We start from the raw sequence: 72,089 nt of genomic DNA on the forward strand, positions 1-72,089 counted from the left end.
GCTGTGTTTCTGCCCTTTCCGGGAGCATAATTGAATCGGTGAATTGAAAAAGGAGTCATCTCCCTTTTTTTTCCAAGTTACATTACTGTACCCATCGTGTTGTGTAACAAAGGGTCATGTCCCCCCCCCCCCTCCCCCCAACAGAAGTGCACTGAGGTAGGGAAGGCGCCATGTACAGATAAATAAGCGTACAGTGGACCTGTTCCAATAAAAAATGACAAGAAACTACTGTAAAGGAAATCCTGCAATACGTAACTGACTAGCGGAAACAGTTTTATAACAGTATCTGCCAGTAGCCAGCGAAGCGTGAACAGGCTAAAGCTGAAACTTACCCACCATTGTGTGCTTTGCTGTATAATGATGGTGGTTGTATTTTGGGTTCTTTATGAGTAAATCTGTTTGGTCATAACATGTTCTTTTACATTTACGCGACAAGAGACATGGGACAGCGATATGCACTTACAAAGAGAGCAGTAATATCATGTACACAAGGTATAAAAGGGCAGTGTATTGGTGGAGTTCTCCTTTATACTCAGGAAATGTTCCCGATGTTATTCTGGCTGCACGGCAGGAATTAAAGTGGATTGGTAGTTGGAGCTACGCGCATGGGGCATTCCATTTCAGATCCATTCAATTATCCGCGTTCCACAGTGTCAAGAGTATGCCGAGAATACCAAATTTCTGGCATTACCTCTCACCAGGGGCAACACACTGGCCGAAGGTACTCGTTTAACGGTCGAGAGTAGCGGAGTTTGTGTAGATTTGTTTCTTTTCCGAGAGCAGATTCATCTGCAGTGCCTCTCCTGGGCTCGTGACCATATTGGTTGGACCCTAGACGACTGGAAAACCGTGACCTGGTCAGATGAGTCCAGGTTTCATTTGGTAAGAGCTGATGGTAGAGTTCGTGTGTGGCGCAGACCCCACTAAGCAATGGACCCAAGTTGTCAACAAGAGACTTTGCAAGCTGGTAGTGAATCCATAATAAGAATAATAATAAAAAGCCTTCTGTTCTGACTTACGGCAGGTCTGGTTATGGGGGAAGCTTCGTCAGAGAGGTCCACCGCATGAGCGTCTAGGGAAGTGATTCCATTGGTGATTTCCCGTTGCCTTCAACTGATGATGATGAAATGATAATGAGGACAACACAACACCCAGTCCCTGAGCGGAGAAAATGTCAGACCCAGCCGGGAATCTAACCCGGGCCCCTTGGCGCTAACCTCTCAGTTATCGGGGCGGAGAAGCCATAATAGTGTAGTCTGTATTTGCATGGAGTGGACTAAGTCCTATGGTCCAACTGAACCGATCACTGACTGGACATTATTATGTTCAGCTATTGCAAATCGTTTGCAGCATTCATACACTTCGTGTTCCCAAACAACGATGGAATTTTTGGGGATGACAATGTACCATGTCACCGGGCCACAGTTGTTCTCGACTGGCATGAAGAACAATCTGGAGCTTTCCAGCGAATGGTTTTGTGACCCAGATCGACTGACATGAATCGCATCGAACATTTATGGCACATAATCTAGAGGTCAGTTAGTGCAAAACATCCTGCACGTTCAGCAGTTTCACAACTATGGACGCCTATAGAGGCAGCATGCCTGTATTCCAAGTTGTTGATCCATGCCACATCGAGTTGCTGCACTACGCCGGGAAAAAGGAGGTCCGATACCGATACATTATTATGTGGTATTCAATGACGTTCGTTTCCTCAGAGTGTTGCTCCCCATGTTTCGTATTGCAGGCATTGTGAGGATTGTCTCCGAGCCGGCCCCTGTGGCCAAGTGGTTCTAGGCACTTCAGTCCTGAACCAAGAGTGTATTATTTGCTGTCCTGCAATGTCTTTTCTTTGCTGTCTAGAATGCAGTTTTCACTGTCACAGCCTTGTGATGGCCTGATGCACGTGACGTGGCTGTCGATGACGGTTTCTTGGAGCTGCCTGACATGCTGATGTCTTTTTTGACTGCGCGATTCATGATACCAGCGGAAACGAATTGTACTACCATCAACAGATCATCACATCTAGAAGTCTCCCATTCCTTGCCATTACTGTTACTTATTACTGTTATAGTTGATGGTTTCAGTTTCCTTTATCTTTACTCGCATTGGATCTGTTTTTGCAGTTCACTATTCTTACTCTCTTTCCCTCTCTGCCCCCCTCTCTCTCTCTCTCTGTAACTCTTCTATTATTACTGGACAACCAGTCTGAAAAGTAGTCACTTAATGTGGCTCGCTCCTCTAAAGGCTGTTACGCCGTTCATACACAAACTGACTTATATCACAGAGTCAAGATAACTACTCTGCACTGCCCCGGTGTGTGTCAAAAATGGAAATGTTCCTGTTCTGGTTTAATTCCCGGACAGGAGACCCATCTGCCTACCGAAAGCGACTGCAGGGTGCTAGCTACGGGCCTGCGTGGATGGTGACCTGTATTTACGTTTCTATACGAACAGACACGTAACGTGTATCCACAGGACATGTGGCCTGTAGTTGAAGAAGTGTCATGATGATCTCTCCATTGGCAAAAGATTCCGGAATAGTCCCCCATTCGGATCTCCGGGAGGGGACTGCCAAGGGGGAGGTTACCATGAGAAAAAGGGTGAATAATCATCGAAAGGATAATGTTATACGAGTCGGGGCGTGGAATGTCAGAAGCTTGAACGTGATAGGGAAACTAGAAAATCTGAAAAGGGAAATGCAAAGCCTCAATCTAGGTATAATAGGGGTCAGTGAAGTGACGTGGAAGGCAGCAGAAAATGGTATAACAGGTGTAGGATTCATTATGAGTAGGAAGGTAGGGCAGAAAGTGTGTTACTGTGAACGGTTCAGTGACCGGGTTGTTCTAAACAGAATCGACAGCAGACCAACACCGACAACGATAGTTAAGGTATACATGCCGACGTCGCAAGCTGAAGATGAACAGATGGAGAAAGTGTATGAGGATATTGAAAGGGTAATGCAGTATGTAAAGGGGGCCGAAAATCTAATAGTCATGGGGTACTGGAATGCAGTTGTAGGCGAAGGAGTAGAAGAAAAGGTTACAGGAGAATATGAGCTTGGGACAAGGAATGAAAGAGGAGAAAGACTTATTGAGTTCTGTAACAAGTTTCAGCTAGTAATAGCGAATATCCTGTTCAAGAATCACAAGAGGAGGAGGTATACGTAAAAAAGGCCGGGATATACGGGAAGATTTCAATTAGATTTCATAGACTAAACACAGTGCTACTCACTAAAGAAAAAAAAATGGTTCAAATGGCTCTGAGCACTATGGGACTTAACATCTGTGGTCATCAGTCCCCTAGAACTTAGAACTACTTGAACCTAACTAACCTAAGGACATCACATACATCCATGCCTGAGGCAGGATTCGAACCTGCGACCGCAGCAGTCGCGCGGTTCCGGACTGAGCGCCTAGAACCTCTAGACCAGCGCGGCCGGCTCACTAAAGAAAACAACCAAAAAGAACTCGACATAATAATACAGAAAGCACAAAATAATGGTTACAATAGTTACATACATACAAAGTTAAACAACAAAATTAAAAGTAAAATAAAAACAGAAAGCACCAAACCACTGCCAACAACAAAACAGAACCAAATACAAACACATAGCCCCATAACAACTACACAAGATAGTCAGAAAAGATGAAAAGAAACACAAGATGGTACATAATGACATACAAACACAAACTCACCCATAAAATCACCAACATTTTCAAAAGACGGGGAATGGACATAGCATACACAACAGACAATTCTATGCAAAAATACACCCCAAAACTGACAAAAAATAGAGACAGCTACCAGAAAGCAGCTATATATATCAACTACAGTGTCACACTTGTGAAGGCAGGTTAAACATTTGATGCCAGATACAAAGAACAAATGTGAGCCTGGAAATATGGGACAAACCACTCCACATTTGCAGAACACCTAAGAGAACATGACCACAAACCAACCGCTAGAGAACAAGACACGAAATAATTATAATCAACAAAAAAAAAAACACCTCATAACCCTCCAAGGAAATTACTACACACAGAAAACCAAAGCAGAAAGTAAAATCTTGTTGAATGATCAAATACAAATAGCAAGCAATTAATTGTATACACTAATAGATGAAGTAATAGAATAACGCTCTCGAAGAGGATTAATATAACAATACCATCCAATATAATAATAATACCACCCAACATCGTTACACTCACTTATCTATAACCCCTCCACGGAACACTAAAACAAAAGGTTAAATCATCTGTCACCAAAGCTATCAACCACTCGCTAACAACTAGTACATTCATATTCAACACCATACAATTCAAACCACCAACTCCCCCCCCCCCCCCCCCCGACCAACACACACACACACACACACACACACACACAAACCATATACTTCGTTAGGTTGACAACAAATAGATAAACACACCAAAGAAGAGGAAACACTTAGTGGAATTGGAATATTTACGTTGTTAAAAGAAGTGTCTGAAAAAAGTAGTTATATCGAGTGGCAAAAGAACAATAGTACTCCACAAAAAAGAAGGAGAAACGTGGCGAACAGTGTGGGAAAGGCCAGAACTCAAGGTTGTGCTTATATGTCGGTAATGAAGTGATAGTGACCTCCAGACCAGATGAGAGGAAACGCAGATCAGTAAGTCGTAAGTAATTACTTTTATCCATAAAAAATCGCGACGTGAACTGTTTGATAGTCTAAAAATAACAAAACTGTGTCATTATAGATCCTACTGATGATGCCTTAGAACTAGAAAAAGGCGAAAGGCGTCTGGGAAAAATAAATTAAATGGCAGCAGGAAAACAAGTATTACTCTGTACTTATTAGCATAAAATAATGTCCAAGATGCCCCCCGTTTGTGTCAGCAAATAGTGGCACAACGAAATGAGAACATTTCCAGTAATTGCACTTCGTTTCAGGAAGCACTGAACATTTAAGCCTGTAAATTTCTTCACACGGAGAGCGGTAGAGGGACGCGTGAACCGCAGCAGGAGGAAGCAATTTTTGAAGCCGTTGACGACGATAGAAGCGTCAAACTACTATTTTCTTGCCTAGTGAATGTTACACACATTTACAGAGAGTTTCCGTAAGAGCGTGCAAACATTTAACAGGACATGGAGGATGCTCCACTGAAAAATTTGTGTAAGGGAACCTGGGGTCGGAGAAGTCAGCTTAAGGAGATGTAGGAATAACATCGCGGTACTGTGTATTTTTTATTCACATTAGTTACAGTTAACTGCAAATAGCGTCATTGACTCGATGAACGTACCACTTACAGTGTATCTAAAAAATGTGTTGATACTGACGGAAATCAACCTCAAAGCAAGCTGACATTGGCGGACAAGATTCTGACACACTCTGACAAATATCCTTGGTGTGTTTCGAATAACACCACAGGCAGCTACAGTTCTGGCAACTAATTCCATCTCGGTATCCACTGGGATCTCATACACAAATGATTTTAGATATCCCCATAGGAAATAATCAAGGGAATCCATGTCAGGTAACCTCGCGGGCCATGGAATCTACATCTACATCTACATCCATACTCCGCAAGCCACCTGACGGTGTGTGGCGGAGGGTACCTTGAGTACCTCTATCGGTTCTCCCTTCAATTCCAGTCTCGTATTGTTCGTGGAACGAAGGATTGGTGGTATGCTTCTTTGTGGGCTCTAATCTCTCTGATTTTATCCTCATGGTATCTTAGCGAGATATACGTAGCATGGAGCAATATACTGCTTGTCTCTTCGGTGAAGGTTGTTGTAGTTGTGGTCTTCAGTCCTGAGACTGGTTTGATGCAGCTCGCCATGCTACTCTATCCTGTGCAAGCTTCTTCATCTCCCAGTACCTACTACAACCTACATCCTTCTGAATCTGCTTAGTGTATTCATCTCTTGGTCTCCCTCTACGATTTTTACCCTCCACGCTGCCCTCAAATACTAAATTGGTGATCCCTTGATGCCTCAGAAGATGTCCTACCAACCGATCCCTTCTTCTCGTCAAGTTGTGCCACAAACTTCTCTTCTCCCCAATCCTATTCAATATTTCCTCATTAGTTATGTGATCTACCCAGCATTCTTCTGTAGCACCACATTTCGAAAGCTTCTATTCTCTTCTTGTCCAAACTATTTATCGTCCATGTTTCACTTCCATACATGGCTACACTCCATACAAATACTTTCAGAAATGACTTTTTGACACTTAAATCTATACTCGATGTTAACAAATATCTCTTCTTCAGAGACCCTTTCCTTGCCATTGCCAGTCTACATTATATATCCTCTCTACTTCGACCATCATCAGTTATTTTGCTCCCCAAATAGCAAAACTACTTTACTACTTTAAGTGTCTCATTTCCTAATCTAATTCCTTCAGCATCACCCGACTTAATTCGACTACATTCCATTATCCTCGTTTTGCTTTTGTTGACGTTCATCTTATATCCTCCTTTCAAGACACTATCCATTCCGTTCAACTGCTCTTCCAAGTCCTTTACTGTCTCTGACGGAATTACGATGTCATCGGCGAACCTCAAAGTTTTTATTTCTTCTCCATGGATTTTAATACCTACTCCAAATTTTTCTTTTGTTTCCTTTACTGCTTGCTCTATATACAGATTGAATAACATCGGGGCGAGACTACAACCCTGTCTCCCTCCCTTCCCAACCACTGCTTTCCTTTCATGTCTCTTGACTCTTATAACTGCCATCTGGTTTATGTAAAAACTGTAAATAGCCTTTCGCTCCCTGTATTTTACCATTGCCACCTTCAGAATTTGAAACAGAGTATTCCAGTCAACATTGTCAAAAGCTTTCTCTAAGTCTACAAATGCTAGAAATGTAGGTTTGCCCTTATTTACCTAGCTTCTAATAAGTCGTAGGGTCAGTATTGCCTCACGTGCTCCAATATTTCTACGGAAGCCAAACTGATCTTCCCGGAGGTCGGCTTTACTAGTTTTTCCATTCGTCTGTAAAGAATTCGTGTTAGTATTTTGCAGCTGTGAGTTATTAAACTAATAGTTCGGTAATTTTCACATCTGTCAACACCTGCATTCTTTGGGATTGGAATTATTATATTCTTCTTGACGTCTGAGGGTATTTCGCCTGTCTCATACATCTTGCTCACCAGATAGTAGAGTTTTGTAAGGACTGGCTCTCCCAAGGCCGTCAGTAGTTCCAATGGAATATGTCCACTCCGGGGGCCTTGTCTCGACTCAGGTCTTTCAGTGCTCTGTCAAACTCTACACGCAGTATCGTATCTCCCATTTCATCTTCATCTACATCCTCTTCCAATTCCATAATATTGTCCTCAAGTTCATCGCCCTTGTATAGACCCTCCATATACTCCTTCCACCTTTCTGCTTTCCCTTCTTTGCTTAGAACTGGGTTTCCATCTGAGGTCTTGATGTTCATACAAGTGGTTCTCTTATCTCCAAAGGTCTCTTTAATTTTCCTGTAGGCAGTATCTATCTTACCCCTAGTGAGATAATCTTCTACATCCTTACATTTGTCCTCTAGCCATCCCTGCTTAGCCATTTTGCACTTCCTGTCGATCTCATTTTTGAGACGTCTATATTCCTTTTTGCCTGCTTCATTTACTGCTTTGTTATATTTTCTCCTTTCATCAATTAAATTCAATATTTCTTCTGTTACCCAAGGATTTCTACTAGCCCTTGTCATTTTACCTACTTGATCCTCTGCTGCCTTCACTACTTCATCCCTCAAAGCTACCCATTCTTCTTCTATTGTATTTCTTTCCCCCATTCCTGTTAATTGCTCCCTTATGCTCTCCCTGAAACTCTGTACAACCTCTTGTTCTTTTAGTTTATCCACGCCCCATCTCCTTAAATTTCCACCTTTTTGCAGTTTCTTCAGTTTTAATCTACAGGTCATAACCAATAGATTGTGGTCAGAGTCCACATCTGCCCCTGGAAATGTCTTACAATTTAAAACTTGATTCCTAAATCTCTGTCTTACCTTTGTATAATCTGATTCCTTTCAGTATCTCCAGGGTTCTTCCATGTATACAGCCTTCTTTTATGATTCTTGAACCAAGTGTTAGCTATGATTAAGTTGTGCTCTGTGCAAAATTCTACCAGACGGCTTCCCCTTTCATTTCTTTGCCCCAGTCCATATTCACCTACTACGTTTCCTCCTCTCTCTTTTAATACTACCGAATTCCAGTCACCCATGACTATTAAATTTTCATCTCCCTTCACTATCTGAATAATTTCTTTTATTTCATCATACATTTCTTCAATTTCTTCATCATCTGCAGAGCTAGTTGGCATATAAACTTGTACTACTGTAGTAGGTGTGGGCTTCGTATCTATCTTGGCCACAATAATGCGTTCACTATGCTCTTTGTAGTAGCTTACCCGCATTACTATTTTCCTATTCATTATTAAACCTACTCCTGCATTACCCCTATTTGATTTTGCGTTTATAACCCTGTAGTGGCCTGACCAGCAGTCTTGTTTCTCCTGCCACCGAACTTCACTAATTCCCACTATATCTAACTTTAACCTATCCAATTCCCTTTTTAAATTTTGTAACCTACCTGCCCGATTAAGGGATCCGACATTCCACGCTCCGATCCGTAGAACGCCAGTTTTCTTTCTCCTGATAACGACATCCTATTGAGTAGTCCCCGCCCGGAGATCCGAATGGGGGACTATTTTACCTCCGGAATATTTTACCCAAGAGGACGTCATTTTCATTTAATCATACAGTAAAGCTGCATGGCCTCGGGAAAAATTACGGCCGTAGTTTCCCCTTGCTTTCAGCCGTTCGCAGTACCAGCATCCAGACTGTTGCCCCTGCAACTACTGAAAAGGCTGCTGCCCCTCTTCAGGAACCACACGTTTGTCTGGCCTCTCAACAGATACCCCTCCGTTGTGGTTGCACCTACGGTACGGCTATCTGCATCGCTGAGGCACGCAAGCCTCTCCACCAACGGCAAGGTCCATGGTTCATGGGGGAAGGTATGTACTCGAAACTTTAACAAAAGCCCGTACCGAGCTCTCCTGCAGAGTCTTCCGCTGGAGTTTATCTATCATCTCCGTAACGCTTTCGCCATTACTAAATGATCCTGTAACGAAGCGCGCTGCTCTCCGTTGGATCTTCTCTATCTCTTCTATCAACCCTATCTGGTACGGATCCCACACTGCCGAGCAGTATTCAAGCAGTGGGCGATCAAGCGTACTGTAACGTGCTTCCTTTGTTTTCGGGTTGCATTTCCTTCCAATCCAGTGACCATGGTACATTTCCTACTAATCAGGCTCTTCCTCTTCGTTCCCTTCCAGGATGTAAAGAATGTAGATGTAAATGATCAGTGCAGTACCTTCTACGCATGTTAGTTATAAGAAGAACAGTAATGCCAGACGAAGCAGTAGACAAATTTACTTCCATATCTCCTTAAGCTGGTTTCTCCAACCCCAGGTTCCTTTCCTCAAATTGTTTACTGGAGCATTGTCTATGTCATGTTACAGTTTTTCACGCTTTTGCGGAAACAATCTGAACATCCACACTATACTGTATCCACACTATTTATAGAGTTGTTAAAACTTTATTTTCCGGCTTGGGTGTTTCTCTTGTTTTATCGTCATTTTTCTTAAGTTGTTTGATACCTTCCGCATAACTCTCTCTCCTGCGCCAACCTCGTCCACGCACGTTCTTACCTACACCCAAAGCCTACGATTACGTATTGAACAAATTCCAATCTCCGTTTTCTCATAAAGTTTTTGTCCTCTACAGCTCCCTCTAGCACTATGGAAGTCATTCTCTGATGTTTTAACACATCTTCTATCACCTTCTGCCTTCTCCTCCTTAATGTTCCCACACATTCCCTTCCTCGTCGATTCTCCGGAGAATCTTCTAATTTCTTATCGACCTAATTAATTTGCAGCTTTCTTCTGTAACACTGCATCTCAAACGCTTCCATTCTCTGTTCTTGTTTTCCCATACTACAGCATTCATTTCCACGAAGTGCTGTTCTCCACACACATGTTCTCAGAAATTTCTTCCTCAGACTGAGGGCTATATTTAATACTGGTAGACATATTATACCCGTGGAGGCTTTGGAAGTCAGGTTCTTATATCCTCCTTGTTTGGCCCGACATGTGTTGTTTTGCTTCCAAGGTGGAATTTCTCCACTACGTCTACTATATGGTTCTCACTATTTGTACTAAATCTATCGCTAATCCCATTTCTGCTACTCCTTATTATTTTTTCTTTCTTCGATGTCCTCTCAGTCTGGATTATATGGTTGTTACACAGTTTAATCGGTTTAACGGGTCCTGTTATTCATTCTAGCTTTGAGTGAGGAAAACAATGTCATCAACATTCTCTATCACTGATATCTCTTCAGCCCTAAATTTTGACCCCACTCCTTAACTTTTATTTCTATCAATGATTTGCCGGTGTACGAGCTAAGCATAACTGTATAAGCACTGTATCCATGTCTTACGCCATTTCTTACCCGAGTATCTCCTTCTTCGTCTTCCAAACGTATTGTTTGCTTTGTCCTTGAGTGCTTCGCATAATACTCAACTTCTCCTTCGGGAATAAATATTTTTCATCGAGTTTAATACATTTTACACTATTTTAGGTTATAAAACACTTTTTATAGATCGATAAATCCTATGAAAGTTCCTTGCTCCATTATTAACACCAACGCCAGAACTGCTTCTGTGATATCCTTCCCTTAACTAAGCTGATCGTCATGTAACACATGCTAAATTTTCTTTTCCATCTTTCTGTTTTTGTCCCTTTAAGCAGCTAGGACGCATGAGCTATTAAGATGACTCAGCGACAGTACGCGCATTTAACTGCTATTGCTGCATTTACTGTCTTTGGGATTATGTGAATGATATTATTCCGATAATTCAATGGTTTGCCTCCAGGCTCGTAGATTCTACATAATAACTTGAATAATTGTTTATTTGGCAAAAAAATTGGGATATCTGAATGGATATTATCTATGCCCTCTGTGTTACTTGATCTGAGATCTTGTAAAAAGCTCTTTCAAATTGTGACTGTGATACCATATCCTTCATGTCTTCCGAATTTACACCCATTTCTTCTTGTGTCAAGTCTTCTGTAATAGTTCCTCACCTCCTAGAGGCCCTCAGTGTACTGTTTCCATCTGTCTTCTCTCTTCTATGCGCTTAACAACGGAACTTCATTTGCGCTCTTAATTTTAACGTTCTAGTCTTTAATTTTACCTTAAGTTAGTTGGACTTCTGTATGCACTGAATCTGTGGTCCTGCAACAATTTCACCTTGTATCCCTGCAACGTTATTACTATAGTTTCCCTGCACTTCCTATTGATTCCATTCCTAAGCCATGTATATTTATGAAGTTTCCTCTTTACATGAAAGTGTTATTACTTCTTCTTTCGCCAAGCAGTTGAAATGTGTCTTTTGTTACCCAAAGAGTCTTCATAGATGCCTAGTTTTGCCTCTTCAGCTTTGCCGTTCCAAGATTAGGGATATCCGTTCCTATCCAACTGAATCGTAGTATCCGCAGCCTAAAATAACTTAAAATACCAATCAGAATACTTCTGTACCCCCTTCTTTAAACACTAATTGTTACCGACGATTCTCCTGAAATTCACGTTGCTCTTCCACGAAGACCGTCATGAAAAGCAACGTTCTATTATTGCTAATGTAATTCCGTAGACGTAAACCTGACCAGATGTAATGATCGCAAACGTTTTGTGGTTTCTGTGCCATGTGTAGTTGTTTCGGGTTACCAAATGCACGCGCTGGCGTCGGTCACAGTGCAGTTAACGAGAACAATAGCGAGCGTGGCCATTCAGACGTCATGTCGACCACACCTACCGCGAGGATCGTTTTCTCAGGGCAGGGGCGCGGCTGCCCGCTTTCTGGGAATTGTCTTCGCCCGGGCGCGGACGAGCCGGCTCCGGAATCCTCTGAGAATGTCGCTCTAGTCTGCAGGCGGGAGATTCCGTCTGGTACAAAAATATCTGCGATCCAGTGCAGCTGCCGTGACGGTAGGGCGCTCACCGCATCGCTTTTGGTTGCATCGGGGCTCAACGAGTCCTCGGACATTCTCTGTTCTCGCAGCTGGGGTCAGTACCTGTAAAAGTGCCTCGTATTTCAATCTCCCTTGTCGCCCTGGAGACAACTCCGAATTTTATGTGAGAGAGACACTGCATGTTTAAAAAATTAATACAACCCTGAGCATTTGCTCATTTTTCCAGATGAATGAGAGACGGCAGCTGCTGGGGAGACCCGCAAAAATCGAGCAAACCACTGATCACTCATTCCTTGCCTCTCTCTCTCTCCCCCTCCCCCCCTTTCTTTTCTGTTTCGCTCTGTCTCTTTCTTTCTCGTCGTCCCTCTGTAGGGTCAATCAAAATTTTTCAGATAGTGCGTACTATTGTGTAGCTGTATCCTCCGCCCTACCCTTTTTTCATTTTTTTTTTAGCGTTTGGTAGTAATAGTAGTGGCCAACGGCCTTGCCGCAGTGCTAACAACGGTTCCCGTCAGATCACCGAAATTAAGCGCTGCCGGGCTGGGCTAGCATTTGGATGGGTGACCATCCGGTCTGCTGAGCGCTGTTGGCAAGCGGGGTGCACTCTCGCCCTTGTGAGGAAAACTGAGGAGCTCCTTGAATGAGAAGTAGCGGCTCCGTTCTCAGAAACTGACATTTGCCGGGGGAGCGGTGTGCTGACCACATGCCCCTCCATATCCGCATCCAGTGACACCTGTGGGCTGAGGATGACATGGCAGCCAGTCTGTACCTTTGGGCCTTCATGGTTTGTGCGGGTGGAGTTTGGTTTAGTTTAGTTTTAATGATAGTAATAGGTAAAGGTTTCACCAAAACTTAAAGACAAAAATTCCATGCTACTCATAAGGCGTGAAATAAACTATTTACATTGTACACCAAAGAAAGTAAGAGAGAGCGCTTGGAATGACACTGGGCAGGCGGATGTCTGAACGATATCTGTAAAGTGGAAGCCAATATCGGGCTAAGTGGCAAAAAAAAAAAAAAGTCAGACCCGAAAAACCGAGATAGGATAGAGCGGACTAGCGGTATGATCATTTCTAGTAGTGCATGTGAGGCTCGGGCAATGGCATGAGCCTACGTGCCGGCCCACAGCGGGCTAAGTGCCTCAGAGCTTTGTAATTGTTCACAGCGCGTGACAGAGATTTTACCCAGAAGAAAAAACGTAAGAGGCTGGAAGAATGGCTGTTGTTGTTGTTGTTGTGGTCTTCAGTCCTGAGACTGGTTTGATGCAGCTCTCCATGCTACTCTATCCTGTGCAAGCTTCTTCATCTCCCAGTACCTACTGCAACCTACATCCTTCTGAATCTGTTTAGTGTATTTATCTCTTGGTCTACCTCTACGATTTTTACCCTCCACACTGCCCTCCAATGCTAAATTGGTGATCCCTTGATGCCTCAGAACATGTCCTAACAACCGATCCCTTCTTCTGGTCAAGTTGTGCCACAAGCTCCTCTTCTCCCCAATCCTATTCAATACCTCCTCATTAGATATGTGATCTACCCATCTAATCTTCAGCATTCTTCTGTAGCACCACATTTCGAAAGCTTCTATTCTCTTCTTGTCCAAACTATTTATCGTCCATGTTTCACTTCCATACATGGCTACACTCCATACAAATACTTTCAGAAATGACTTCCTGACACTCAAATCTATACTCGATGTTAACAAATTTCTCTTCTTCAGAAACGCTTTCCTTGCCATTGCCAGTCTACATTTTATGCACTAAATGGAGCAGGCAAAAAGGAATACAAACGTCTCAAAAATGATATTGACAGAAAGTGCAAAATGGCTAAGCAGGGATGGCTAGAGGACAAATGTAAGGATATAGAGGCTTATCTCACTAGGGGTAAGATAGATACTGCCTACAGGAAAATTAAAGAGGCCTTTGGAGATAAGAGAACCACTTGTATGAACATCAAGAGCTCAGATGGAAACCCAGTTCTAAGCAAAGAAGGGAAAGCAGAAAGGTGGAAGGAGTATATAGAGGGTCTACACAGGGCCGATAGATTTAACCCGTGGTCTAGGGGTAGCGTCTTTGATTCAAAATCAAAACGTCTTCGGTCCCGGGATCGATCCCCGCTACTGCCTAAATGATGATAAATAATCAGCATTGGCGGCCGAAGACTTCCGGCATAAGAAGTCAGCCTCATTCTGTCAACGGCCTTGTCAAAGAGGGCGGAGGAGGGGATAGAGGTTCAGGGCACTCTCTTGTCCTAGGGGTGGGAAATTGCCCCTACAGGCGGAAGAATCAGCAACGATCAACGACATGAGGATGCAGAAGGCAATGGAAACCACTGCATTAAAGACACGTAACGTGTATCCACAGGACATGTGGCCTGTAGTTGAAGAACTGTCATGATGATCTCTCCATTGGCAAAAGATTCCGGAATAGTCCCCCATTCGGATCTCCGGGAGGGGACTGCCAAGGGGGAGGTTACCATGAGAAAAAAAATTGAATAATCAACGAAAGGATAATGTTCTACGAGTCGGGACGTGGAATGTCAGAAGCTTGAACGTGGTAGGGAAACTAGAAAACCTGAAAAGGGAAATGCAAAGGCTCAATCTATATAGTAGGGGTCAGTGAAATGAAGTGGAAGGAAGACAAGGATTTCTTGTCAGATGAGTATCGGGTAATATCAAGAGCAGCAGAAAATGGAATAACATGTGTAGGATTCGTTATTAATAGGAATGTACGGCAGAGGGTGTGTTACTGTGAACAGTTCAGTGACCGGGTTGTTCTAATCAGAATCGACAGCAGACCAACACCGACAGGTATACACGCCGACGTCACAAGCTGAAGATGAACACATAGAGAAAGTTATGAGGATATTGAAAGGGTAATGCAGTATGTAAAGGGGGACGAAAATCTAATAGTCATGGACGACTGGAATGCAGTTGTAGGGGAAGGAGTAGAAGAAAAGGTTACAGGAGAATATGGGCTTGGGACAAGGAATGAAAGAGGAGAAAGACTAATTGAGTTCTGTAACAAGTTTCAGCTAGTAATAGTGAATACCCTGTTCAAGAATCACAAGAGGAGGAGGTATACTTGGAAAAGGCCGGGAGATACGGGAAGATTTCAATTAGATTACATCATGGTCAGACAGAGATTCCGAAATCAGATACTGGATTGTAAGGCGTACCCAGGAGCAGATATAGACTCAGATCACAATATAGTAGTGATGAAGAGTAGGCTGAAGTTCAAGACATTAGTCAGGAAGAATCAATACGCAAAGAAGTAGGATACAGAAGTTCTAAGGAATGACGACATACGTTTGAAGTTCTCTAACGCTATAGATACAGCAATAAGGAATAGTGCGCCGACCGCGGTGGCCGTGCGGTTCTGGCGCTGCAGTCCGGAACCGCGGGGCTGCTACGGTCGCAGGTTCGAATCCTGCCTCGGGCATGGGTGTGTGTGATGTCCTTAGGTTAGTTAGGTTTAAGTAGTTCTAAGTTCTAGGGGACTTATGACCTAAGATGTTGAGTCCCATAGTGCCCAGAGCCATTTGAACCAAGGAATAGTGCAGTAGGCAGCATAGTTAGAGGAATGTACATATCTAAAAAGGGCCATCACAGAAGTTGGGAAGGAAAACATAGGTACAAAGAAGGTAGCTGCGAAGAAACATGGGTAACAGAAGAAATTCTTCAGTTGATTGATGAAAGGAGGAAGTACAAACATGTTCCGGGAAAATCAGGAATACAGAAATTCAAGTCGCTGAGGAATGAAATAAATCGGAAGTGCAGGGAAACTAAGACGAAATGGCTGCAGGAAAAATGTGAAGACATCGAAAAAGATATGATTGTCGGAAGGACAGACTCAGCATACAGGAAAGTCAAAACGACCTTTGGTGACATTAAAAGCAACGGTGGTAACATGACGAGTGCAACGGGAATTCCACTGTTAAAAGCAGAGGAGAGAGCAGATAGGTGGAAAGAGTACATTGAAAGCCTCTATGAGGGTGAAGATTTGTCTGATGTGATAGAAGAAGAAACAGGAGTCGATTTAGAAGAGATAGGGGATCCAGTATTAGAATCGGAATTTAAAAGAGCTTTGGAGGACTTACGGTCAAATAAGGCAGAAGGGATAGATAACATTCCATCAGAATTTCTAAAATCATTAGGGGAAGTGGCAACAAAACGACTATTAACGTTGGTATGTAGAATATATGAGTCTGGCGACATACCATCTGACTTTCGGAAAAGCATCATCCACACAATTCCGAAGACGGCAAGAGCTGACAAGTGCGAGAATTATCGCACAATCAGCTTAATAGCTCATGCATCGAAGCTGCTTACAAGAATAATATACAGAAGAATGGAAAAGAAAATTGAGAATGTGCTAGGTGACGATCAGTTTGGCTTTAGGAAAAGTAAAGGCACGAGAGAGGCAATTCTGACGTTACGGCTAATAATGGAAGCAAGGCTGAAGAAAAATCAAGACACGTTCATAGGATTTGTCGACCTGGAAAAAGCGTTCGACAATATAAAATGGTGCAAGCTGTTCGAGATTCTGAAAAAAAGTAGGGGTAAGCGATATGGAGAGACGGGTCATATACAATATGTACAACAACCAAGAGGGAATAAAAAGAGTGGACGATCAAGAACGAAGTGCTCGTATTAAGAAGGGTGTAAGACAAGGCTGTAGCCTTTGGCCCCTATTCATCAATCTGTACATCGAGTAAGCAATGATGGAAATAAAAGAAAGGTTCAGGAGTGGAATTAAAATACAAGGTGAAAGGATATCAGTGATACGATTCGCTGATGACATCGCTATCCTGAGTGAAAGTGAAGAAGAAATAAATGATCTGCTGAACGGAATGAACAGTCTAATGAGTACACAGTATGGTTTGAGAGTAAATCGGAGAAAGACGAAGGTAATGAGAAATAGTAGAAATGAGAACAGCGAGAGACTTAACATCAGGATTGATGGTCACGAAGTCAATGAAGTTAAGGAATTCTGCTACCTAGGCAGTAAAATAACCAATGACGGACGGAGTAAGGATGACATCAAAAGCAGACTCGCTATGGCTAAAAAGACATTTCTGGCCAAGAGAAGTCTACTAATATCAAATACCGGCCTTAATTTGAGGAAGAAATTTCTGAGGATGTACGTCTGAAGTACAGCATTGTATGGTAGGGAAACATGGACTGTGGGAAAACCGGAACAAAAGAGAATCGAAGCATTTGAGATGTGGTGCTATAGACGAATGTTGAAAATTAGGTGGATTGTTAAGGTAAGGAATGAGGAGGTTCTACGCAGAATCGGAGAGAAAAGCAATATGTGGAAAACACTGAGAAGGAGAAGGGACAGGATGATAGGACATCTGCTAAGACATGAGGGAATGACTTCCATGGTACTAGAGGGAGCTGTATAGGGCAAAAACTGTAGAGGAAGACAGAGATTGGAATACGTCAAGCAAATAATTGAGGACGTAGGTTGTAAGTGCTACTCTGAGATGAAGAGGTTAGCACAGGGGAGGAGTTCGTGCCGGGCCGCATCAAACCAGTCAGTAGACTGATAACCCAAAAAAAAAAAAAAAAAAAAAAAGTACAAGGGCGATGTACTTGAGGACAATATTATGGGAATGGAAGAGGATGTAGATGAAGATGAAATGGGAGATATGATATTGCGTGAAGAATTTGACAGAGCACTGAAAGACCTGAGTCAAAACAAGGCCCCCGGAGTAGACAGTAGACAACATTCCATTGGAACCACTGACGGCCTTGGGAGAGCCAGTCCTGACAAAACTCTACCATCTGGTGAGCAAGATGTATGAAACAGGCGAAATACCCTCGAACTTCAAGAAGAATATAATAATTCCAATCCCAAAGAAAGCAGGTGTTGACAAATGTGAAAATTACCGAACAATCAGTTTAATAAGCCACAGCTGCAAAATACTAACACGAATTCTTTACATACGAATGGAAAAACTAGTAGAAGCCGACCTCGGGGAAGATCAGTTTGGATTCCGTAGAAACACTGGAACACGTGAGGCAATACTGACCTTACGACTTATCTTAGAAGAAAGATTAAGGAAAGGCAAACCTACGTTTTTAGCATTTGTAGACTTAGAGAAAGATTTTGACAATGTTGACTGGAATACTCTGTTTCAAATTCTGAAGGTGGCAGGGGTAAAATACAGGGAGCGAAAGGCTATTTACAATTTGTACAGAAACCAGATGGCAGTTATAAGAGTCGAGGGACATGAAAGGGAAGCAGTGGTTGGGAAGGGAGTAAGACAGGATTGTGGCCTCTCCCCGATGTTATTCAATCTGTATATAGAGCAAGCAGGAAAAGAAACAAAAGAAAAATTCGGAGTAGGTATTAAAATCCATGGAGAAGAAATAAAAACTTTGAGGTTCGCCGATGACATTGTAATTCTGTCAGAGACAGCAAAGGACTTGGAAGAGCAGTTGAATCGAACGGACAGCGTCTTGAAAGGAGGATATAAGATGAACATCAACAAAAGCAAAACGAGGATAATGGAATGTAGTCGAATTAAGTTGGGTGATGCTGAGGGAATTAGATTAGGAAATGAGCCACTTAAAAGTAGTAAAGGAATTTTGCTATTTGGTGAGCAAAATTACTGATGATGGTCGAAGTAGAGAGGATGTAAAATGTAAAATGTAGGAAGAATGGCAGAGTGTCAAAACTTACGGAGAATGCGACACCTAACAATCTATTTGTGGCTACTATGTTCCAGTCTGAGTACTTTCTTATTTTAATATAGCAGCCGATACACGTATTAACACAACGGAAATAATGCAGTTGGATTCAAGTGAAAACAATTGCACCCGGTGTCGTCAAGATGAAAACGATGTTTAGCGAACTTTATGACAGGAGTACCTAAAAGATTCTCAAGAAACGGATTACCACTGACATAATAAATAACTTAGTTTTACCGTCACAACAGTGTAAAACTAGCTTGTCAGCTGATAAGAAAAGAGAACTGCAAAAGATGTTATCGTATTTGAAAGTAGCTAATAGAACATTTTTCGAACAGTTGGTCAATTAAAACTGCTTTGCGCTCTATAAAATTAAAAAATGAATTAAAAATAATTTAATCACAGGATAGTATGTCCGTAAAATTGTGCCTGTAAAATGTTAATTATTCACAAAGCTGATAAATGCTTGAGATTTCTTTCATTGACGCATACCTCGTTTTTGCCGATACCCGTATGGCATTTACCACTTTCTTCGTTTTTCATTTTTTCTTGCTAAAAGGAAGGGAACTTAAGAAAACTGCAGTATTGTCACTTTTACTGTAGACAAATGAAACATATTTTCGTGTTTTTTTATTAAAATATTTTTGTCAAAAAAAAAAAAACTGAATAACTCGGTATCAGTATTTCACAGCCTAGCGTCATAGGGAAGACGGTGAGTAGTTTGGAGATGGAAAGCGACAGTTAAGTAGCCGGATGTTATATGGGAACTCAGAAAAGATCTTCATTTTTGAAGAAAATTCTTCGCATAGGTAGATCTTAAACTCGGAACGGCTACGCGGAGGGGAAATCCCTGTACTGGTCTGCTATGCAATAGGTCAAGATATCACACAACGACGTAAAATAGACCCAGGAGTTCTTAAGGCTTCAGGTTAAGAACTATTTGTTTTAATAGTCGTCTAAAGAAGGCAATAGAAGACAATACCTAATAGGCATCTTCCTCTGCTTCAGTTCATATGTTCTCATTAATTTTGAGAATCGGGTACATCTACTGTTGAGTGTCGAGTGCACCAACTAAAGTGTTGGTGCGCTCGAAACAATAAGTCACTAGTAGGTTGCCTGAGAGGCAGGTTACGTGGATGAACGCGCGGCGTAAGTGTTCGCTTTTGATGTAATATAGTACTTTCAGAGTACTATCGCCTTTCTGACACTGCTCAGAATCCATGAAACAGCATCAGTGTAGTGACAGGTGATTCCGCAAGTATTTAACGCAGTAACGTGTACGAGTAAGAAGTGACCTTGAATGTGCGTACAAGTGTCATCTGCAACCGGGACGATTATTAGAACGTCTGTATGACCGCATTCTCAAGTCATTATGCTCTCTCAACATGATAGGTGATTTCTGTGCTTGGTTTCGCCCTTGCGAGATTTCCGATAGTTCTATCTTCAGGGTTTAACCACGCAGATGGCAGACTGGTCTCGTGATGGAAATAGTGAGTCGCAATCCTTTATTCCGTTTATTGCGCGCAGATGAGCAGGCATATAGTTTAGAATCGTTATTGAAAGATCTGCGTGACAGTGTAAACTTGATTACTGCAAGTGAAAGTTCGTTTACATATTAATTTTCCGTGTTGTAACTACTTTAAAGTACAACGTGCTTGAGATAGGTTTCTAGAGTCCTAGAAATGGCTAACATGAGAAACGTTCTCTTTGTTGTCAGTACGTCATTAGAGAAGAGAATTATAGTTAACACGACTGATGGAAGTATCATACAAGACACGTAAGGGAAAACGTTCACCTGATACCGCTTTCTTACGTGTACTCTCGTCTTAAAACTATGGGTGCGGAAGAGCTATAGCTGTCAGTCACTTGCTTTTATAACTGCTTTGCATTAGAGAGCAATGTGCGTCTCATTTACATTTGAACGTTATGGCAGTTATGTTATTTTTATTCGTAGCTGACCAGCTTTATTTCCCAGTCTACCTCAATATAATTATAAAAAGGATAATTACGGTGTGCACCTACGAGAGCGGATTAGCAAGACTATCCTTGAATGTTTTTCTTCGAGATAGTGAAACATCACAATCTGTGGCGCTCGCGGTATCTCACAAACGTGAGATGGCCATTGGTATGCTGCTCGCTCTGGTAAACAGAGAGGGTGCCACCTTTGCACCAAATAACTGGCCACTGCCATCCGATCGATGCGACTCAAACGAATTAAAATTAGCCTGCTATTAGTTACAGAGACATAGTGGCAGAACTGACTAATACATTTCAAAATGCTCTACTGTGCCCGATAAGTTGGAAGTAGTGAGCCTAAAACAATCGATCTGGCATAAAGAACCCACCGTTATAAATGAATATTTTGGGACTTACGATGTCTTGAATGAGTAATGCCTGTGAGACAGTACAAATAAAAGCGATACTATTTATATAACTACAGTTATATTTACATTTCGAAATTACATTAGCCTACTAATAGCTACAGAGATAGTCGGGTGGGATTGAGTAACACATCTCTTAATCCTCTGTTGTGTCCATTAAGTTCCAGGTAGTGGGTCTAAAGAGACGAATCTGATGTAAGGAACACACCGTTGTGAATGAATGTTTCGGGATGTATGTGGTCTTGAATGAGCAATGCGTGTGAGACAGTACAAATGAATAGTGAAAGTTTGGCAATACGTCATCATGTAATGGGCCTGTAACAGCCTTTCCTAGCGCCATCTACCCTTAATAAAATGACACCAGTCTTACGGCCTCCTGACCTCACCATGACCTAAGCATGAACTTCCTTCCATTCTACATGGAAGGCATAATCTACATTGACCTGTAATTGACTGTGACTATTACCAATCTACTAAATTAAGTGGAAACCAGCCGCTTGTTTGCTATCGTGAGACCCGTAACTGATGTTGAAGTTAAAGATCAGAATCACACTCAGGTTGGTTTATACTGAATCTGCGCTCTGATATAAATTATCTCATATACACACATCAGAAAAAAGTTCTGCATCACCTCAGTTCCCAGAACTCCTGAAGATAGACGTTGACTGTGGGTATTGTATCACAGACACAGTCCCTTTAACTGTTCAGAGATGTCACTAAACCCGCTCAAAGATGTAAACAACCATGCACGAGCAGCGCCTATTAAACGGAAGGGATCCGACAGCCGATCAGTTCCAGTCATTCCACCAGGAAAGATGTACACACCCCGTGTTGTCTATAGTTTAACCATACCTAGACGGTCAATACCGCGGTTCGGAGCGTCCGCATTGTTCCTTTGTGCCAGGAAGTGCTCTCAGCAAGGGAAGTGACTAGGTGTCTCGGAGTGAACCAAAGCAGCGTTGTTCGGACATGGAGGAGATACAGAGAGACAGGGACTGTCGATGGCATGCGTCGTTCAGGCAGCTCAAGGGCTACTACTGCAGTGGATGACCGCTACCTACTGATTATGGCTCGGAGGAACCCTGACAGGAACGCCACCTTGTTGAATACAGGGTTTCGTGCAGCCACAGGACGTCGTGTTACGACTCAAACTGTGCGCAACAGGCAGCAAGATGCGCAGCATCAGTCCCGATGTCCATGGCGAGGTCCATCTTTGCAACCACGGCATCATGCAGCGTGGTACAGCTGGGCCCAACAACATGCCGAATGGACCGCTCAGGATTGGCATCACGTACTCTTCACCGATGAGTGTCGAGTCGTCGGAGACGTGTTTGGAGGCAACGTGGTTAGGCTGAACGCCTTAGGCACACTGTACAGCGAGTGCAGCAAGGTGGAAGTGCCCTGCTGTTTTGGGGTGGCCGTATGTGGGGCCGACGTACGCCGCTGGTGGCCATGGAAGGCGTTGTAACGGCTGTACGATACGTGAATGCCATCCTCCAACCGATAGTGCAACCATATCGGCAGCATATTGGCGTGGCATTCGTCTTCATGGACGACAATTCGCGCACCCATCGTGCACATGTTGTGAATCACTTCCTCGCTCGACTAGAGTGGTCTGCGTGTTCTTCAGACATGAACCCTACCGAACATGCCTGGGATAGATTGAAAAGGGCTGTTTACGGACGACGTGACCCACCAACCACTCTGAGGGATCTACGCCGAATCGCCGTTGAGGCGTGTGACAATCTGGACCAATAGTGGTTTGATGAACTTGAGGATAGTATGCCACGACGAATACAGGCAAGCATCAATACAAGAGGACGTGCTACTGGGTATTAGAGGTACTAGTGTGTACAGCAATTTGGACCACTGCCTCTGAAGGTTTCGCTGTATGGTGGTCCAACATGCAATGTGTGGTTTTCATGAGCAACAAAAAGGGCGGAAATGATGTGTATGTTCATCTCTATTCCAATTTTCTGTACAGATTCTGTACAGAACCGAGGTGCTGCAAAACTGTTTTTCATGTGTTTAATTTATTCATGAAATTAATTGATCGAAGTTCCCGTAAAAAATGGTGATGGGAAAGGATTCTGGTGAGTGTGAGTGTTTAACGGATAAATTCCATTCAAAAAATTTACAATTTCATTTATTTTCTTTAAATGGACACAAAACTGACCATGAATTTGTTCAAGGGATAATCATGTATATTAACGTAAGCGAAAATGTAAACAGTTCTCACTTGATAGAGATGTTGACAAGAACGTAGTACAAACGACACTGCATGGAATCTAGAGCGCTTCTCTACTATGGGAAGAGGGTGCAAAGAGAACAGATGAAATGTATAATAACGATAAACAAGTGGGTAGTCGGATGCGGTATCACTGCTGAGAAACCTGGCTTCGAATTTGGAGCGGCTGAAAAATCAGTTCACGCCGTAATGGCCGGAGCTGCGTGTATTACCGGCGCACAGCTCAAGACGGCCTGCTCACGACGCTGCTACTCGTGGTCGGCCACTGCATGGAGATGGGCTCCGGTTTGTAAACCGATCTAAGAGCGAGCGAGAAACAAACTCTGTCTCGGTGGCTGGACAAATGAAATTGCAAATGAATTATTCTGCAGCAAGGGCAGCAAAGTAAGCGAACGACTCCTGCTGCGGCCAGGAACCAACTCAGTCAACTGTCTTCGCTCCACGCCGAAAGAGCCATGTCTCTGCTTGTGCCAGAGCTCGGCCAATCGTCGCCGGTAAACAGAATTGTCGCCAATTATGGCCTAACAACAAATTCGTCTAGACTCACACTACTGTATTCTGTCAATCCAGGCGGAAATACAGTTCCTTCCCGCCAAATCGCAAAGGCGACTATAGACGTGTGCTGAAGTAACAATCGAACAACCTCTCATAGCCTCTGTGAGGAACCTTCTGGCGTCGGGCGCCAACGGAATGTAGTAATTGGTGTTTTACGTGTGGCGATGTTCTGTCGGCTATCTCTCGTTGCTTGGCGACGTTCTCTCCGCACCGTCCCAAACAATGGCACACCTATGCTGCAGAACTGACGCATTCCTGTCCAAAATATGAGGCTTTCACGAGGAAGCTGCCCCTACCCAAAACAGCGAGCGTCCGTCGCTCTGGTCCCTGAGACCTGTCATCAAAGGAGAAAGCCACCAGCCGTGGGTCAGGACCCCATCCACAATTCCCAGTGACGGGACTTCTCCCGACCCCTTGGGATTGTGAGTCTTTGGCTTCTTTACAGACCTAAAGATCTCATTCGTCTCCTATGTGAAATGAATATAATTACGATATGCATGCATTCTACTCCCGATCATGTAGATGTTGGATCATAGCGTTCAATTATCTACTTTGCATGACAGTATAATACATTAATTTGCGTCTATGAAAATTCTTTTTTTTTAGAAATGCAAGATACGCTCGTTTGATAGTCCTTAATAAGTGTATGAAGAGACAAAGACGCCTGCCGCTTTGCAAAATAAGTGGCGTAGTGGTATGAGACAAAGGCAAGGGCTTGTTGGCGAAAGACATCTACTTGCCATGAGATGCTGGTGCAACATTATGGCATGCCACCGGCATGGCGACCACAGCCTACCCGTCCAGTCAGTCACGAGCGAAGTTACCATTACCAGGACCTCTTTGGCAGATGGCATTAGTGACGTCAGAAATTAAGTCCCGTAGTGCTCACAGCCATTTTTAAAAATTTACTCACTGCATTGAAAACATTGTATTTCAAGTGAAACTACACTGCAAAACACAATTAAAGGATCACTTTCACGAAACCCCGTAATTGTTTTCCATTCCGACACAGAAGTCTTCTGTTCGGTACAAACGTGCCTGCAACCTTCTTCTGCAATGGTGAAAAATTATGGGGTCCTGTGACTTCACCCTTTTCTTTGGGGGGGGGGGGGGGGGGCGCTCGGCGACGCTGCAAAGCATCGATAAATGAAAAAAAATCCCGGAAATCCGAATCTCATGTGAGGTGTAAATTGTATTCACGATGTGACATGGACACAAAATTTCGCCACAGTTCTACCCAACACTACTAAATTTTAAAATGAAATGAGTGTAAAAAGTGTGTGACGTTTTCCCCATCGTGCGGAACGACCATGATAGCGTTGGGCAGAACTGTGGTGAAATATTGTGTCATTGTCACTTCGTTAACCCACTTTACAACTCACATGAAATTCTGAGTTCTGATTTTTCTTCATTTTTCGACACCTTTTTTGTTTGAGGCGTCGCCGTGCCCGATGGTGATGTCATAGGTGGCCACACTTTTGCAACATCACAGAGGAAGGTTGTAGGCACCTTCGAGTCTAAGAGTAGTTCCATACTTCTGTGCTGGAGTGGGAGACAATAACGAGGTATCCAAAAAGTGGCCCTTGTTCTGCATTGTGCAGTGTATGAGAAATAATCGAGATACTTGGACCTCCAGCTTCCACTGAAATACATGTTGCTTAAAAAGACGCATCTAAACGTCAGAATAAAGTAAAACAGAGTTCTCATATCATGTCACTCGAATGCTGATAGCTGGAAATAGGGGAAAGCTGAATGAAGTGAGTACCCTAAAGAAAACTTTGTCATAGATAAGCATATGAAATATATCTGCTTGAAATATGGTCCTTCTGTCACTATGAAACAGTTATATTACTATTTAAATCCTCCTCCTTGTTCAGTGGGTTGTTGTTGTTGTGGTCTTCAGTCCTGAGAAGGTTTGATGCAGCTCTCCATGCTACTCTATCCTGTGCAAGCTTCTTCATCTCCCAGTACTTACTGCAACCTACATCCTTCTGAATCTGTTTAGTGTATTCATATCTTGGTCACCCTCTACGATTTTAACCCTCCACGCTGCCCTCCAATGCTAAATTTGTGATCCCTTGATGCCTCAGAACATGTGCTACCAACCGGTCCCTTCTTCTTGTCAAGTTGTGCCACAAACTAATCTTCTCCCCAATTATATTCAATACCTCCTCATTAGTTATGTGATCTAGCCATCCAATTTTCAGCATTCTTCTGTAGCACCACCTTTCCAAAGCTTCTATTCTCTTCTTGTCCAAACTATTTATCGTCCATGTTTCACTTCGATACATGGCTACACTCCATACAAATACTTTCAGAAACGACTTCCTAACACTTAAATCTATACTCGATGTTAACAAATTTCTCTTCTTCAGAAACGCTTTCTTTGCCATTGCGAATCTACATTTTATATCCTCTCTACTTCGACCATCATCAGTTATTTTGCAAAAAATAGCAAAACTCCTTTACTACTTTAAGTGTCTCATTTCCTAATCTAAATCCCTCAGCATCACACGACTTAATTTGACTATATTCCATTATTCTAGTTTTGCTTTTGTTGATGTTCATCTTATATCCTCGTTTCAAGACACTGTCTATTCCGTTCAACTGCAATTCCAAGATCTTTGCTGTCTCTGACAGAATTACAATGTCATCGGCGAAGCGAAACGTTTTTAATTCTTCTCCATGGACTTTAATATCTACTCCGAACTTTTCTTTTGCTTTCTTCACTGCTTGCTCAATATACAGATTGAATAACATCGGGGAGAGACTACAACCCTGTCTCACTCCCTTCCCAACCACTGCTTTCCTTTCATGTCCCTCGACTCTTATAACTGCCATCTGGTTTATGTAAAAACTGTATATAGCCTTTCGCTCCCTGTATTTTACCCCTGACACCTTCAGAATTTGAAAGAGAGTATTCCAGTCAACATTGTCAAAAGCTTTCTCTAAGTCTACAAATGCTAGAAACGTAGGTTTGCCTTTCCTTAATCTTTCTTCTAAGATAAGTCGTAGGATCAGTATTGCCTCACGTGTTCCAGTGTTCCTACGGAATCCAAACTGATCTTCCCCAAGGTCGCCTTCTACCACTTTTTACATTCGTCCGTAGAGAATTTGCGTTAGTATTTTGCAGCGGTGACTTATGAAACTGATAGTTCGGTAATTTTCGCATCTGTCAACACCTGCTTTCTTTGGGATTGGAATTATTATACTCTTCTTGAAGTCTGAGGGTATTTCACCTGTCTCATACATCTTGCTCACCAAATGATAGAGTTTTGTCAGGCTGGCCCTCCCAAGGCCGTCAGTAGTTCTAATGGAATGTTGTCTACTCCGGGGGCCTTGTTTCGACTCAGGTCTTTCAGTGCTCTGTCAAACTCTTCACTCAATATCGTATCTCCCTTTACATGTTCATCTACATTCTCTTCCAATTCCCTAATATCGACCTCATGTACATCGTCCTTGTATAGACCCTCTATATACTCCTTCCACCTTTCTGCTTTCCCTTCTTTGCTAAGAACTGGGTTTCCATCTGAGCTCTTGATATTCATACAAGCGGTTCTCTTTTCTCCAAAGGTCTCTTTACTTTTCCTGTAGGCAGTATCTATCTTACCCGAAGTGAGATAAGCCTCTACATCCTTACATTTGTCCTCTAGCCATCCCTGCTTAGCCATTTTGCACTGTCTGTCAATATCATTTTTGAGACGTTTGTATTCCTTTTTGCCTGATTCATTTACTGCATTTTTGTATTCTCTCCTTTCATCAATTAAATTCAGTATCTCTTCTGTTACCCAAGGATTTCTGCTAGCCCTCGTCTTTTTACCTACTTGATCCTCTGCTGCCTTCACTACTTCACCCTCAAAGCTCCGCATTCTTCTTCTACTGTATTTCTTCTTTCATGATTCTTAGACCAAGTGTTAGCTATGATTACGTTATGCGCTGTGCAAAATTCTACCAGGCGGCTTCGTCTTTCATTTCTTATCCACAATTCATATTCACCTACTATGTTTCCTTCTTTCCATTTCCCTACTCTTGAATTCCAGTCAGCCATGACTATTAAATTTTCGTCTCCCTTCACTGCCTGAATAATTTCTTTTATCTCATAATACATTTCATCAATTTCTTCATCATCTGCAGAGCTAGTTCGCATACAAACTTGTACTACTGTAATAGGCGTGGGCTTCGTGTCTATCGTGGCCACAATAATGTGTTCACTATGCATTCCACGCTCCGATCCGTAGAACGCCAGTTTTCTTTCTCCTGATAACCTCCTCTTGAGTAGTCCCCGCCCGGAGATCAAATGGGGGACTATCTTACCTCCGGAATATTTTACCCAAGACGACTTCATCATCATTTAATCATACAGTAAAGCTGCATGCCATCGGGAATAATTACGGCTGTGGTTTCCCCTCGTTTTCAGCCGTTCGCAGTACCAGAACAGCAAGGCCATTTTCGTTAGTGTTACAGGGCCAGATCAGTCAATCATCCAGACTGTTGCCCCTGCAATTACTGAAAAGGCTGTTGCCCCTCTTCAGGAACCACACGTTTGTCTGTCCTCTCAACAGATACCCCTCCGTTGTGGTTGCATCTACGGTACTGCAATCTGTATCGTTGAGGCACGCAAGCCTCCCCACCAATGGCAAGGTCCATGGTTCATGCGGGGTTGCTTAGAGTGTATTATATAATCTATGCCTTCTTTCAAGACAACGGACTTGATAGTATGACAAAAGTGTTTCATACAATAAGTGTACTACTAAGGTATTAACAATCTGATGGAATGCAATGTTCTCTTATCACAGGTTGATATTAAGATGCCATTAAATTATTTAGGAAAGTCGTGTGATTCCCAAGCGAGACAACATGGACTGAGTGCTGTTGTACTGTTTCTCATGGAGGGACTTGGGTTTAAAAAGAAATTTAAACTAAATATTACGATAGATTTTATAAATAATCGACAAGTACTCCAAAGAAGATGAGATAGAACTAGAACGGACATGTGAAAGTAGGCTGTTTAGGTTTTTTTTATTTTTTAACACCAACTCTCTATGAAAATCACTGGCTGTGCTGTGTGCAGTCTGTGGTTGGTTGTCATTGTTGTAATACTTGCCATTGTAGTATTGGGCAGCGGCAGCTGGATGTTAACAGCGCTTAGCGTTCCGCAGTTGGAGGTGAGCCGCCAGCGGTGGTGGATGTGGGGAGAGAAAAAAGAATTTAATAAAAAAATAAAAAATGAAGTAGAAACGTCCCCTTAGAACAATTATACAAGACTGTGCTTAAACTGACACACAATATTTTTAGCGCAACACAATCTGACTTTCAATAATCCCTACAACAGAATGGCCCTGACTAACATTAACCTATACCTTTCACAAATCACTTACCTCACAAAAATCTTCGTTACTCGAACTACTGCAATACAGAGAGCGCCACTACTGCCAGCTAAATAAAAGATTCAAACTACTGAAGGCACTAACTACTGATAGTCATAGTTAGCAAATGAAAGATTTTGATAGAGAACAAACAATGTATGTACCTCAATAGTGTTCAAAAGTCATAATGTATATAGCAGTTCATGACATCCAGTCTTACAAATTTCAAAACTCCGCCATCTCTCTCCCCACGTCCACCACCGCTGGCGGCTCACCTCCAACTGCGCAACGCTAAGCGCTGTTGACACCCAGCTGCCCCTGCCCAATACTACAATGGCGAGTATTACAACAATGCCAACCAGCCACTGACTGCACACAGCACAGCCAGTGATTTTCATACAGAGGTGATGTTACAAATAAAAAAACCTAAACAGCCTACTTTCATAAAATATTGTGTGTCAGTTTAAGAACAGTCTTGTATAATTGTTCTAAGGGGACGTTTCACACGTTATTCCATCGACTCTTACGCTTTTGTGCATGAGCTATCTTTCCGTTGTCATTCGCTTATCTTATCTGCTTGGATTCCGACCTAAGAGAACGTTCTTGTGTGAAGCTCATCTTGCTGTACCAGCTGATAATGTAAGTTTTACTTAAAACCCGAAAAATATAATGGTTGTTTTGTCAAAAAAATTTTGTGCATGTGGTTAATCTATTGTTAGTCTGGTAACTAGACTGCCTTAAATACGCGTGGGCCTTGACAAAGAATTTTCATTGTTAGGCGCCATCTTAAAAAAATCTTTATCATTTTTCTTTTAGCTCATGTACGAGATGTGCAGCCGGTTAGGACAATTAACTTTATTTCAGATCCCATGAGACCGGGGGCAGCTACTAATAATTTAAGAGCTTTATTTACAGATTTTCTTTATATAACGCGATAACATCTCAGGCAGAAAAGGTCTGGTCACAGGATTTCAGTTCCATTATAGGATTTCATATGTAGATGCTACTCTTGTTATCTTATATTGAGGAATCGAGACGAAAACACGATAAGTTACGTATTACAGTAGTGTTCATGGAACAGACTTGGCAAATATTCTCTGGTGCAATAAGCACACGACTTCTCACGAACCTGGAATATTATCTCTGGTGTTGGGAAATAAGAAAAGGACAATTAATTAGCGACGATTACGTAACTACCCTGAGAACTGAGCTAGTTTACTGAGTGCTTATACACGTCGGGCTAAATTAAACAACATATTACACTGTTAATAATATTGCTACATTAGTTATTTCTCTTTTATGCTGAGCCATTGCATTAATGTGTGTTTTTTTTTTTTTTTATAAGTCATGGCTCATACTTTCTTTTATTACTTTACACTAATAGTCCAAAAAGAAATAAAAACTTTTATTTTATTACATTACATTTGCCGAAAAAGATATTCCGTTCGCTACAGTAGGAAACTACTCAGTATCTCAAAAAATTCACTTAAAAGAGTAGTTCTTAAAAAAACGTGATGCTACTGGAGACAACAAGATTCTTGGGAACATTAGATGTGTATTCAACCAAGAGGAGGAGGAAGGACTCCTTAACCGTATTTTTGAAATGGAATGAAGATTTTATGGCATATCAGCAACTTATTTACAGCACTTGACATTTCAGCTTGCTAAGCAGAATAATCTACAACACCTATGTCAGATCCCTTAATCGGGCAGGTAGGCTAGAAAATTTAAAAAGGGAAATGGATGGGTTAAAGCTAGATATAGTGGGAATTAGTGAAGTTCGGTGGCAGGAGGACCATGAATTTTGGCCAGGTGAATACTGGGTTATAAATACAAAATCAAATAGGGGTAATGCAGGAGTAGGTTTAATAATGAATAAAAAAAGTGTGGGTAAGCTACTACAATCAGCATAGTGAAAGCATTATTGTGGCCAAGATAGATACGAAGCCCACACCTACTACAGTAGTACAAGTTTATATGCCAGCTAGCTCCGCAGATGATGAAGAAATTGATGAAATGTATGAAGAGATAAAAGAAATTATTCAGAAAGTGAAGGGAGACGAAAATTTAATAGTAATAAGTGACTGGAATTCAAGAGTAGGAAAAGGGAGAGAGGCAAACATAGTGGGTGAATATCGATTGCGGGAGAGAAATGAAAGAGGAAGTCATGTGGTAGAACTCTGCACAGAGCATAACTTAATCATAGCTAAGACTTGGTTCAAGAATCATAAAAGAAGGTTATATACATGGAAGAAACCTGCAGATACTAGAAGGTAAAAGATAGATTATATAATGGTAGGACAGAGATTTAGGAACCAGATTTTAAATTGTAAAACATTTCCAGGGGCAGATGTGGACTCTGACCACAATCTATTGGTTATGAACTGTACATTAAAACTGAAGAAGCTGCAAAAATGTGGGAATTTAAGGAGATGGGATCTGGATAAACTGACTAAACGAGAGGTTGTACAAAGTTACAGGGAGAGCATAAGGGAGCAATTGACAGGAATGGGGGAAATAAATACAGTAGAAGAAGAATGGGTAGCTCTAACGGATGAATATAAAATGCAGTAAATGAAGCAGGCAAAAAGGTATAGAAACGTCTCAAAAATGATATCGACAGGAAGTGCAAAATGGCTAAGCAGGGATGGCTAGAGGACAAATGTAAGGATGTATAGGCTTATGTCACTAGGGATACTGCCTACAGGAAAATTAAAGAGACCTTTGGAGAAAGGAGAACCACTTGTATGAACATGAATATCAAGGGCTTTGATGGAAACCCAGTTCTGAGCAAAGAAGGGAAACCAGAAAGTTGGAAGGAGTATATAGAGGGTCAATGTATTGGAAATAGAAGAGGATGTAGATGAAGATGAACTGGGAGATACGATACTGCGTGAAGAGTTTGACAGAGCACTGAAAGACATGAGTCGAAACAAGGCCCCGGGAGTAGACAACATTCTATTAGAACTACAAACGGCCTTGGGAGAGCCAGTTCTGACAAAACTACACCGTCTGGTGAGCAAGATGTGTGAGACAGGCGAAATACCCTCAGACTTCAAGAGGAATGTAATAATTCCAATCCCAAAGAAAGCAGGTTTTGACAGATGTGAAAATTACCGAACTATCAGTCACCGCTGCAAAATACTAACGCTAATTCTCTACAGACGAATGGAAAAACTGATAGAAGCCGACCTCGGGGAAGATCAGTTTGGATTCCGTAGAAATGTTGGAATACCTGAGGCAATACTGACCCTACGACTTATCTTAGAAGAACGATTAAGGAAAGGCAAACCTACGTTTCTAGGATTTGTAGACTTAGAGAAAGCTTTTGACAATGTTGATTGAAATACTCTCAATCAAATTCTGAAGGTGGCAGGGGTAAAATACAGGGAGGCGAAAGGCAATTTACAATTTGTACAGAAAGCAGATGGCAGTTATAAGAGTCGAGGGGTGTGAAAGGGAAGTAGTGGTTGGGAAGTTAGTGAGACAGGGTTGTAGCCTATCCCAGATGTTATTCAGTCTGTATATTGAGCAAGCAATAAAGGAAACAGTTACAAAAAAAAAAGTTAAAAAAAAACAGTTTGGAGTAGGTATTAAAATCCATGGAGAAGAAATAAAAATGTTGAGGTTCGCCGATGACATTGTAATTCTGTCAGAGACAGCAAAGGACTTGGAAGTGCAGTTGAACGGAATAGATAGTGGCTTGAAAGGGGGGTATAAGATGAACATCAACAAAAGAAAAACGAGGATAATGGAATGTGGTCAAATTAAGTCGGGTGATGCTGAGGGATTTAGATTAGGAAATGAGACACTTAAAGTAGTAAAGGAGTTTTGCTATTTGGTGAGCAAAATAACTGATGGTGATCGAAGTAGAGAGGATATAAAATGTAGACTGGCAATGGCAAGGTAAGCGTTTCTGAAGAAGAAAAATTTATTATCATCTAGAATAGATTTAAGTGTCAGGAAGTCGTTTCTGAAAGTATTTGTATGGAGTTTAGACATGTATGAAAGTGAAACGTGGAATATAAATAGTTTAGACAAGAAGAGAATAGAAGCTTTTGAAATGTGGTGCTACAGAAGAATGCTGAAGATTAGATGGGTAGATCACATAACTAAGGAGGACGTATTGAATAGAAGTGAGGAGAAGAGGAGCTTGTGGCACAAGTTGACTAGAAGAGGGGATCGGTTGGTAGGACATATTCTGAAACAGCGAGGGATCACCAATTCAGTACTGGAGGGCAGCGTGGAGAATAAAAATTATAGAGGGAGACCAAGAGATGAATACACTAAACAGATTCAGAAGAAAGTAGGATGCAGTAGGTACTGGGAGATGAAGAAGCTTGCACAGGATAGAGTAGCATGGAGAGCTGCATCAAACCAGTCTCAGGACTGAAGACCACAACAACAACACTCTAAGCAAAAAAAGAAAAGAAAATGCACCACAAAAGAATTATCCGAGCGAACTTAAATTCGGTACATATGACGAACGTGTACAAAGATACAAACCATTACCATTTCAGAAAAATGGAAGATTTATTGAAGAGGAAGACTTGCAGAAATCGAACAAGTGAATATCGCATTGGTCCATCTCTGGCCCTTGTGCAAGCATTTATTCGGCTTGGCACTGATTGATAGAGTCGTTGGATGTCCTGTGAGATATAGTGCCAATTCTGTCCAATTGGCGTGTCAGATGGTCAAAATTCCCAGTTGTCTGCCGATAATGCTCCAAACTTTTTCAATTTGGGAGAGATCCGGCGAACGTGGTGGTCAAAGTACAGTTTGGCAAGCGCGAAGACAATCATTGGAGACTCTCGACGTGTCAGGGCGGGCATTTTATCTTGGTGACGTAAGTCCAGGATGGCTTGCCAAGAAGCGCAACAAAATGCGGCGTATGACATTGTCGACGTAACACCGCGCTTTGAGGGTGGCGTGGATGATAACAAAGGGCGTTCGAATGTCATACTGATATTCCAGTGTTGTCCGGTACGTCTCGAGACAAGTCTCGTCCCAGGAACCTCATTAACTGGAGCTGAACTGTCTTCAGTGATGAGACCCGCTTTGAACTGAGACCCGATGATCAGTGAAGACGTCTTTGGATGCGCCCCAGACTGGTGGGACATCAACTTGAGTATCGCCCACCATACGGCTCGACAGCCGGGAGTAATTAACCGGGATGACATTTATTGTGTTAGCAGTATACCTTTGGTTGCCATCCGAGGCACTCGTAAAGCACTACATTCTACGCTCCGTTTTGTTGCCTTTCAGAACAAGCCATCCCACGCTCACGTTTCAGCAAGATAATGCGCGCCCGCACGTGGCGAGTGTGTCTACTGCTTGTCTTCGTGCTTGCCAAACTCTACCTTGGTCAGTAAGTTCGCAGGATCACTCCTCATTTGAGAACGTTTGGAGCATTACGGGCTGGGCCCTCCAACAACCTCATCTGATTTTGGTAATCCAACATGCCAATTGGACAGAATGTGGTGTGATATCCCTCTGGAGGACACCCAACAACTCCGTCAGTCAATGCAAAATCGAATAATTGCGTGCATAAGGGCGAAAGGTGGACCAATGCGTTTCTGACTTATCAATTTGTGTAGCTCTTTCTTTTGAATAAATCATCTATTTTTCTGGAATTGTACTCATTGTCTGTCTATATGTGTACATTACACGTACCGATTTCCGTCCAATTCGGATAATTTCTTCGTGATGCGTCGTTTTTCTTGGACTGAAAGGCATTAGGCTATCCGTAATCACACAACCAAGGCAATTCATAAACACGTGGTTTCTAAGGCTAATATACACAGCTTTTTCCAGCACTGCAGCAATAACTGTCATAGCTTTTTTTTAACACATGGAAAAGATGAATTTATTACTTACTGTTCACTGCAGAGGAGGGTGGGAAATTATCGCCACGAAACTTGCAGAAAAAACAAAAGGAGTCTCTTTAGTTTTACATGTTCGTCACTAGGCTGCCATAATACCCTAGGTAATGAAACGAAGTGACAACAGTCCCTGCCTTGACCACTACAGCCGTACTTACCTTAACTTATAAAAGTCAACCGAAATATGAAAGTTTCAACTAGGCGCAGAAAACAAATACAATAAAAAAAGTTCAGTAACGAAGGACATGGATAATTTGAAGCAATTCTTTATAGAGGCCGAAAGCATCGGTTATGGTACATCAGCACCAAACTTTATTAATAGAATTTAAGTTAGTCTAACACCTAATTCTACATCTGCATCTGCGTGATTACTCTGCAATTCACAATCAAGTGCCTGGCAGAGGGTTCGTCGAACCAAAGCTATTTCTCTATCCTTTCACTCTTAGTCAGCAAGTGGGAGAAGCGAACACTATATCTTTCCGTGCAAGGGTTGATTTCCCTTATTTTATTATGATGATTATTTGTCCCTATGTACGTGGGTACTAACAAAATATTATCGCATTCGGGAAAGAAAGCCTGTGACTGAAATTTCATTATAAGACCGTACCGCAACGAGAAGCGCCTTTGCTTTAATGATTACCACCCCAATTTGTATATCATATCCGAGGAACTCTCTCCCCTATTTCGCGGTAATACAAAACGAGCTGCTACTCTTTGAAGTTTTTCATTGTCTTTCGTCAATCCTTTCTGACGCGGATCCCACATCAGTACTCCAGGCGAGGGTGAAAAGGCGTAATGTAAGTAGTCTCTTTAGTGGACCTGTTGCATTTCCTACGTGTTCTGCCAATAAATGGCAGTGAGATTTATTCTGAAGTAAGCTATTTGGAATAGATAGATTGGTTGGAGTCGATCTCCGATTTACTACAAGCGTGGAGAGTTGAATAGAGTTAGATCACAATAGACAGGCATGGTTCAAATGGCTCTGAGCATTATGGGACTTAATATCTGAGGTCATCAGTCCCCTTGAATTTAGAACTATTTAAATATAAGGACATCACACACATCCATGCTCGAGGCAGGATTCGAACCTGCGACCGTAGCGGTCACGCGGTTTCAGACTGTAGCGCCTAGAACCGCTCGGCCACCCCGGCCGGAGATAGACAGGTAATTTACACATAGTTGAACATGGTGGTATAAACACTTTAGTTTTGGAAACTTGGTTTCTGGCTTTTTGTGCAAGACACTGAGTTTGTGACATATTTCTCCGTTACACTACGCAGTGTGCGCGTCATCTTTGTGGTGTTGATCAGATCTGCTACTCTGTTAGATCTTCAAAGACTTCCAGTGAGTGTAGCTGATACATACATGTCCACAGTTGCTAATGTTTTAGGATTAATTAGTGTCACGAAAACATTGAGTAAGTGACAAAATATTTGAAAAAAAAACGAATTTTAGTTGATGTGGAAACTATAGCAATGGTTTGGAAAATAACTTATTGTCCAAAAAAAATTATACCTATTTTGTTGAAAATGGCCAGTTCCTGCCGGCCGTCTTGAGAGCGTAAAATGTTGCCTCTGATTCAGTCTCAGTAGTGTAGAAACCAGCTCACTGACAACGACGTTTCCGCAGTAGTGTGTTTGAATAATAGCGTGTAATTTACTATCTGAGAATGACAAACGCTGTTCGAAACCGGCCATTTAGTTTGAAGTTAGTATGACTGCGTTGCAGGATGTTTTCGTGACAGTGGTTGCTAGTGGAGGAAACAAACAGTTACCGACCGATATTAAAAGAGATTGTGACTAAGAACGGCAATAGAGTAAAGAAATCGATGCGTTCGCTCATATGCGTCTATCGAACCGGATGAAAAGAGATCTCAGTGACACAAACAGCAAGTAAAAAAAAAGACTGTTACTACTATTTCGAAAAATCTTGCGAACTCCTCAGAATCAGAGAAGCAGCTCCACTCATGGAATGAGCAGCAAAGATTAACTGCTGAGCAACTGAAGTACGTTATGCAGGCGGAAAAGTTTATTTTCACTCTGTTTTTGTCTCTGTATAGAGATTTTTGTGTCGGTGACATATAACCACGCTGCTCCGGAGCAATCTAGCTCCCTGTTACGAGGGCGACCGCTTCCGAGATTTAAATTCCCGGCACCGCCAATGCCCGTACAAGGAGACGTGTAAGGATGGCCTAGAACTTCACCAGGCGGTGGGAGGAAGAGATCCTTCTCGAAACGTCGGTAGCACACTGCACACTGACGCGTTCGGAAACTCAAGCAGCCGTTACAGAGTCAACACGCCGCTCAAACCCATCACCTGAGCCACTATAACGCCTCGATCGGAATACGCAATATCCGGACGTTGATTTAAAGAGAGACATTAAGCCGCAGAAGATGTCGCCTCCGTGAGGAGAGCGGCCGCCGCTCGCCGGCGCGCCACTAGCTCGGGCGCAGGACATAAATCACCTCCGGTGCGCGCACTCGTTCCAGCCCGGGAAACGGGCGATGGGATCTCGGCGGTGCGCGGAAAAGCTGAGGATCTGTAACAGGCAATAAATTGCTCGGCGCGGACTGCGGGGAGGGGAAGAGGCGAAGACGAGCGTGCAGCGACAAGGACCGAATAGGGGCAGCGGGCGAGCGCGGCGGAATCGATCAACGGCCGCGGACCCGCCAGCGCCAAACACGGCAGCTGCGCCGTCATAACGGCCGGAGGTGGCGTCGCGTTTTTAGCCGGCGGCGGCGCCACCGACACGCGCCGGGGCTGCGAGCCGGCGCCGACGCCGGCGCCCGCCATGTAGGGCGCAAGAAGCGGCGGCTGCAGAGGTGCCTGGCCTCCGGGAGCTGCCGCCTTCTTGCCGGCCGCGACGGACGGCTCGCTGTCTGCGACGACGTGCGCCGCTGCCCGCGTCGGACGTGAGCCTGCAGCGGCGAGAGGCGCCACTAGACTGTCCAGTTTCACATGAAGGTCGGTCGAACTCTGTCTCTGACAAAATACCACCAGATTTAAATCGCTAATAAACTACTGGCCAATAAAATTGCTACACCAAGAAGAAACCGATATTCATTGGACAAATATATTATACTAGGACTAACATGTGATTACATTTTCACGCAGAAGGGTGCTTAGATCCTGAGAAATCAGTACCCAGAACAACCACCTCTGGCCATAATAACAGCCTTGATACGCCTGGGCATTGAGTCAAACGGAGTTTGGATGGCGTGTACAGGTACAGCTGTCGATGCAGCTTCAGCACGATACCACAATTCATCAAGAGTAGTGACTGGCGTATTGTGACGAGGCAGTTGCTCGGCCACCATTGACCAGACGTTTTCAGTTGGTGAGAGATCTGGAGAACGTGCTGTCCAGGGCAGCAGTCTAACATTTTCTGTACCCAGAAAGGCCCGTACAGGACCTGCAACATGCGGTCGAGCATTATCCTGCTGAAATGTAGGGTTTCGCGGGGATCGAATGAAGGGTAGAGCCACGGGTCGTAACACATCTGAAATGTAACGTCCACTGTTCAAAGTGCCGTTAATGCAAACAAAAGGTGACCGAGACATGTAACCAATGGCACCCCATACCATCACGCCGGGTGATACGGCAGAATGCAGATGACGAATAGACGCGTCCAATGTGCGTTCACCGCGATGTCGCCAAACAAGGATGCGACCATCATGATGCTGTAAACAGAACCTTTAATTCATCCGAGAAAATAACGTTTTGCTATTAGTGCACCCAGGTTCGTCGTTGAGTATACCATCGCAGGCACTCCTGTCTGTGATGCAGCGTCAAGGGTAACCGCAGCCGTGGTCTCCGCGCTGATAGTCCATGCTGCTGCAAACGTCGTCGAACTGTTCGTGCAGATGGTCGTTGTCTTGCAAACGGGATCGAGACGTGGCTGCACGATCCGTTACAGCCATGTGGATAAGATGCCTGTCATCCCGACTGTTAGTGATACGAGGCCATTAGGATCGAGCACGGCGTTCCGTATTACCCTCCTGACCTCCTGAACCCACTGATTCCATATTCTGCTAACAGTCATCGGATCTCGAACAACGCGGGCAGCACTGTCGCGATACGATAAACCGCAATTACGATAAGTTGCAATCCGACCTTTATCAAAGTCGGAAACGTGATGGTACACATTTCTCCTCCTTACACGAGGCATCATAACAACGTTTCATCAGGCAACGCCGGTCAACTGCTGTTTGTGTATGAGAAATCGGTTGGAAACTTCCCTCATGTTAGCGCATTGTAGGTGTCGCCACCGGTGCCAAGCTTGTGTGAATGTTCTGAAAAGCTAATCATTTGCATATCTCAGCATCTTCTTCCTGTCGGTTAAATTTCGCGCCTGTAGCACGTCATCTTGGTCGTGTAGCAATTTTAATGGCCAGTAGTGTAACTACGACACAATATTTCTAACATGCTACAGAACTGTCTGGTGGAAAAAAGATTCATTTGTGACCAATTCTACATACATCGCCCTCCTTTTTTGAGTCATCTGTCTTCTGACTGCCAAAGGCCTTGCCGCAATGGTAAAACCGGTTCCCGTCCGATCACCGATGTTAAGCGTTGTCGGGCTGGGCTAGCACTAGGATGTGTGACCACCCAGTCTGACGAGCGCTGTTGGCAAGCGGGGTGCACTCAGCGCTTGTGAGGCAAAGTTAGGAGCTACTTGATTGAGAAGTAGCCGCTCCGGTTCCGTAGACTGACATACGGCCGGCAGAGACGTGTGCTGACCCTCCATATCCGCATCCAGTGACGCGTGTGGGCTGAGGATGACACTACTGTCGGTCGGTAGCGTTGGGCCTTCGATGGCCTGTTCGGTCGTAGTTAGTTAGTGTCCTGACTGTTTTGATGCGGCCCTCGACCAATTCCTCTTCTGTGCTAACCTCTTCTACATCCATACTCCGAAAGCCACCTGACGGTGTGTGGCGGAGGGTACCTTAATACACCTATCGGTTCTCCCTTCTATTCCAGTCTCGTATTGATAGTGGAAAGAAAGATTGTCGGTATGCCTTGTGTGGGCTCTAATCTCTCTGATTTTATCCTCATGGTCTCTTTGCGAGGCATCAATATACTGCTTGACTCCTCGGTGAAACTATGTTCTCGAAACTTCAACAAAAGCCCGTACCGAGCTACTCAGTGTCTCTCTTGCAGAGTCTTCCACTGGAGTTTACCTGTCATCTCCGTAACGCTTTCGCGACTACTAAATGATCCTGTAACGAAGCGCGCTGCTCCCCGTTGGATCTACTCTTTCTCTTCTATCAACCTTATCTGGTACGGATCCCACACAGTTAAGCAGTATTCAAGCAGTGGGTGAACAAGTGTACTGTAACCTACGCCCTTTGTATTCGGACTGCATTTCCTTAGGATTCTTCCAATGAATCTCAATCTGGCATCTGCTTTACCGACGATTATTTTTATGTGGTCATTCTATTTTAAATCACTTCTAATGCGTACTCCCAGATAATTTATGGAATTAACTACTTCCAGTTGCTGACCTACTATATTGTAGCTAAACGATAAGGGATCTTTCTTTCTATGTATTCGAAGCACATTACACTTGTCTACATTGAGATTCAATTGCCATTCCCTGCACAATGCGTCAATTCGTTGCAGATCCTCCTGCCTTTCAGTACAATTTCCCATTGTTACAACCTCTCGATATACTACTGCATCATCGGCAAAAAGCCTCAATAAACTTCCGATGTTATCCACAAGGTCATTTATATATATTGTTAATAGCAACGGTCCTTCGACATTCCTCTGCGGCGCACCTGAAATCACTCTTACTTTGGAAGACTTCTCTCCACTGAGAATGACATGCTGCATTCTGTTATTAGCAACTCTTTAATCAAATTACACAATTGGTCTGATAGTCCATATGCCCTTACTTTGCTCGTTAAACGACTGTGGAGAACTGTATCGAACGCCTTGCGGAAGTCAAGAAACACGGCATCTACTTGTGAACCCTATGGCCCTCTGAATCTTGTGGACGAATAGCGTGAGCTGGGTTTCACACGACCGTCTTTTTCGAAACGCATGCTGCTTCCTACAGAGTATATTTCTAGTCTCCGGAAAAGTCATTATACTCTAACATAATACGTGTTCCAAAATTCTACAACTGATCGACGTTAGAGATATAGGTCTATAGTTCTGCACATCTGTTCGACGCCCCTTCTTGAAAACTGGGTGACCTGTGCCCATTTCCAATCCTTTGGAACGCTACGCCCTTCTAGAGACCTACGGTACACCGCTGCAAGAAAGGGGGCAAGTTCCTTCGCGTACTCTGTGTAAAATCTAACTGGTATCCCATCAGGTCCAGTGGCCTTTCCTCTTTTGAGCTACTTTAATTGTTCCTCTATCCCTCTGTCGTATATTTCGATATCTACCATTTTGTTATATGTGCGACAATCTAGAGAAGGAACTACAGTGTAGTCTTCCTCTGTGAAACAGCTTTGGAAAAAGATATTTAGTATTCCGGCCTTTAGTCTATCCTCTGTTTCAGTACCATTTTGGTCACAGAGTGTCTGGACATTTTGTTTTGATCCACCTAACACTTTGACATAAGAGCAAAATTTCTTAGGATTTTCTGCCAAGTCAGTACATAGAACCTTACTTTCGAATTCATTGAACGCCTATCGCATAGCCCTCCTCAGTCTACATTTCGCTTTGCGTAATTTTTGTTTGTCTGCAAGGCTTTGGCTGTATTTATATTTGCTGTGAAGTTCCCTTTGTTTCTGCAGCAGTTTTCTAACTCTACGATCTTGCTTGACACATACTCATCTAAGGCATATTGTACTATGGTTTTGAACTCCGTCCAATCATCCTCAACACTATCTGTACTTGAGATAAAACTTTTGTGTTGATTTGTCAAATACTCTGAAATCTGTTTTTTGACACTTTTGCTAAACAGAAAAATCTTCCTACCTTTTTTAATATTTGTATTTACGGCTGAAGTCATCGATGCAGTAACCGCTTTATGATCTTTATCATCTCGGAGTAACGCTTGCAACCTATGTCCTCAATTATCTATTGCGTGTATTCCATTTTCTGTCTTCCTCTACAGTTTTTACTCTCTCCAGCTCCCTCTAGTACCATGGAAATTGTTCCCCAATGGCTTAATAGCTGTCCTCTCACTCTGTCCTCCCTTCCTGACAGTGTTTTCCATATATTCCTTTCCTCGTCTATTCTGCGAAAACCCTCCTTATTACATACAACATCAGTACACCTGATTTTCAACACCCTTCTGTAGCACCACATCTCAAATGTTTCCGTCTCTACTTTTCCGGTTTCCTCACAGTCCATGTTTCGCTTCCATAAAATGCTGTGCTCCAAACTATAATCTCAGAAATTTCTTCCACAAATTCAGGGCAATATTCGATACTGGCAGACTGCTATTGGCCTGGAATGCCCTTTTTGCAAGTGCTAATATACTTTTTATATCCGCCTTTCTTTGTTAGTCATGAATTATTTTGCTGCTTACGTACCAAATTTCCTTAACTTCGTCTAATTCGTTATAACCATCCTGCTGTTAAAGTTCTTCTTCTTCTCATTTCTGTGACTTGTCATTACCCTAGCCTTTTCCTACTTACCTTCGATTCACGTACTGTACTCATTTGACTTTTCGTTCTATTCAGTAGGTCCTGTAATTCTTCTTCACTTTCACTGAGATAGAAAAGTCATTAGCGAATCTTATCACTGATATCCTCTCACCTTGAATTTTAATTCCAGTCTTCAATCTTTCTTTCATTTCCGTCACTGCTTCTTCGATGTATAGACTGAACAGTAGGGGCGAAAGACTACATCCCTGTCTTACACCCTTTTTAATGCGAGCAATCCGTTCTTGCTCTCCCACTCTTACTGTTCCCTTTTGGTTCTCATACGTTTTATGTATTACCCGTCTTTCTCTCTACTTTTCTCATACTGTAGAACATCTTGCACCATTTGATATTTTCAGATGCATTTTCCAGGTCTTCAAGTCCTATGAACGTTTCTCGATTTTTTTTAGTCTTGCTTCTATTACCAACCGCAAACGTCACAATCACCTATTTGGCGCTTTTATTTTTCCTAATGTCAACCCGATCTTCATCTAAAACATCCTCAGTTTTCTTTTGAATTCTTCTGTATATTATTCTACTACTATTGTGTAAACAGTGGCTAAATGCTGTTGTAGCGCAGTATTTGTTCCCTACAATGTCATCATACTAGTATGCTCTCTGACGCGTGACTGTAAACCCTTAACGGTATTAATTATGTTGTTGTTGCTGTGGTCTTCAGTCCTGAGACTGGTTTGATGCAGCTCTCCATGCTACTCTATCTTGTGCAGGCTTCTTCATCTCCCAGTATCTACTGCAACCTACATCCTTCTGAATCTGCTTAGTGTAGTCATCTCTTGGTCTCCCTCTACGATTTTTACCCTCCATGCTGCCCTCCAATACTAAATTGGTGATCCCTTGATGCCTCAGAACATGTCCTACCAACCGATCCCTTCTTCTGGTCAAGTTGTGCCACAAGCTCCTCTTCTCCCCAATCCTATTCAATATTTCCTCATTAGTTATGTGATCTACCCAGCATTCTCCTGTTCACCACATTTCAAAAGCTTCTATTCTTTTCTTGTCCAAACTATTTATCGTCCGTGTTTCACTTCCATACATGGCTACACTCCATACAAATACTTTCAGAAATGACTTCCTGACACTTAAATCTATACTCGATGTTAACAAATTTCTCTTCTTCAGAAACGATTTCCTTGCCATTGTCAGTCTACATTTTATATCCTCTCTACTTCGACCATCATCATTTATTTTTCTCCCCAAATAGCAAAACTCCTTTACTACTTTAAGTGTCTCATTTCCTAATCTAATTCTCTCAGCATCACCCAACTTAATTCGACTACATTCCATTATCCTCGTTTTGCTTTTGTTGATGTTCATCTTATATCCTCCTTTCAAGACACTATCCATTCCGTTCAACTGCAATTCCAAGATCTTTGCTGTCTCTGACAGAATTACGATGCCATCGGCGAACCTCAACATTTTTATTTCTTTTCCATGGATTTTAATACTTATTCCGACTTTTTCTTTTCTTTCCTTCACTGCATTATAACTTCGCAAATTACTATAAAAATCAGTTTCCTGCTTTCGAAATGAACACTGACAAAGAAACCCTCGAGTGTGAGGTCGCTAGTTCAATCGTTAGTATGGCTCATTTGAAAGTGTTATGTTAACAATTACGACAGGAAAATTAGTAGCATGTAATGTCTCACCATGTGCCTCAGGAAGGTGACAGAAAATGAGTGTGGAGGAGGTCCAGAGATCAACCGTCTACGGAATGGAAATAGTCGACATTCGAGAAAGGTTCAAAACAAACCATTAACTCGACAATGAACGCCGAATGAAAAATGCCTTGCCGCTATGATTGCAGAGGTTCGCACCATCAAGGTCGAAGGCGAACTCCTTGGACGTTCAGCTAGGTGTCCACTATCAAAGAACGTATCTACAATCATATTGATGTAATGGAGTGATGAGAACTGATGAAATGCGATGGCATGCAACCGAATGCGGAACTGTATGTCGTGGAGCTTATCGTGAAACTGGCTACCTTTTACGGCTTAGTTGCTTGATAGTGCGATAATATGTTTTATAGGTGCGGAAAAAAAAAAACATTCAGGGGCTGAATTTGTCCAGCGGCTCCAGGCGATATGAACTGCCACGTCATACACTTTTCAGAGGGATAGTCTGAGAGACTGCAGGGCACTCTCACTTTTGATACAGTGTCACGCTGATTAATGTTTATAGGGAAGGTGATCTTTATTACACTCCTGGAAATGGAAAAAAGAACACATTGACACCGGTGTGTCAGACCCACCATACTTGCTCCGGACACTGCGAGAGGGCTGTACAAGCAATGATCACACGCACGGCACAGCGGACCCACCAGGAACCGCGGTGTTGACCGTCGAATGGCGATACCTGCGCATCATTTGTGCACCGCCGCCGTCAGTGTCAGCCAGTTGGCCGTGGCATACGGAGCTCCATCGCAACCTTAAACACTGGTAGCATGCTGCGACAGCGTGGACGTGAACCGTATGTGCAGTTGACGGACTTTGAGCGAGGGCGTATAGTGGGCATGCGGGAGGCCGGGTGGACGTACCGCCGAATTGCTCAACACGTGGGGCGTGAGGTCTCCACAGTACATCGATGTTGTCGCCAGTGGTCGGCGGAAGGTGCACGTGCCCGTCGACCTGGGACCGGACCGCAGCGACGCACGGATGCACGCCAAGACCGTAGGATCCTACGCAGTGCCGTAGGGGACCGCACCGCCACTTCCCAGCAAATTAGGGACACTGTTGCTCCTGGGGTATCGGCGAGGACCATTCGCAACCGTCTCCATGAAGCTGGGCTACGGTCCAGCACACCGTTAGGCCGTCTTCCGCTCACGCCCCAACATCGTGCAGCCGCCTCCAGTGGTGTCGCGACAGGCGTGAATGGAGAGACGAATGGAGACGTGTCGTCTTCAGCGATGAGAGTCGCTTCTGCCTTGGTGCCAATGATGGTCGTATGCGTGTTTGGCGCCGTGCAGGTGAGCGCCACAATCAGGACTGCATACGACCGAGGCACACAGGGCCAACACCCGGCATCATGGTGTGGGGAGCGATCTCCTACACTGGCCGTACACCTCTGGTGATCGTCGAGGGGACACTGAGTAGTGCACGGTACATCCAAACCGTCATCGAACCCATCGTTCTACCATTCCTAGACCGGCAAGGGAACTTGCTGTTCCAACAGGACAATGTACGTCCGCATGTATCCCGTGCCACCCAACGTGCTCTAGAAGGTGTAAGTCAACTACCCTAGCCAGCAAGGTGTCCGGATCTGTCCCCTATTGAGCATGTTTGGGACTGGACGAAGCGTCGTCTCACGCGGTCTGCACGTCCAGCACGAACGCTGGTCCAACTGAGGCGCCAGGTGGAAATGGCATGGCAAGCCGTTCCACAGGACTACATCCAGCATCTCTACGATCGTCTCCATGGGAGAGCAGCAGCCTGCATTGCTGCGAAAGGTGGATATACACTCTACTAGAGCCGACATTGTGCATGCTCTGTTGCCTGTGTCTATGTGCCTGTGGTTCTGTCAGTGTGATCATGTGATGTATCTGACCCCAGGAATGCGTCAATAAAGTTTCTCCTTCCTGGGACAATGAATTCACAGTGTTCTTATTTCAGTTTCCAGGAGTGTACTTGTTTGCTATATTTGATACGATCTGACTTCATTTATACGATGAAATGGTTGGCAGTAGTTAATGCTCTTACTTATGTGGTCTAATCAAGGCATAGCGGTAGGCTTTACCTGCGTTCGAAGGAATAGGGTGCTGAGTTAATTGACTGGTATGGGAACCGCAATGGTTACGTACTGCGCAACAGTGGCTGGAACGGAAGGCTATGGACCATAAAACAATGGATGGCGAAACCATGGATCCGGGTTCATTGACAATGGAAGATGTGCGCGAATAAATAACGGAGAAAATTGAGATTCGGGGATCCAACCCAGGACGAGGGGCGCGAGAAAATGTCAACGTAAAAGTCAATGACTATTTGAACATACAGAAGGGGCACAAAAGCATCTGCAACTTGTAATGGATTGTAAATGGTGGGAAGCTTTAACTCATAAAATGGTTCTAAGCACTATTAGACTTAACATGTGAGGTCATCAGTGCCCTAGTACTTAGAATTACTTAAACCTAACTAACCTACGGACATTCCTGGCAGATTAAAACTGTGTGCCCGACCGAGACTCGCACTCGGGACCTTTGCCTTTCGCGGTCGGGTACACAGTTTTTATCTGCCAGGAAGTTTCATATCAGCGCACACCCCTCAGCAGAGTGAAAATCTCATTATGTAACCTACGGACATCGCACACATCCATGCCTGAGAACATCTGAGGTCATCAGTGCCCTAGTACTTAGAACTACGCCCGCATCTCGTGGTCGTGCGGTAGCGTTGTCGCTTCCCGCGCCCGGGTTCCCGAATTCGATTCCCGGCGGGGTCAGGGATTTTCTCTGCCTCGTGATGGCTGGGTGTTGTGTGTTGTCCTTAGGTTAGTTGGGTTTAAGTAGTTCTAAGTTCTAGGGGACTGATGACCATAGATGTTAAGTCCCATAGTGCTCAGAGCCATTTGAACCATCTGAACTGAGAACTACTTCCATCTATATCCGAAACCCGCTCCATCTACTGACGGGTCTGCGTGCTGGTGAGTCCTCTCCATTTGGCTCGGTCCTCCCACCACTTTTCTTCCTCCACTTGCTGCCAAGTCACACCCCTCGTTTCTACAGATATTCTCACTCCCATTTTCCACCGTGTTCTTGGGCGTCCTCTAGGTCTTTTCCCATTCATCTTTAGTTCTTCCATTATTTTGGGGAGTCTCTGTCCATGCGTCCTCTTAACATGCCCATACCATCTTAATCTCTTTCTTTGAATTTCTTCTCTCATACTTTCTTGTTTAACCTCCTTTCTGATCTCCACACTACGTACTCTGTCCATTCTAGTTTTTCCCTTAACTGCTCTGAGAAATATCATTTCCCCTGCTTATAGTCTGCTCCAGTCCCTTTCTGCCATTGCCCTTCCCTATTCCTCCACTGGGGTAACTCCTGTCGGGCGCGTCCACGTCGCGGGGGTGCGCATCCTACACCACACAGAGTGCTAGGATGACTGAGTTCAGGCAGGGCCCCAATGCCGTGGGGTATAACACGGAACCCATGCCCACAGGTTTATTCGCATATAGTCTCACATTGGTTATTACTGAACAAAAGTAGTAGGTTGAGAGGCACCCACATGCCTTGCTCATACGGTGGCATCAAGCAGTCAGGCCTGCAAGATGAGTGGTCTGCCAAGCGAGTGGATTTATTCTTGTTTATCGAGTAACATCAGTGACTGATTATGAGCTCTAGTACTCAAAATTAAGCACAAATTATTCTCCTGTTTGAATATTACGCAAGGGAAACGGATAACACACATCTGACTGTTAGTAATTTACACAACTCTGGTTGTTCCCTACACACTGGCAATACCACATTTTCTTTCTTACCCAACGGCTTTGATCAACACGAGGCCATAGCACTGAATATGAATGGCGCACACATTATAAATTCTGGATATCATTACTACACACTATTCGAAGAACAAGGCCACCAATCTTTTTCTTTCACTAGCTTTTTTATTTCGATTAATTCTATTATGATTCTAAGATAACCTAAACACACCACTACATTTTATACAACAATTACTCATGAGAACTCCGCCCACTGGGCATGGCTTTACATTGGTGATTCTCTATCTTATGGTCTCGTAATTATCTAACGCTACAGTGCACTTTCTGGATAGGATGGTGGATCTTTTGCTATATCTCACACTTCGACTCTCACACCCATCATCCTCCAGACCTTAATGGCAGCGACGGCGGAGAAGGAAGACTTCGGAACGGCGTAGCTGGCAGGAACATGTATAACCCACTGCCTCTGAATCTATCTTGCTACTCACCCATGCAAACCACACACAAATAAATTACGTGAAATACATCACACTGGCAATATAGAATACAATCACAAAGAATAGTCATTTCGTTAGAATCATTTCCCTTTCAGCTTCCCCACTTGAATTAGTATTCATCCAAGTCTCACACGACACTGCCCCACTTCATAACTTTTCTTTCCTACTACGAACTCTGGAGGATATAGGCACGTCTTCCTGTGCAATGCAAGCCAAGTGGCGTTGCTGGGTAGACGGCTGACTGACCTTGTTTCTCTCTCAGAGTATTAGAGTTTGAATCAAGCGTCACACGGAAACATAACACGCAAAGTAATATTAAAATCATATTCCTCATACACGCGAGTCCTCAACTGATACCTCGGACGAGTACTTCTCTTTATCCTTTGTCTCACACACAGATTGAGACTCACACAGTACTCACCACGTGGAAGTGCTCGTCTCTAATTTCAAGTCCTGCACACGCCGTTTCTTAAATATTTCCAACTTATAGTACACACGCCAGTAATTCAGTTTACGTTTAGCACTCGGAAGTATTTCAACTTAGTACTAGCACTCGCAAGTATCTCAACTTATTGCTACACGTGGTTTCATTGTGACCGTTGGTCACTTCCGAAGATTACTACGATCTCCTTAATATTACCTGCCTGTCATTTAATTCTCCCCCCAAAAGTTCCTGAAATAGAGAAATAATTATTCCAAACTACTCTTAAGCATTTCGCATGCATACCATCGTCTCCACTCTTTTGCCTTTACGGAGCACACCTAAGACAGGTGTTACCAACTCAAGATCCAGCGCCAGAGTGCTGAAACATGGCCGTTCTTCAGGTCCTCCCCAACCTCCCATGGAGGAGCACCATGCTACCGTATTGGTCAGCCACATATCAGGCGCTCAAAGGTCGGGTAAATTTCATCTCTTTGGTTCCACCAACGGTGACCAAAGGACCGTCTCAAAGATGATCATATATTGCACATTCACTGTCTGTGGTTAGCAGACGACCATACATTCATTCATTTCACAGATCTCACCAAATTGGATGTATGGATTTATTTTGTGGGAGTGCACATGTGATCAATTAAATAAATAAATTTTCCTTCTTTCCTACACTGGTACCGGGCTTCGGTGTATTAAGTGAAATTGAGATATTATTACAAAAAAATATGTTGTTCTGACAAGAATGAAGAAGGATGTTGTACCTATTTTCAATGTCGGGCGGTACTGTACCCTTTCAGTATATACTGATACTTAACCATAGACGTTTAGCTGTCATTTGCATTTTGTTATTCCATGTCAGATGCGTTTTTGCTACACCACGTATTATAGCGGTCGAACGGGATAAAAAGTATCCATTGTCCGTCTCCTGGTTCTAAGCTACCTCTCCACCAATTTTCAGCCAAATCGGTCCCGTCGTTCGTGAGTTATAAATACCGTAACTAACACGACTTTCTTTTATATATATAGATAACGGAATGCATGCAGCACCGCAAGCTAATAATGTGTACGCTGCAACGCTAATGGAGGGAAAACTGTTGAAACATAGGCAGTTTCAGACGTTCTCACCTGACGGAAAGTCCATAAACCCAGTGATATTCATACGAGGATTTCGTGGGGTACTACCAAATGCATGGACTGAAGCGCAGAAGATCAGTTACGTTTCAGGATATATTCAATGTGATTGTGCGTTATTGGCCACGGATATGATGGATACATACGAAACGTATGAGGAATTTGAGAAGGGATTTCTTGCTAAGTATTGGTCATGGGGTGTGCACGAACGATTAAGAAAAGGGGTCTTTAACCCGGAGCCATTCAGTGTAAAAACAGGAAGTCTAAGGCGATACTTTGAGAAGTATTTAAATAGAGCAACATACTGGGATGAACTTATAACACACAAGGGCATTCTGCGGATTTTGAAGGCGAAATTTATGGCTGAGACGAGAGAGGAGTTAATACACGAATCGGAGGAGAATTTAGAAGAATTCACGTCAGTCCATTGATTTGATCCAAGAAGACATTAATGCAAGACTAGACAGACATACTCGCAGTCGAATAATGCTAACGGCAGCCGAGTGAGCAATCTGCTGATTCAGGAGACAAGTGCAAATCGCGCTGTGCCCCACTGTAATAAGTACGACCAACATTATAATCCGCTAAGCGGTAATGGGAACAGTTTCGGATACGGAAAAACAGGCAGAACCTACATGACAGAAGGTACCCTCCAGGTTACAATGTGAACTCTAATTCTACGAATTCAGAAACTAACAAGAGGCAGAGACTATCTCTTGTGCCGATTGATAATGACTGGAGGCAGCGAATACCAGTTATTTCAGAAGTGAGGGAGGGTGTGGTTCATGCAAATGAATCGCTCTCGGAAAATAATGATTCTGACCAAATCGTGTCCGGGAGAGGCGGTCGAGGAAAGGTATAGGGGTATGAGCAGAATGTAAATATGACGAGGTACAACGAAGGAAGATTAATAGAAGAGGAGCTTTTTGCTAACACAACTAAATGTATTGAGGCATCGGAACACATTTCTGCAATGAAAGTTGAAATAGAGGGTATTCCAGTAGCGGTAGTTTTGGATACGGGAGCATCGTTAAACGCAATATCAATGCGTTTATTTACTAAAATAATGAAGAAGATCCCATTACCTACATTTCCTGCGCAACATTGTAAAATACTAGGAGCGTTTGGCGTGTGATGAAAATCTGTGAAGACATAGACGATGCTAAAATTGCGCGTCCCTATTAGTGAATAAATTAATAGTCGACTGTGTTCTGGAATTAGAAACTATCCGGGAGAAGGACGCAAAGTAGACTTCTCTTCTGGCAAAGTAAATTTTTCGATCGACAGAGCCCTAGCCCAGGTAGATTTGCCAAGGAAAGAAAGAAAACATGGAAGATATTGCAGAGGGGAAAAGTTGCAGTTGATAATGAAAGAGCACTGGCAATGCAAACAAAACAAGTCTGATTAAAGTCATCCAAGTCGTTGAAATATCCGAGCAGATAAAACAGAAGATGAAGGAGCCAGATAACCTTAAGTATGAGCATAGAACACAATTCTCTATCATATTAAGCAAGTATATGAGAGTGTTTGAAGAACAATGTAGTATCATTAAGGGTTATACATGTCATTTAAATGTCAAGCCACACAAAACATACTGCCATAGTTTCATCCCATTCCTTGGAAACAACGCAATGCAGTGGACCGAGAAATACAGAGGATGTTAGATTGGAATTTAATTGAACCTTCAAACAGTCCTTACTGCAGTCCACTTCTCGTTGTGCTAAAACTATGTGGAAAGGTATATCTCGTACTCGAAGCTCGTGTAATTAATACAATTATTGTAACAGTATGTACTCACATAGAAAATATACAGAGTGAGTCACCTAACATTACCGCTGGATATATTTCGTAGACCACATCAAATACTGACGAATCGATTCCACAGACCGAACGTGAGGAGAGGGGCTCGTGTAATTGGTTAATACAAACCATAAAAAAAATGTACCGAAGTATGTTTTTTAACACGAACTTACGTTTTTTTTTAAATGAAACCCCGTTAGTTTTGCTAGCACATCTGAACATATAAACAAATACGTAATCAGTGCCGTTTGTTGCATTGTAAAATGTTAATTACATCCGGAGATATTGTAACCTGAAGTTGACGCTTGAGTACCGCTCCTCCGCTGTTCGATCGTGTGTATGAAACGCATAAATTGGCCAGCCCGTTCTCCTGAGTTTACACCTCTGGACTTCTTTCTGTGGGGTGCGTTAAAGGAGAATGTGTACCGTGATGTGCCTACAACCCCAGAGGATATGAAACAACGTATTGTGGCAGCCTGCGGCGACATTACACCAGATGTACTGCGGCGTGTACGAGATTCATTATGCCAGAGATTGTAATTGTGTGCAGCAAATGCTGGCCACCACATTGAACATCTATTGGCCTGGCATGTCGGGACACACTCTATTCCACTCCGTAATTGAAAACGGAAACCACGTGTGTACGTGTACCTCACTCCTCGTGGTAATGTACATGTGCGTCAGTGAAAAAGACCAATAAAAAGGTGTTAGCATGTGGACGTAATGTGCTGTTCCAGTCTCTTCTGTACCTAAGGTCCATCACCGTTCCCTTTGGATCCCTACGTAATTCCGTGCTTTCCGATACACACGATCGAACAGCGGAGGAGTGGTACTCTAGCGTCAACTTTAGGTTACAATATCTCCGGATGTAATTAACATTTTACAATGCAACAAACGGCACTGATTACGTATTTGGCTATATGTTCAGATGTGCTAACAAAACTAACGGGGTTCCAATTTAAAAAAGGAAGGTTTGTGTTAAAGAACATAATTCTGTGCATTTTTTTATGGTTTGTATTAACCAATTACACTAGCCTCTCTCCTCACGTTCGGTCTGTGGAATCGGTTAATCAGTATCTGATGTGGTTTACGAAATACATCCAAAAGTTCAGTGGAGTGAAGTATTTTACAACAATCGATTTACGTTCTTTATACTGGCAGGTCACATTAGATGAAGAGTCGAGAAAGTATACTGCATTTGTATATGCCAGAAGAAGTTATCAGATCAAGGTTCTTCCATTTGGTTTGAATATCAGTGCAGGAGTATTCATATCTGCATTGGATGCAGCATTACGACCTGAACTAAGGAGTCAACTAACATTGTTTGTGGATGACACCTTGATAGCTACAAATACCCGGGAAGAACATATGAATCTACTGATATGAGTATTAGAGAGATTTTCTAGTGTGGGAATAACAGCTAATCGCAAAAAGTTACATTTATTCCTGGAAAAAATAAAATTCTTATGGCATTTAATAAATTCAAGAGGCATCACACCAGATGAAAAGAAGAGAAGTGTGATACAAAATTTCCCTGTTCCTAGAACGAAAAGACAGTTAAAAGAACTTTTAGGTCTTGCATCGTTTTTTCGTCGGTTCATAAGCGATCAGTCGATGAATTCTGTGCCATTACTAAATTTATTAAGGAAGAACATGCATTGGCGTTTGACCGAGGAATGTCAAAAAGCATTCGAAGCAATCAAGCAAGCTATGTCTAATGCAAAGATTCTCTGTCATCGTGATATGTCCTTGGAATTTTGATTAATGACGGATGGTTCATCTGTTGGTTACGGCATTTGTTTGTTCCAAATTCGAAAATCTATGGCAAACCCAGCTTTTGCCAATAGCTTTCGCTAGTAGGGCACTGACAAGTTGCGAGTGATCGTATACTACCACAGAAGAAGAGGCGCCTGCAGTAGTGTGGGCATTCGAAAAGTTTATTTATTATTTGTATGGAGCAAGAACCACAGTGCATTGTAACCATCAAGCTCTTAGCTTTTTACAAACTTGTAAGCTATTACATGCAAGATTAGGAAGATGGATGGTCGCTCTTCAAGAGTACGAATTTCATATTGTGTACGTGCAAGGGAAGGAGAATGTAATAACAGATGCGTTATCCCATCTTCCAAAAGGATTAGAAGAAGACATCATCACAGATGAAAATGAAGACCGAATTCCAATATTATTGATGAGAGAACAAGTAAACCGAAGATATTATTTAGAGTTATGTGGTGATATGACGAGACTCCAAAAAGTGATCCAAGATGGATGAAGATTCGACAAAAATTAGAAGACCGGCAAGAAGATAAAATAAACCAGTAGTACAAGGTAGTGAATGATGTACTTTTTCATCGTCAGACAAATGAGTCAGAATTGATGTGTATGTATAACCGAGGAATATGAGGATAAATTAATAACGTATACTCACAACACTTGGGGACACTTTGGTGTTGCAAAATGTGCGAACAAACTGAGAATGTACTGTTACTTCCCAAATTTACGTAGAAAAGTATGGAGAGTAATGAGAAATTGTGCAACATGTCAAAAGCAAAAACAAATAACAGAGGCAGTAAAGGGCTGTTACATTCCATTATTCCGAAAAAGCCGCTAGCTATTTTATGAGTGGATGTTGTGGACCATTACCGAGGGCTAGAGGAGGCTGTAAATACATTGTAACTTTCTTGACATATTTACAAAATATGTCAAATTATGTGCAACGAAAACTGTTACAGCAGCGCCAGTTCTGAATTGTTTATTCAGTGACTACATTCCGCGCGTTGGAAAGCCGAACGCAGCGTTATCTGACAATGCTACAAATTTCACTGGATATAGGTGGAGGCATGCAGTAGCTCGAGCCAACATCACACATACACTCCTGGAAATTGAAATAAGAACACCGTGAATTCATTGTCCCAGGAAGGGGAAACTTTATTGACACATTCCTGGGGTCAGATACATCACATGATCACACTGACAGAACCACAGGCACATAGACACAGGCAACAGAGCATGCACAATGTCGGCACTAGTAGAGTGTATATCCACCTTTCGCAGCAATGCAGGCTGCTATTCTCCCATGGAGACGATCGTAGAGATGCTGGATGTAGTCCTGTGGAACGGCTTGCGATGCCATTTCCACCTGGCGCCTCAGTTGGACCAGCGTTCGTGCTGAACGTGCAGACCGCGTGAGACGACGCTTCATCCAGTCCCAAACATGCTCAATGGGGGACAGATCCGGAGATCTTGCTGGCCAGGGTAGTTGACTTACACCTTCTAGAGCACGTTGGGTGGCACGGGATACGTGCGGACGTGCATTGTCCTGTTGGAACAGCAAGTTCCCTTGCCGGTCTAGGAATGGTAGAACGATGGGTTCGATGACGGTTTGGATGTACCGTGCACTACTCAGTGTCCCCTCGACGATCACCAGAGGTGTACGGCCAGTGGAGGAGATCGCTCCCCACACCATGATGCCGGGTGTTAGCCCTGTGTGCCTCGGTCGTATGCAGTCCTGATTGTGGCGCTCACCTGCACGGCGCCAAACACGCATACGACCATCATTGGCACCAAGGCAGAAGCGACTCTCATCGCTGAAGACGACACGTCTCCATTCGTCCCTCCATTCACGCCTGTCGGGACACCACTGGAGGCGGGCTGCACGATGTTGGGGCGTGAGCGGAAGACGGCCTAACGGTGTGCGGGACCGTAGCCCAGCTTCATGGAGACGGTTGCGAATGGTCCTCGCCGATACCCCAGGAGCAACAGTGTCCCTAATTTGCTGGGAAGTGGCGGTGCGGTCCCCTACGGCACCGCGTAGGATCCTACGGTCTTGGCGTGCATCCGTGCGTCGCTGCGGTCCGGTCCCAGGTCGACGGGCACGTGCACCTTTCGCCGACCACTGGCGACAACATCGATGTACTGTGGAGACCTCACGCTCCACGTGTTGAGCAATTTGGCGGTACGTCCACCCGGCCTCCCGCATGCTCACTATACGCCCTCGCTCAAAGTTCGTCAACTGCACATACGGTTCACGTCCACGCTGTCGCGGCATGCTACCAGTGTTAAAGACTGCGATGGAGCTCCGTATGCCATGGCAAACTGGCTGACACTGACGGCGGCGGTGCACAAATGCTGCGCAGCTAGCGCCATTCGACGGCCAACACCGCGGTTCCTGGTGTGTCCGCTGTGCCGTGCGTGTGATCATTGCTTGTACAGCCCTCTCGCAGTGTCCGGAGCAAGTATGGTGGGTCTGACACACCGGTGTCAATGTGTTCTTTTTTCCATTTCCAGAAGTGTATATTAACATCCAGATATAACACGGACGCGAACCCGATCGAGAGAACTTTTCGTGAATTAAACAGATTTATGTGAACATATTGTCATGCGAAGCAGACAAGATGGATAGAATATTTCGCTACGTTTGAGGAAATCATGATCAGTTTGCCTCATATGACCACAAACTTTACACCTGCTGAACTAATGTTCGAGAGGAGAGAAAGAAATGAAAGGATAGATAAGTTTCCAAAGATATCAGAAGGAGAAACCCAATGGCGAGGTATCTAGAGCTGTTGCTGTCCAGGGCAGTTGTACACTGCGAAGAGCATGTCGCGTAGCTGCAGACGTATGTGAACGGGCACTATTGTGCTCGTAAGCACATCCTCGTCCTGTCGAAGGAATGACAATATCATGGCGAAGGCAGCCTGCGTAACGCAGTGGTCACGGGTTACTTTACCGTGCAGAAGACACCAGACGTGACCGCTAGCTGTACCTGATGGCTCCCACACGATGAAGCCTCGGCTGGGACTTGTGTGTCGTGGGCGAATGCACTCGGGAACAGGCAGCTCACCAGGTCTGTGCCATACATGTGTCCGTCCGTCATTCGCTTACAGACAAAAACCTACTTCAATCATTGAAAACAACAGGGTGCTATTACAGTCTCCAGTCAACTCTTTCACGACATCAGAGCACCCGTGCTTGGCAGTATCGTGGCATCAGTGGTAGCCTGGCCGTAGAAACACGTGACCTTAATCCTCCTGCAGGCAGACGGTTCCCCATGGTCCCTAATGACACAGCGGGTGCAACATGTGCACGGGTTTCGTCTCTGGGTGATGGTCGCCTGGTCACTGCTGCTCAAACAATGCGTCGATCTACGCGCGCGTCTGTTCTATGCGGACGCCCAGAACATGTTTTAGAGGTGGGGCAGTGTTCCACCGCCCACACATTGTGCCCAGCGTGTATAACTGTCCCTCAGGCCAATAGTGAATCCCGTTGAAATGAGTGAAATTGTTAGGCAGAATCTGGAACTCGTTGGTGGAGCATGGTTGCACCCTAAAATGAATGTTGCAAATACTGTTTATCCATAAAGTCAGAACAGTTAATGCCTTCAGAATCAAAACAGAGGGTGCACAGGCAGGCTTCCGAGCGCCATCTGATGCCCGATACTAGTGATGAAGGAATCACTAACACTACACCTTAGTATACACACTTTATATGTTAGTGCCCTGAACGTAGTCCTTGAGAGTGTTGAATTTTTTTCTGGTTCATTAATTTCATATGTTGCCTGAGTGGGCGGAGTAGGCGCTGGCCGTGCCAGTGGGTACAGCAACTGAAGCAAGGTGCCGCCCATGAAGCGGTAGGACGGCAAGAAGAGCAGCAAAGCATGGTCCTGTGGGGGTGGAGGGGGGGGGGGGGGGTGCTTAGTTTATCCGTCTGCTGCTTAAACATGCCAACGAAGTATTCCGCTTCTCCGTTAGACTGTGGATGAAAACACGTGCTCGTGTTGTCACAAACACATTTAGCTATAGATGTCCTCGAATTCTGCAAATTGATGTCTGTTGTCAGACACATGCAACTCTGGGAAACCGCCAAGGCAAAATATGGATTGGAAGGCGTAAGGAGTGTGTCAGAGCTTTCCATTACATTTAAAACAACATATCCAACGTCATGCTATTCTTTGTATTGTGGAAGCACTCAGGCATTGGTAATAACAAGCTAAGAGTGAAACATGGGAGCGCGATTTTAAGCACTGTTGTGAGACGAGGTCTGTCTGCGAGACTGGAAGTAGTAGTGTCGGTCGAGAAATCGGAGACAAAAGACTTGTCACACTGCCCTCGGGTTGGTGATGGCAGATCTTACCACACTCAAGGCGTGATTTCATTTATATAGCCAGGAGAGATTTACATGGCGTAACTACGCTTGTAATTCAAGCTAAAATTCACAAGCATAACGCAAAAGCAATTACAGGATTAGGCCCGTGATTGTCAGTCCGAGTTTGTAATAATCCCATGTTTTGCTTTTCAGTTAAAGAAGTCTATTTATCCTCCAAATAATAATAATTATTCTCCACGTGTAATTAATAAATATGCTTTGGTTCTTAAATGTTTATGTAACTTTGAAACTGAAATAATTTGTTAATCCGGCACTCAGCCATTATTGGTACCTATGTCGTTGTAATTGTCATTGTCTATTATTGACTAAGGGTTATGATGATTCTGAAATTTTAAATAGACTCAATTTGTGAAATCCCTTCTCACAAGTTATTTTCTACTTAACAGGACGTAAAAAAAGCCTTTTTATTTAATTCATTCTTAGTAACAATAAGCTTTAGCTGCTGCTGCATGCTTCTGCGAATTGCTGTATACCACATGGAAAAAGGCAGTCATCTGAAGAGGCGACTGCAAAACTTAGGGCCAAAACAGAGACACTGACACACCACAACATTTCATGTACTCTAATCCAGTAAATTCCGTTGCACAAGTCAAATTCTGTATTACTTGTACATTATTGTTCAAAAACGCAGTCAGATAGCTTAGGTATTCATTGTTACTGGTTCGTTTGTCCCTGTAATTTTCCATATTCAAGTACGCAGTCAGATACCTTATACAAGTGTTAGTTTTAAGTTTTTGATGTAAGGATTTATTGAGGGCTTAAATGACAGTGAAATTGACACTCATACAACACGCACACAGTGTTATGCAGGTTAGATTCCGTTTACTGATAGCTCAGGTTGTCTGTCGAGTCCACCTTCACAGACGAACATAGGCAATATTGGCTGTAGCTACGTTATACGTTTTGGTTGCACAATAAAATATCGAGAAGCACACCGTCTTCCAACACTCTACATTTGTCTCTGTTGCATTTAAGGGCTGGCTCTGATAAACTTTGGAACAGAGTGCGCAAATTACTAAGGTGTTCGTGCACTGTGTTGAAACTTCTTTATTTAAGTATGTGTGTCTGCACTTAAATTGCAGAATGACTGAGAAGATGAAACTTCTATGTTATTTGATTCTGAAACAGCTGAGTAAAACTCAACGTACTGAGCATACTTTGTCTTTACTTTTTCTTATCATGTCCAGCACAGACCCACAACATTCTATCGCAACGCAGTCTGATTGCTCAAAACAAAATTACAATCTGACTTCAAATAATTGATTCAAAAGAAAGGCCCTGACTGAAAAGAAATCCTAACAATAACCTACACATGTCACAAAGTACTTACCTCACAAAAATCTTCAGTACGCGAACTACTGCAATTGAGCGAGCGTCAATACTGCCAACTGAATAAAAGATTCTAACTACTAAAGCCACTAACTACTATTAGGCATGTGGTTAGCAAAGGAAAGATTTTGTTGCAAACCAAATAATGAATTTTTATTACCTTCATAATGTGTCATCCAGTTCAGACATGAATATAAATCGTCATTGACATCTAGTACAAAGGTATATAATCATGAATAATATTCAATCTCCAAGTCGAACATATACAGATCGTTACCCTACGCTAACACTTCAGACCTCTAGCTTCCATCAATGCTAACTTCTCACATCTAACGTCCATCACTGCTGTCTGTTCTCCAACTGGCCAACAGTACTTCCAACACTGCTGGCGACGAACTTCCAACTGCCCAACACTACTGGTGATTGACATCCAACGAGACCGACCAGCCATAGAGTCTCTTAAAAAGAAAGTGCAGTCAGGGATCCAATGCAAAGCGCTACACAGCGCTGCCAATTCAGAAGCAGCCCACTTATAATGTGACTTGACACAACTATAGCATATACATAGTTTGAGCTCAAAATCGTAGATGCAGTTAGTTGTTCCAAATAGCGCTGGAAAATTGCTGGTGCAGTTCGACATTGTGCGATTACGTGTTTAATCATTTCTTCAGCAATATTTTGCTATATATTTCAAATGTTTCCTTGCAATGGGGTTCAGTATACCTGCAGTTAGTAAGCAAAGGGAGAGGTGATCTGGTTACATTGGCTTCAAAATGTGATTCTTTATAATTATATGCATTTATTGATCTAAAGCACTATCGTCAACGTTAGATGATGTAGGTATGACATTCATTCTAGGTATGGTAATCATGTTTCGATTAATGGCAAGTGTTGTGAATTTTACTCTGTTTAGCCTCTAATGTAGAAAAAGGGAACTTCCGTCACACTGTGTGAAAGGAGTCTGGATTAAATTTAGTGCTGTTCCACACAGCAGCATGCAACATTACAGTCATACAAAAATCGTAAATCTACGGGAAGAAGATAGGTTTTGCGCGTCGTAGGTATTGCGACTAACTGCGCCAGCTTGTGCTGTAGTAATGCGAAGCAAAATAGAGGTTCCTGAGGTACTTGACATTATTACAAGTTCAGGAATAATCACAACCAGAATAGTCACTGCGTTTAATGTCGTTTAGATAAAAGTAAATTAATATGGGGGGGGGGCTTAACAAGTAACGTCTAGCGTGATGTTTAAAATTTGGGAAAAATCAAAGAATTTAGCTTTTCCACACCAAGGGAATAAAACAAATAAGAGACACAGACACGGGGTAATGAACGCACAGTGGCGGGAATGCATGAGTCCTTTGGCATTCAGAAAAGCAGCTCATCGAACATTTATAAATTACTACGTACGACGTGGCTGATGCCCATGAAAATCATTATGTCGTACTACAGAATGGTCAAATGGTTCTGAGCATTTTGGGACTTAACATCTGAGATCGTCAATCCCCTACAACTCAGAACTACTTAAACCTAACTAACCTAAGGACATCACATACATACATGCCCGAGGCAGTATTCGAACCTGCGACCGTAGCAGTCACTCTCAGAGTTATGTACCATGTGAACTACTATTACACCCGTGAGCAAATCTCACTTACAAAGAACAAATTAAAATCGAACAAAAATTCTCACGAAAGAGGGTATCACACTTAATACAATCACTTGTGGAAAAGATTAGTACACTATAGCTCACCCTGACACCTCAAGTGGGCTCAGACCAGAATCATTACAGATGCATTACAAATCACAAAGAAAATAGCCTAATATTTATAAAATAACTGAGTGAAAACTAATACTGCCCGATTCTCTTCTCTTCAGCATGTATTAAAGATAATTAACCACCCGTCGAATCTTGAATTTTTTCGTTGTTAATCCATGACCACATAAGAAAGGAAAGTGGCATACAATTTAGCTTAATCCCATAAAACTTTAATAATTAAGCAATAATTCGACACATTCTCTCAGGTGAATAGATTTTACTCACAATTCTTCTGCATATTGAGTGCATAGCTGACGGACAATATTCAGTTAACGTTCACGACCACAGTTTACCAATTACCGTATACCAAAAAATTACGATAATTAAATCGTTTTCTGACACTTCCTTGACTAAATTGACTCGGAACACTGCCCACGATAATACAACCAATTTTCATACCTTTTATGCAACGTCAGCAAGAGCTCCGAAACAGCAGTGTCCGCACCTCAGTGTAGGTCATCTAACAGAGCCCAAGCTTGGTGAACTTCTCCTACTGGCTGTTGCCACCTCATGCACACTACTCTCTTTCGATCTTTTCTGAACCCCTGAGTCAATCTCTTCCCTTAGGTTCCACACACGTTATACATTCAGCAAGTCTACTACTCTCCAATTCTCTCTAGATAGTCCCTCACCTTTCTGCATCCCATTACATCCAAACTCTATGCAATCACACACTAATGAAAGGATGTAGAAAGGAACTGGAGGCTGTGACACATAAAAGTAAAACGAATATGAGCTCTTTCTCAAATTTATAGGTCATATTTCATGATTAAAAGAATTTAAAAAAGAATTGTTATGCCACAAGTTACTATGTCAATCATTCTGTTGATATTCTAACATTAATGGCATGCAAACTGTTTAAATGGAGCGTACTAACAGTACCGGTACAGTATCAAGCGAAATTTGCGACTGGATTGAAGACTCAGAATATCTTGCACAGAAAGTCATCGACAGATGTAGAGGTAAGTTTGTGTGTGTTCCAGGGAAGCGTGTTAGGGCTCTTGCTGTTCATGTTGCATATTAATGACCTTGCAAGCAATATTACTAGGATCCTCGGATTATTCGCAGATGTTGCAGTTATCTGTAGTAACGTACTTCTCGAAAAAGATGCATATATATTCAGTCAGTTCTTGATAAGATTAAATAGTGGTGAAAAATTTCTCGTCAAAAGCAATGGGCGCAAAACATACGTGTTTTTTCTGTGCTGGGACGGCGTCATCGTTTGAGACTGGTGGAACTGTTAGAACGTTGATGTCTTATTCTGGCAAGAAACAACTAGGATACTTACATGTCCCGCTACTACAGTACAGTGGAAACTGTTATGTGCAGTCTGTTGTGACAAATGGAATAGCCCACTCGTTATGTAACTGTGCCCCAAGAACTATCGCATATGTAATTGTTGGCGTAAACGTGTGGTACTAGATTTAGCAGTACATGGCAACAACGAGGGGAAGGGGGAGGGGGGGCATGAACTATTCTCGGTCACGCCGTATACTGTAACATGTGTTCCTCAAGCTGTGTATCTTTGGAGAGATCACAATTAAGTCAACTAGGATCCCTTTCGTTAAGTACTTTTTGTGGTCCTATTTTTAATTCGATGTTTTATGCAGCGTGGGCCGAAAATGAGAGGGGCCAGAGTTGTGCTGGCTTTGAGTTGGATAGCAGGGCTTAATGCACGCATGGCTGTCTAGCCCAGTTACCACCTTAGAATTAGCATAGGAATACGCTATCGTATTTGGGTGAATTTCCCTTTATGCGTCGTAGCATTTTAATTGCTGTATTAAAACTATTAGTATGTCAGAGAAGTCAAAATTGTGGATCTGGATTTTTCCCAAGGCACATTGAAATCACCCCCTCTGCCCCCTACTGAAATCATTGACTTAAGCACACAAGTAAAATGTACCGTGTCTTGTGTGCTACAAATCACCCTCTGGCGACATTTATTATTGGAGCCTGATGGTGCATGTATCTTGGGTATTGGAAAGCTACACTGTTATGTACCTTCCGTTTAGTAACAAGGCTTTGGAAATACGTGGCATTCCTTGTTTAAACAGTATGCCCCTCCTTCGCCCCCTCCCACCACCCGCTCCTCCTCGAATCAATCGTTTAGCGTGGCCTCACAACTAAGTATGTCCACTATTTGTTATTACCCCTTGTATTAAAGCTATACCTATAGATGATGCGGTAGACATTAGTTATGGCAAATGCATGATTATACGCAATTTTATCTGAAATTACAGCTTATCTTAAGTCCAAACCAAATTGGCGGCAGATGTATTTTCCCGTATACATATAACACACTCTCGGTTTTATCGTTCGCTACCTCGACGCGAACATTATATTTGATTTTAATTACGATATAAAGTTTTCCTCCTATCTCATCTCTACAGACGTTGCATCAGTAGCATTGTTCAGTAATTTTCAGTAAATTTGAGCTTCTAATATACATCGCTGATTATTAAGATGGAACTTTATAGTCTACATGAGTATTGGGAATCTGTTAAATTTTCGTGATGGAAGGGCATGTTGACCACTGACGTTAGCTACAATCTGCTGCAGGGATCCCACAAAAAGAGATCCTTACAAAGTGAGACACGTATTGAGCTATCAACTGTGAAGTTACGCCTGCAGCCAGTGCCTGCAAGCAGCTTGGAGATGGTGCAAATCACAACCGCGGCATTACATCGGCATAAGTGAGTGTCGGGACCCATACAGTGAGTATCGCATCGAACTATAGCCAGTAGACGGCTACAGAACATAATTAGACGGACCTGCTCTCTGTACGGCACATATTCTCCTGACTCAAAGCCTTCAGCCCAGTTGTACCACAGTTCCCTCAAGATCTTAGACATCGCTTCTATGAATATATTTCTACTATTCTTAGTATGATTTGTCGGACCGCGTTTGACGACCTTTACCACATACTCCGTACTGTCTAAAAAGGTCTGTTAACATGGAAACCAATGAGCAGGCAGTTGCAGTTTTATGTCCAAGCACCCTGTGTTCTGTCACGTTGCTACGTCGTGGACTAGAAGGAAACGTGTGGCCTGTCATCTCAAACCGTTTTCACAGCAGGTTTACCTTCCTGAGAAAGTACTCACGTTGACAAAAGAGATTCGATAGGCCAAGACAATGTCGCGGGGTAGCAATGACGGAAAGCACGGCGGGACCAGCGAAGAGGCCCGCGAACAACAAGACAACGGGTGACGACGGACACGACCAGCAAAGGACATAACGAATACAGCAAGATCGAACAACGGAGTCACAATGAAACAAACACGTCCACTCGTACACAGAACAAGGAAGTAAGCTGTCTAAGGTGAGGCGAGGTGTCAACCGATGTACGCGTGATTAGACTGGCTGGCTGAGCCCTTTTTTTCCCTTTATTGAACTTCGATTCCCCCCGAAGGGGGCGGGCTGGCAGCAGCTACAGACCTTTTAAAACGTAAGAAGAAAAGAAACAATAAAAGCAGGCGATGAAACGGTGACTTAAATTGTAAAACGGCGGAAAACTGTGGAAAGTTAAAACAAAGCAAAGGGTTGGCAAGGCTAATAAAATACACAGGAAGCAGACAGGTAACATATTAGACAGACAATTAAAAACAAGGCGACAGTCTGGTTTCTGTTTGCAAGAGATATAAAAATCACACCCAGCGACAGTATGATGTTGCATCAAAATTTCGGCACAAATATGACACATTATAGCCAATGGCAGATGGGGGGGGGGGGGCGGGGGACCTGGACAGATGAGGGGGAAACCAAGGAGGGAGGAGAGGAAAAACGAAAGGGGGGGAACCAAACAAGGGAGAGGGCTCGTAAGGGGGGGGGGGGGCAAGGCAGACACGAGAGGGAAAAGGGAAATGGCAGAGGAGGGAAATGCGGAAGGACTCAGGGGCTGAGAAGGGGGGCAGAGAGAGGGTAGGTGGGGAAAAAAGAGGATGGATGGGGGGAAGAGGGAGCCAAGGAAAAGGACAGAGGAAAGGAGGGGGAGTGAGGATCAGAGTTGATAGGAGGGATAAATGGAGGGAGAGAGGGCATCATCTGGGAGGGGGAGTTGATGGAAGCCACCTTGGGAAAGGATTTGAAGGGTTTAGAGATAGAGGGTAGGGGGGACACAACAGTGAAGATGTGGCAGGGGGCGGGGATGGGAGAGGAGAGGAGAGGAACAACCAGGGGGTGAGGGGGATCAAGGCGGCAGGAGGTGTAGAGGATGCGGATATGTTCGAGGAATAGGAGCAGATGTGGGAAAGGAATGAGGTCATAGAGGATCCACATGAGGGACGGGAGGCGTATACGGAAGATGAGACGGAGTGAATGATGCTCAAGGATCTGAAGGGACTAATAGAATTTGGAGGGGGGCTGGCTGAGCGAGAGGCAGGCGCTTAAGTACGCTGTAGGGGGCGCCGTTATTGGCCGCTGGAACCACGTGTTCCACCGTGGTGCCCTCACACTAAAAGCGGGCCAGGAGGTGCGCACCACCGCAGCTTAAGGAACGATGGTGCAGAAACCTCTATGGGTCTTCGACGTCAATGACGACTGGCGCGGATTCAAATTCCGCGGCGTGCGGTACCAGATGGACTTTCTGTCCGCCTCTGGTAGCTGAGTGGTCAGAGTGACGGAATGTCATACCTAACGGGCCGATTCGATTCCCGGCTGAGTCGCAGATTTTCTCCGCTCAGGGACTGGGTGTTGTGTTGTCCTTATCATCATCATTTTCCCCATCGACACGCAAGTCGCCGAATTGGAGTCAACTAGAAAGACCTGCACCAGGCGAACGGTCTACCCGGTGGGAGGCCATAGCCACACGCCATTTCCATTACTGTGCACTCTGGCGGGGTTACATCGTGTTCCTATAGTGCACTACATTGCTAATGAATGCCACGAAAGCGCACCGTCTCAGACTTCGTAGTCCTGGCCGAATTACCCAGATCCCGACATGTGCAGCAACTTATTCGGCCGTCTCTGCACCGTTATTCGACACATGCGTCATGTAACGGGGGCCTGCCCTATCGACCACCTGGCTATCTGTCTGGCTATGTTGTGCATTATACCTCTCCCTCCCCCACCCCCACCCCAACCCCCCCTGCGAAGGACTTTCGGTCCAAAGGTCAACCTAACTCAGAGGACGGGAAGAGCAAGACGCAGCAAGTCCCCCGCCGCAGTCCAATCATTTCCAGTCAAATCTGCGCACTGCGCCATCGTAGCTCTTCGCATCCGCGCGATGTACCCGCCGGGGCGTGAGAGAGGGGCGTGTCCGGACCAATCAGCGAGTTCTTCAGAGGCGCGAGTCGTGACCGGACCTTCCCGCGAGCGCTCGCGCTGCCGGCAAAGGCCCCGAGACCTGGTGCCCGGCTGCTCTGCAGCTCCCCGCATCCGCGCCAGCCACCACGGCCCATTAGCGGTGTGTGAGGCGCTGCGCCGGCAGATGCGCTTCACACCACGTCTCCACCTTCCCTGTCGGGCCTGCGAATTTGCTTCTCGACGTTCGTTACCTCTCCTCGTAACTGTGTTTCCGCGAGGAAAAATACAGTAGGTGGACAAAATTATGGAGACACCAAAAAATATCTGTGAGTGTAAGAGGGGGGAGGGGTAAAAACTATAGGGGAGGCCCTGTCTCGAACGTGGTAAGTAGGTTCAAAGGATGTAGGTTGCAGTAGGCGTGCAGAGATGAGTATAGGCTTGCACGGCTTACTCTAGCACGGAGAGCTGCTTAAACCACTCTTCGGACTGAAGACCACAACAACATGTTTCCTCATGCTGGTCATGCTATTCAAGAAGAGCGTCAGTCGGCACACTACTTGCAACCATACAGTTTATTTCTGTTACATAAACTGTTCACCGTCTGTCCCGGTTTCATCTGTCTTGAGTAAACCTTAATTACACTACTGGGCATTAAAATTGCTACACCACGAAATCGATGTGCTGCAGACGCGAAAGTTAACCGACAAGAGGAAGATGCTGTGATATGCAAATGATTATCTTTTCAGAGCATTCACACAAGGTTGGCGCCGGTGGCCACACCTACAACGAGCTGACATGAGGAAAGTTTCGAACCGATTTCTCATACACAAACAGCAGTTGACCGGCGTTGCCTGCTGAAACGTTGTTCTGATGCCTCGCGTAAGGAGGCGAAAAGCGTATCATCACGTTTCCGACTTTGATAAAGGTCGGATTGTAGCTTATCGCGATTGCGGATTTTCGTATTGCGACATTGCTGCTCGAGTTGGTCGAGATCCAATGACTGTTAGCAGAATATGGAATCGATGGGTGCAGTAGGGTAATACGGAACGCCGTGCTGGATCCCAACGGCCTCGTACCACTAGCAGTCGAGATGACAGGCATCTTACCCTCATGACTGTAACGGATCGTGCAGCCACGTCTCGATCCCTGAGTCAACAGATGGGGACGTTTGCAAGTCAACAACCATCTGAACGAACAGTTCGACGACGTTTGCACCAGCATGGACTATCAGCTCGGAGACCATGGCTCCGGCTACCCTTGACGCTGCATCCCAGACATGAGCGCCTGCGATGGTGTACACAACGACGAACCTGGGTGCAGAAATAGCAAAACGTCATTTTTTCGGATGAATCGAAGTTTTGTTTACATCATCATAATGGTCGCATCCTTGTTTGGTGACATCGCGGTGAACGCACATTGGAAGCGTGTATTCGTCATCGTCATACTGGCGCATCACCCGGCGTGATGGTATGAGGTGTCACTGGTTACACGTTTCGGTCACCTCTTGTTCGCATTGACGGCACTTTGAACAGTGGACGTTACATTTCAGATATGTTACGACTCGTGTCTCTACCCTTCATTCGATCCCCGCGAAACCCTACATTTCAGCAGAATAATGCACGGCCGCATGTTGCAGGACCTGTACGGACCTTTCTGGATACATAAAATGTTCGACTGCTGCCCTGGCCAGCACATTCTCCAGATCTCTCACGAATTGAAAACGTCTGGTCAATGGTGGTCCAGCAACTTGCTCGTCACTCTACGCCACTCACCGATCTTGATGAACTGCGGTACCGTGTTGAAGCTGCATGGGCAGCTCTACCTGCACACATCAGCTAAGCTCTGTTTGACTCAATGCCCAGGCGTTTCAAGACCGTTATTACGGCCATAGGTGGTTGTTCTGGGTACTGATTTTTCAGGATCTATTCATCCAAACTGCATGAAAATATAATCACTTGTCAGTTCTAGTAAAATGTATTTGTCCAATGAATAACTGTTTATCATCTGCATTTCTTCTTGGTGTAGCAATTTTAATGACCAGTAGTGTAGATCTTCGCCAACTGCTACGTCAACACATGCTAAGATCCTCTTTCGGGCTGTTGCAATAACTAGTCACTTGACACCGTTATAGCCATCAAACAATGTTAGTGAATACTGATTGAAATAAACTTTATAGCTAACAAGTTGGATGTTCTAAGTATCAGTTAATCTCGGATCTTGCAATCTTCCTACTTTCTCAAAAAGCAGTATTCGAGCCGCGCTGAGAGGCTCACTAATGCCAGTAGGCCTCTCGGTCTTTGCAGGTTCCACAGATCCGTTTCTGCATACGTTTTTGGACTAGCATTCCCACAAAGAATGATACTGTGGAGAAATGGTTTCGCACAATATAGACCAGGTCCAGCCATGGTGTGTCGAACTTCACATGGGCCCTATGTGCGAGCCAGGTGCGGATAAGGCTCGATCCTTCCCGAAATTACTCAGTACACAGTGCGACTGCATTTAGTAGTGCGGTGTAGTATTTTTCGGTCAGCCCAACTCTCTTCAGTTCGACAGAATCGTGGTGTCATTGTAGTTTAACCTTCGCTATTTGTTCGCGGTATGAAGGACGTTCACAGGCCCAGTGGCTCTTTGCACAGAAAAGGCAGTCTAGCATTCTGTCGTCACAAGCGTTTCTACCGTTCGGTCTTCACAAGCCTTTAAAAAAGATTGGGAGTGAGAGCAGATATGGATGAGAGTTCTGAATAGATATGCAGTCGCTTAAGCGACAGGTACTACAGATTTGCTATGAAACAATATTGAAGTACCATGCAAAAAGAATTTAAAGATTTGGTTGAGATGAAAGAGCAAAACGTTACAACGATCGACATACTGGTTTCAGTGTTCTGTACATCAAGAAGCACTCTGTGTTAAATTTGCATTCATGCAGCAAGTGAAGAAATTAACGGTATGAATGGTAAAATTTCCGAAATTGCACGCATTATTCCACTCTCAGTAGCAATACTTTTCGATGAAACTGAGCGAATAGCATTGATTCCTCACAGTACATTATTGCAAAGAACGTTGGCTGAGTCAAGGGCCGTACTAGCGACGATTTTTTTATTTAAAATTTGCTATTCTGGAATTTACACTCAAGTTCAGAAAAAATAGAACACCTTGAACGACTAGGGATGGGACGTACATTTTCACAGGACATGTACATTAGTTTCTTCCGCAGAAATGATTAGGATTTCAGTTACCTCGGTTGGGCATGTGTCCAGCTGCCAAGTAAGCACAGTGTCCACCATGGGCCCTGATAACCTGTCCCATGCGTGATGGCATCCACGCGTGTAAGATGCGAGTGGCGTCGTGTGGTTTAGCCATCCATGGGGCATTCACCTGGTTACAAAGTTTTTCAGTTATTGTTTTTATTATCATCGTATACATAAATTACAGTAATACACATTTACTGCTTTCCAAATGGCAGGCATCTTTTTGGGGCCACAGAATACAATCCTTACAACAACTTAAATTTCAGCTCGAACTTAAAGATTATTTTCACCTGCTACCCATGAACTTGAAAGCAAAATTTTTATGTCTCTTCCAGTTTTATTTTTGGTACTATTGTACAATGACATGTAATTCTTTAAAATTGGCTTCCTAGCACTCATTCGAAATGATCAGATCTGTTTTATTAGTGATGATAGGATCTCTTGTATTAGAAGTTCCAGTTCAAATTAACGTACTATACTGTACATGCTTTCGTTTTCTTTAATAACAGCTTTGTGCCAAATGCTTCTTACTATTCTCATATATAATCAGCCAGTTTACATGAGCCGCCATTTTTAAGGCTGTGCAGCAGTTTTTCATTTTAAGGGGCAGCAAATAAACAGCCACAAACACAACTTTTGAGTGGTTTCATTTACCAATGGCTTATTCTTAATCACTTTAGGTATTTCACATCTTGATAATAATGTTCACGTAATAATTAAGGTGAATTATTTCCGCTGCAACAACAGGAAAAGGGAGGAAGGTTAGGATTAAGCCTTGAGTCGACATCAACGTCATTAGGGACAGACTGCTCATTTAAATGAAAATTGTGTCTTAAAACGGACATAATGTTGCTATGTAACAACACATTTCAGTGTTATTCTTCGTTTTTAATTGCATTCACTATAAAAAAAAACTTCATATTGCTCCAAGTCGTTACCTCTTTATACTTAGTGACTGATTTCTGTTAAATACCCATCTTAACATCAAAATGCAGCTGGTGAAATTGGAGTATTGGGGTTACTGAAATAGCCGAAGTGTAGCTAATAATGGAATTAAAAAAACACGCCGTCTTCAGGCCACGAATGGCCCACCGGGACCATCTGACGGCCGTCTCATCCTAAGGAGAGGATGCGGGTAGCGGGTAGGAGGGGCGTGGGGTCTGCACACCGCTCTCCCGGCCGTTATGCTGGTATTCTGGACCGACGCCGCTACTAGTCGGCCGAGTAGCTCCTCAATTGGCATCACGAGGTTGAGTGCACCCAGAAAAATGCAACAGCGCATGGCGGCTGGATGGTCACCCATGCAAGTGCCGGCCACGCCCAGCAGCGCTTAACTCCGGTGATCTCATGGGAACCGGTGTATCCACTGTGGCAAGGCCGTTGCCACAATCGTGAAATTAGGTAGTTTTAAAATTATTTCTTGATAATCCTTCGCTGTAGGTCGGTTGGCGCAATGGCCACAATTATCTCTGTCATTCTCTGTATTGATCGTCCTTGAATTTTAACTGGCTTTTGTTAAACCAGTATTTCCTTCGAACAAAACGTGATAATTTAGAAGTCCTAGAAACACTTGAATAATAAGTACATAATATTGTTTCAGTCTTTCGGCATTCTCAAAACGTTACGACAAGTACTAACCTTACTTTCAGCATTTACACATGTAGTGGTGGTAAGTTCCTATGGGACCGTGTGCTGAGGTCATCGGTCCCTAGGCTTACACACTACTTAATCTAACTTAAACTAACTTAAGTTAAGGACAATACTCATACCCATGCCCGAGGGAGGACTCCAACCTCCGACGGAGGGAGCCACGCGAACCGTGGCAAGACGCCCTGGACCACGTGGCTACCACGCGCGGCTTTGCCTATGTTATTCGCATCTTAAGTTATCGTCTGACCGTGCTGCTAAAAGGTTTGTGTACTCCTAAAAGTTGTGTGCATTTGTATAAGTGTGCTGCTTGATGCCACGTATTCACAGTTTCAACACTGCATTAGTACAGGCTTTTGTTCTGATGTCTACATGAGTCATCGTTCTTAATAAGAGTAGGACCAGGTATACAAATCAAGTTATGTTAGTTATTAGCTTGGTGCATAAGTTGTAGCATTTTTGTTTCACATATTGGTGTTCCGGTTGCTATGGGTTTATTTATCTATTGCCATTATTTGAAGTTCGCTGGTGCTGTTTGAGTTTGTATATGGTCATTTCATCGTTTGGAAATAGTGAGTGGAG

The sequence above is a fragment of the Schistocerca gregaria genome, chromosome 8 (genome assembly GCF_023897955.1).
Source record: "Schistocerca gregaria isolate iqSchGreg1 chromosome 8, iqSchGreg1.2, whole genome shotgun sequence".
Lineage (NCBI taxonomy): Eukaryota > Metazoa > Arthropoda > Insecta > Orthoptera > Acrididae > Schistocerca > Schistocerca gregaria.